Here is a 72,089-nt window from a genome sequence, read left to right as displayed (position 1 = left end):
TCTGAATCTGCTAATTCACCTCTTCACTGTCTGAACACTAACAGAGCCCTTTTTGTATGTGGTCATGAAACATGTACAAAAATTTAATCACAGCTCCGCCTGTACTGTAGCTACGCCATATTTTCCATAACTCGAAATTACCAAAAGTGGTAAGGACCAAAAATTACGCAATCAGTGATGGGTAATATTTAATTTTCTGAAGGTTTTAAAGTGGTTGTAGTAGCCTATATAAATCAAAAATGAAGTGGCTCGCGTTTTGGAATAATTTGTCCTTGATTCACGCAATGATAATGCCCACGGTCTCATGCAGGAAGTGTTCCTTCGTGATTATAATAAAACACCACCGTAATTTAAATGTCACAATCGAAGAAAGTTATTCTGGACCCTTGAAACCTAGCTTATCAAGGGTTCAGATGATTTCGTACTATGAGAGCAACTTGTCCTCTAGAATTAGTGATGCGTAATTATAATACTAGTGAGGCAGTCACTAAATTATGTTAAACTGACCCTAGGTCAGTGTAACCCCTGTGATATCCACAACAGTTCTAACAACTTTGCCAGTCATCAGGCGGCAGACACTTGAGATGGTAGACAGAGGGCAGTAGTCCCTCCCACATGAACTGTAAGAGAGAATGACCTTCAGAATTCACTTTGGAATCTGAGATCGGACATTTTCCGTATAGTGGTGATGCGCAAGTTAATGTAGTCTGTTATTATTACATCATCTGAACTTTATGATCGCTTTCAAGAATTTGTGCATCGTATGAAGGACATTCTTGGACTCTAAAAGGCGTTTACGGTTATTTATCACTTGTTTTCTACTCTGCATAAATAGGACTATGTTCTTGTGTCCTTTATATCTTATGAATAACTCTGATCTTATATGGTTGCCCCGAGTACAAACAATTTATTTCATTTTTGTTTATGAAGTTAGTCGTGCTATGTGGGAAGGCAGCTTCTATCATTCCATTTATTTGTACACACAATTATTACAATACTTACATGAAGATATATATACAATTTTTTATATAGGTTAACATTCTCGTTACACATATATAAGACATTATATTATATTTGACCTCCTGGTGCACTGCGTACGTGTATCCCAGAGTCGAGGGTGGCTCCTAGGCAAAAGCCCATCTCCACCTAGTTCATCTGTTTTGGCGTAGAACCTCAACAAATCTAGCCTAAAAACATGTGCGAGGTATTTTACCACCGCCAATATAAGACAGCTGTTGCCCGGTGCCTTTCTCTAGGCACGGGTTTACGTTATGTATTTGTGTCGAATTCACAAGTTCCGCACCCACCGGATGTAGTGCAATACCAGTGGATGTCAACAAGTGAATTACTAGTGGAGAACTTTCACAAATTATCCTCACTACCACCGAGAAACAGTAATTATTATTTTAAACAGATATATACAACACTTTTTTTTTTTTAAATATGCCCAGTCTCTGAATTCCTGAGAACCAAGAAAACAACATATAACATACAATGGACAATTAACGACATGGCTAGTCTGTCCGCTGGAACTTTCAAACCTGTCGACAAGCACAATGAGATAGCTACTAAATGATTCTCATAAACCTTGTGTTTCACAGAAACCAATCTTTATAATAATAACTAACATAAATCTTATCAATAAAAATTGACAAAAATCAACGCAACATAAATCAACACAATAGCAATTAACTTAAATCTTCTGTTTACATAAACCTTTTGTGTTTTGGTCATTTGTGAAGTCAATTCCCAGAAGAAGCTGAAATTCTTAGCCGAGTCCTCAATATGAAAACTGTTCTTGAGAAGGTTTGCAGAGCAGTAAAGTTATGGTCTTCAACTAAGATATTTACATTGTTCTCCAATAAGTTTGGAACCGCAGACATTAAATCCACTCTAGGTTGAGAGTACAATGCACAGTTCAGAAGTACATGAATCCACGTTTCATATTCCCCACATGTGCAGTACGGATCAGGTTCCAGGCCACGCTCAAAAAAACTTTGAGCGTGGCCTGGAACCTGATAACTCCAGGGGTTGTTGAGAATTCCACTTGCACAATATACTTGCTTGTTACAAGCCCCAATTCGCTCTCATCCCATCTTTTTTGCCAGACAACAGTAAATTCCTTCCAAAGCCTTTTCTTCTTCCTTTTAAAGTCGCTGGCTGGGTCAGTCGTAATTCCAAGCATTGTCTTAGACTGGCCTTTTTTTAGGTAGTAAATCAAACACCGAAAAGCAATATGAATCGTACCGGTAAGATTTGGAGTGCGTTGTTTGAAACAGTCCTTGGAACATTATTGATCGTCAGAAGAACTGATCTTTGTGTGGAAATAAGTTTGTTTCACGTTTACTTTTGGTACCAAATACTTTGCTGCTTATGATATAATAGGCAAAAATTTGGTTTTATAGTAAAGGTTCAAGGTTTTCTTTGATAATACCAACTCTTTCCTTGAGACTCTGATAACTGAGGCTGTGAAACGGATTTTGTCCCTGAGTTTTGAAATATGAGGCAGAAAACAGTTTATCACCTAAGGTGATAGCCAAATACTTAGTTTGGGATACATAGGGGATTTGGGTATTATTTAGTCGGGTTTTGGGCGGTCTATTGCGGCTAAAATGGTTCTTATAAGTCATAAAACTAGTTTTACTAGGGAATATTTTCAGTTTGTTGACTGTAGCTATTTGGCATCAAGTCATCCAAGATAGGCTGTATTTTCTCTTCAGTTATTCTCTTTGTGCTTCCATCAGCAACGATCACCAAGTCATCCGCATAGGCTATCTTACTGATACAATTATTTTCCCTCATTAACCACTGATCCAGCACAGCGTTCCAGGAAGAGGTCCCAACACTGATCCTTGGGGGCATCCTCTTGAAATCTGACAGTACGTAAGATGTTTTGCCACCACCTTAATACGTCTGTCGATAAAGTACGATCGCATCACACTCTGCTGATCTCAAGCTCCTGAGGGCACTTTCCCACCATAAAGTGTCAAACGCCCTGAAAATCCACAAACACAGCGAGTACGTATTTAGCAGGTGAGTTGGACATACAGTTGGTCAGAAGATTTATAGCGTTTCAGTCGACCGTCCTTTCCCGTATTGTGCTTGTGAACATAACTGATGATATTCTAGCATTTTTTGGATTCTTGGGGGTAATATTCGCTCAAGCAATTTCCCCAGGCTTGCTAAAAGCTAAATAGGTCTGTAGGCCCGTGGATCTGATATTAATTTCTCAGGCTAGTGCTTTATCTTTAGTAGAGCTATTTTCCATTGACGAGAAAATATTCCTTCTAGTAAACACTTATTCATCAAATTTAAAAGAATGTGTGGAAAATTTTCAAAAAATTAACTATGACTGTATTCTCAATCAGGTCAATACCAGGGCATTTCTTACCATTGAGCTTTGCCACGGCAGAGCCCAAATCCAGGAGTGTAATGGGTTCAATGTCTGATGGGCCTTGATACTTTTCATTATCATGACGCATTTGTTCAGGTGAATCTAGATCCGATATATCTTTAGGGAATAGGTTGTTAATTATGGAATCCACTGTAGACATCCAGTCTCGAGTCTCTTGACCATCTACTTTAACTGTGTTATAAATATCTCCGCAAGCCATTTTGTTCCTTGATGTCCGGTAAAGCAAGCCCCACGGTTCTTTATTTCCTATATCCGTTTCAAAATTTTCCCACAACTTTCTTTTGAGTTGAAAATTGCCTTTTGATAGTTTTTCTTAAGCTTCCCTGAAGCTCCGAACATCCTCGGCAGAAAGATGCCTATGTTGCTGGAATTCTTTTCTAGCCTGTTGAACTTGCTTTCGAAGTCTGAAGACCACCAAGGAACAGGAGTTCTTATGGTCTACTTTCTTTTAGCCGAGTACTCCATTGCCAAATATAGGTGGTTCTGGACGAAATTTGTAAATTCCATTGCCGTCAACGTTTAAACTCACTACAACATCTGCAGAGAAAATAGTGAGAAGGTAATCTCTGAATTTGTTCCATTCAATGGTATTAATCGAGAAACGTCTAAGATCGTGTGGCTCTGAATTAATTGAACAATATAACGTGACTCATTATATTGCTGTCGAGGCTTCAAACCAAATACAATAGCGCGGTGGTCGCTATTCACAAGGCTTGGAATAACATCCCAGTCAGTTAGAATTTCATTTATTTTAACCGTGGTAAGAGTGACATCTGTTTGATTCGCCATTCATAGTAGAGAATGTGAACGGATTGTCAGGCAAGTTTTTCACACTTAAGTTGTAGGATAAAATTAAATCCTCGAGAGCTAATCCTCTAGGGTTGGTAAAACCGGTGTGCTAGAAGTTGGATTTGGCATTTAGATCCGCTGTTATAAGATTTTTAGAAGCGAAATTAGTACATATATTGTCCAAACGAGAGGCAATTGTATGTTTTCAGTTGGCGGACAGTAAACAGACGTAATGTAAAAACTTATGAAAGGTGTAGAAATCATTAAACAGGTCAATGTCCGTGCACAGACCTGTAATGTTGGTAACAACCAGATCATTATTTATAACAACTATGGCACTTTTTGGAGGTTTGTCAAGCGAATGAATAATTCTTGCTGAGGTGGGAAAACCCATAACTTTGTGGGCCCCACCTACCTGCAAAGAATGAAAGGATTCCTGTATGCAAATATATCAAAATTATTTTCAAATGCTGTTATTCTAATCTTATCCATTGCCACTCAGCAGCGCTGACCATTTATCTTAAGAACTTTTATCCCCTCATATATATAATATTACCTACTAAAATTGGATTCTTATCGGCCAACGCTGTTGCTGAATTTGAACCATTATCACTCATGTTTGGTTCTGCTGTCCGTAAGTTGTACCGCTTTTAAGTATTCTGGACACTTGGCATCCTTACAGAATGATTGTAATCTCTACCACGTCTCTTGCAGTTGATAAATTTTGGAGAGTCTTCTTTATGGGGACAATCTCCGTAGACATGACCACCCTTAGCACAGTGTCCACAAGAAACTGCCTTATGTGAACAAAACTGTGCCGAGTGGCCATACCCCAAAAAACGGAAACACTTGCTTACAATCGTAAACTTACGAACCTGTGTGTGATGTAAAAATCCTAGATAGATTCTATTGCTATCTAAAATATACCGCATCATGCAAGGACTAAATCCAACCACTCAAATCGTCTTTAACTTCATCCTGCGAGAAACCATAGTCTTAAGTTTTTAACGAAAAGATCAATTATTTCCTACTTAGCATATTCACGAGGGACAATATATATTAACACTGTTGGATCAGATAACCGAGGTTTCTCAATTGTAAGACCCATCTCTTTCAAAGCAGAACAGATCCTATTAGCATCCACCAAATTTGTGGTCTCCACAAGGATCCCCCTATTCCTAAGGAGACGAATACCTTTTTAGTTTCATCTCCTTGTAGTCAGGCTTAATGACTTTAGTCACCTTCTGCTATATATCATGACTCGAACTCAAGGAAGAGTACTCAGTAGGCCTAAAAATAATCTGATTCTGAGGATCAGGAACACCTCTATGAACTGATAAGGATCTATCCCGACTTGCACTGTCAGTCCTCTGTTTGAACCTTGGTTTATTTTGGATGACAACAGGATCAGCCAACTTGAGATCCTGCCGCACTGCCAATGCATAAGACTTCTTATGAAGTTCAATCTAGCAATCTAACTTTTCTTTTATCTTTTTTTTTTTTTATTATTATCTGTTTATTTCCATAAGGAAACCACTGAGAAGCACTCTCCCCCAGATCCCCAGTTCGTACCTTGAGGCGCTCATTGTCCACAACCAAAGCTGTGGTCACCGCCTCCACGTCAGCCCAGAGACCATAAATTCTATTAGACACTGGTTTTGTTATTTTACTTGACTCTTTAGACATTTCTCTCCTAAAGCCCTTCTTATCTTAGCCCATGTCACATACACTTCTGAGGCATGTAATGATCCTCCGAGGTTCAAACTATCTATAAAAGAAATCTCTTGGTCACCCCTACTACAAACATTAACTGTTTTATCCCCTGTACCACTTGGGGAATCAAGAACTGCATAGCTCTCGCTGTGCTGGGCTGTGCTAGCTGGAACTTCTTTAACGAGAAACTGGCGGTTCTTATTGTCTTCATCATTCAAAGTCTTATTTTTTATCCAATTTTGTTTTATCAAGTTTAGTTTTGTCTTTTCCCCCTTTTGTAACAGTTTTAGGGGTCTTTGATTTCCTTTTAGCTTTATGCTTTACTGGTGTCTGAAAAGATTCTTTATTAGGAGACACCTGTTTTGTTGCAAAATCAACAGAAGATGAATATGCTTCTATCATAAAGTATCAATATTTTGATCACCAAAGTCCAACCTCATGAGAATTTCCATTTTCAATCGAGACATTGTACGATTTTTTTGTCGCCAACCGATTGATTGATTTTTAGCTTCAATTGTACAGAAACAGTCTTGTTAGCAATCCTCTGTTTCCTATCTTCTGTTAAGAATTACTTCATTTCGATTTCTTCCTAGATTGTAAATTGTCGTGAACTTCCTCTTGCTTGCTTGGAAAATGGATGATGCGTGATTCTGCATAAAGATGCATTACTCGGTCTTCTGATAGTAAGACGCTTCGATATTCTTTGTGCATTCACAATAAGACTCACTCAGAACTTCTGGTGGGGGTATTTCTTTTGTCATAATGGAACTGGTTCAAGGTGACTATAAAAGAAAGATACACAGTGCGCGCGCGCGTGGAGAGAGAGAGAGAGAGAGAGAGAGAGATGCATTGCATACAAATTGAAGAGTTTCTTAACAAAAGGCCAACCATTTTTTTTTTCGTTCTTTTTAAATACAGTACAATCTTAAGGTAGAAGATGCTAGGCGGGGTATCTGAATCGGGAGGGTGCAACACTGTAGCCTTACATACGAAATGAGTTATCGTTGTTCCGTGATTTCTGTAAGAATGAACACAGAAACCGGAGATGGTTCATGGTCGAATATGGATTTAAATTGTAAAGAAGCGTCGACCATCAGAATATCCTCCTTCCATATAATGAGTTGTTTTTTTTCCCTACTTTCTTTCCTTAGACTGGATAAACATTTATCACAAATGACATGTGTAGGTGACAATTTCCTTTATCATTGGCATGGACGTTGTTATGGTAACCAGGCATATTGCACAATCGCAATATGCCTGTTTACTAATCTATCTACCTGCCTAATTTAATAGACACTTGAAATGTAACCAGCTCCTACAGGAGTGTAGTTCTCAAACCTTTTTTTATTGTAGCTTCACCCCAAGCTACAAAGAGGGCAGTCCCACACTTTGAGAAACTAGGAAGAGCACGTCAAAAACAACAGACCTTTCACGAAATTCCCACAGACTAGGGAGTAACAAAGAATGGTCAATTTACCAAGTAACGTATTGCTAACCCTTGCAGGTCAATGTAATAGTATGGTGGAACTGAGATCCATCTGAGACAAGATCGGGACACCCAATTTGTTGTTTTAGTTCTTGAGCCAAAGTTTTAGTTCTTGAGCCAAACGTCAACCATGAAACGTCAATTATGCGGTGTCTGTAAATTGAGTGTATGCTATGGTTGGTTTGCCTTTTTTTCTGCATGAAAAACCACGATTTTTGTATGCGAAAAATTGATTGTCGCCCGAGAACAAGTTATTCAACCGTGGTGTGGGAAAAAAAAGGCCTGTAAAAGTTCCTCCTGTATAGGCGGTATTGAACCAAAGTCTTTCCCAGATGGTGTGAAAGGATATATCGAGGCAGATGACATTGGACACTCTTAGGTAGAGAAAGATAGTTGTTGACAGCAGTGCTGTATGAGAAGCACTGCAGCATTTATTAGAGAGATGCGTAACAAGGGTTCTTCCCGAGAAACGATATGTTTATTTTGGAACATTGCCTTGCATCCAAATCATCTCTGCAGTGCCAAGAGGGCATTCAGTAATAATATCGAAATAGTCTGTTCAAAAGAATACAAGAAAATATTGAATTCAATCTGCGCCATTGATGAAATTCCTAGAATTACATTGAATACACTAAGAAGTACGATATATATGATGGTGTGGGTCAGACTTCCATAAAATTTTGTAGCAGTTTTAATTAAATTATGCATTCATTTTTAATAAAATTTCGTTGTTATTAAAAACGGTGTTATATTTTCATTGGATGACCATCTTATTTGGATTTGTAAGTACTATTTCATTAGCCTCATTCATAAAAGCCTAAAGAGCCTCTTGTCTTTGTTCTTCCGTCTCTCTGCATCTATCAACTCTGTTTCCAGTAGACTGATATCCTTGTAGTTTTAAATTTAGTTCTTTTAGAAAGATGTCAGTCCATATCAAATTTCAGTAACGTCAGACTAATACACCCTCGGCCTTCAACTGCGATCTTTATCTTAATTTCAGGACTTCAGACTTGTCTTAGGAACCTTTACCAAATTTAATGTCTATAGGATAATCTATTTTTCATGGGCACCGTCTCTTCTCCTTTAAAATGAACTACTACACAAATCCCACCTCATGGCCCATTATCACGTGAAGTTTGATTGAAATTTTGATAGAAATTTTTATCCCTCAAAAGTAAGCTTAGGCTATTGATACTGTATGCGCGTAAAAAGACCCCTTTTTCCCTCCATTTCAGCTTGAAAAATCTACAGATTTTATCTATTTCACTTTCCCTCTCTCTTTTTGAACAACCTTCAGTTTATAACAGAATTAGTGGAAAGTTGTATCGTTAGGGAATGCCGAGGGGTGATAATTCTTGGTGGGCAATTGTGTAGGCGACCTTCAAGTGGGCGATGGTTGAAGGTCCTTACTAGGTGTCTTAATGGCAGTTGTGCGTTGGATAGTATAGTTAAAAATAATCAAAATGAGCACAATCTTTCTTTTTTTTTTATTGAGATTTCTATTAGTACTTTAATGCGGTAAAATAAAACATTTACGATAGTTTAATGTTTACTGAATATTTTTTTAACTATCACTGTTTCCATTAGGTTGTCGTAACTAAGGTAATTAATCAATAGGTCGTGGAAATTAGACTGTAAATGTATCGGGGAGTTGTCTGAGTTGTAACTCCTTAACGAGTAATAATACAAGGGTCACCCGACAAAAATGCCAAGCACTCGGTGTCATCATTATGGATTTATAACAGGGGATGCAGGGGCTTGCAACTGCCACAGATATCCCTGGAATATCTCCAATTCGCTACTCAGGTATTCCACGCGTATTCATATCGAATTGGCGTGACTCTGGAAGTCGGTCAAGTTCACAAATTCCGATATGAGAACCAGTCCTACATGTTACAGCCATAAACGGATGCTGTGGGATGAGGATATAATGGCTTCAATTGGACATATGCGAAGTCCCCCCCCCAAAAGTAATTTGTCATTCATCCTTGTGTCCTCTTAGTCCTTTCTTATTTCTTTCTTCTGTTGGTCAAATAAATATTCGTTTGATGAATATAAACTGCCATTTGGCAGTTTATATTCATCAAACGAAGTGTACATATCCTGAAACAGAATATTCTCATGCACGTACTTTCTAATCGTTAACGGATATACAGTGTAGACTTGTTGTGAATCTATGACAAATGGCTTGAAGGTTAATTAGGAATTTACACGTTCTGTTTTTTCCCCTTCACTTTACTGAATCCTTGACAGTCTACATTTAAATCTGAAGGTTACTTGAAAATCAAGCTTAATGGAGATGTTAAATGTCCCATATAATGAGAGCTACGTTGATTCATTATGTAGGGTTTCCTTATCGATTCATTAGAAGTCACTTATTACCTACAAAATTGAGTTTGTTGATAAATCTCTTACTGAACTGAGCACCGTTATTCCAGATCAGCATTGCTGTGATACTTCCTGTTTCCTATTTAATGTATACTTGTATTATCGGGTATATAATTCTTTAAAAGGTAGTTTCTTATTTAAAAAAAAGTATTAAAAATTTTAATGTTTTTTTTATTAAAAGGTTTCTTATTAGATTAGTAGACTACATTTTACAACCTTTCACATTTACTGGACGTTACAACTATTCTCTGGAAAAATTTACAGCCTAAGTTAATTTCTGTGCCACTTGAAGTTAAATTTTAAGCTCCATCTTAGCCAAAAGTAAAGGTGGCAGAACAAAAACGCGTTTAGTATCTGTTAAAATTAAGAAAACTTGCATATTATTATTCACGGATAACTTAAAATCCAATAAACAAAGGCAGCAGTGGTACTTCCCTCACCCTCTCATTAAAAATGAACTTAAGATGGTGTGCGGCATGCAATTTTTGATAGAATGTGAACATCTAGGAGGCCCAAGTTCCTTAATTTTTAAAGAGGGAAAGCTAGGCATTTTTTTCCCCCTCCCTTCTAGAATCTTGGGATTTTCATCCCACAAAACAGACCAACGAAACAGAATATACTCCATTTAAGGACATATTTTAACAGTGCTAGTATATGGTAAACAACGTGGTTTTCCTCTGTGATTAGCTAAATTTTAAAGAAATAATAAAAGGTACACTGTCGAGTGAAAGGGCTTCACTTAAATTGCGTGTGAATGTGTTTGGCCCATATTTTACCTCTGAGAATTCACCGCAGCATTTAAGTGATTCATCAGATGACGAAAGCTCTATGGCTGTTCAACATCAACCCGAAGACGTGCCACAAATCGCAAGTGGAAAAAACAAAGCGGTCCGTGCATCCGGATGCGTGGGAAGCATTTGAGTGTGGTAACGTTTAGACAACATACTAAAATTTTCTCATCACTGTCGGCAACGGTTGATCGGGTAGTAACACCTGTAGCTCACAAATCGTGCATACATTGGCCTTTAACTTTTTTCAACTGCGCTTAACTCGAATTTGGACTTCCAGTGACCCCATTGCTTGAGGTCAATGGAAGTCAGAATCAGATCTTAACAGATATGATTCTGAAGTGGTACGAGTAACCTTAACCATAAGATTAAGTTAATTTTGATTTATTATAATTTTCGCTTTGTGTACACAGGTGGTTCTCGACTTTGATCTTCAGTGTGTTCGTATGTCTTGGATACGTTAATGAAAATACAGCATTTTTCTTTAAAATTTGAATATATATTATCCATGGAGAAGAAATGCAATAAGATTGCAATTTAGTGTATCTGGATGAAATTTTAGCATTAGTAGAGGAATATAATTGCGCGCCTGACCACTAGGCTACGGTGGCCAGAGGCCACCGTAGCCTAGTGGTCAGGCGGGTGGGTGCATAAGTACACGTGCCTTTGAGTGACCGGGGTTCAAGCCCGTGATTGCTGAATATGGTGCTGTTTCTTGTATTCAATCTATCGTGTGAACTCCTCTGACCGTTTGGTCGTCCCGGAGTATAAACAGAAAATTTATCTTTAAATTTATTTATTTTAATGCAAGAAAGTAAGCTTATGCAGTATCAGCCAAAAAAAAAAAAAACCCTCCCAATTTTCCCCTCCATTCATTCCAAATGCCTGTCCAGCACAGCCTTAAATTTATTTAGGCTATCAACTTCCACAACAAAAGATGGAAGTCTGTTAGACCAATCAACCACCCGCTGGCTAAAGGCAAATTTACGCACATCTATTCTACAACCGTCTTTCCTCAATTTTAAACTGTTCCTTCTCAGGTTCTTAATCTGAGCAAGAGGAAGAATCCCATCAGCATTCAGCTTGCTCAACCCATTCAAGGCTTTATACAGCTCAATCAGATTACATCGCAGGTGCCTACTCTCCAGTCCCTACAATTAGCAGAACTTAAGCCTTTCTTGGTAAGAGCACCCCTTTGTTCCCCTCACTAATTTTGTTGCCCTTCTTTGTACTCGTTAGAGCAACTGTACATAATTTCCTAAAATGAGGCCTCCAGACCTGTACACAGTACTATAGGTGTGGCCTGACCAATGCTTTGTAAAACGGGATAATCACCTCCCTGTCCCTGCTAGAAAAATTCCTTTATATCATTGACAAGACTCCGTGACCTGCCCTGATAGCTCGTCTGCAGTGCTCAGTGAACTTCATATTTGACTGCAAAACTACCCCCAGGTCTTTTCCACTTCCCTGAGCGTAGTACCACACAGTTGGTACGTTTCTCTTCGGTTATTGCTACGCTACCTATATGTAGTACTTTGCATTTGTCAATGTTAAACTTCAGTTTCCACTTCTCAGCCCATTTTCCCAACTTATCTAGATCCACTTGGAATTTTGGAGTAGCATACTGTTGTTGACAGCCTTTGTATCATCTGTAAACCTGGACATTTAAACATAATATACATTCATCAATATCATTGATTAATATAGAAAATAACAATGGGCCCAACACCGAACCCTGGGGAACTCCACTAATAACATTTTTCCACGAAGAGCAGTGTCCATTGAATACCACACTGTCGTCTCCTACTCAACCATCCCTTTATCCCTTGTAGCAGCGTAGTGCGCCATAAATTCCTAAAACAACCAGCCAACCATCCCTTGTAGCAACTTAACTTTAATGCCATACCTCCAATTTGTACAGCAGTCTTCCATGTGCAACAGTATCAAAAGCTTTCGTGAAATCTAAGTATATGATATCAAAATTATTTTTTACATTCAGTTCCTTGGTGACCACATCATAGTTTCCAATCAAATTGGTCAGACAAGACCGCCCTTTAACAAACCCATGCTGTATTAACTATTACGGCAGTCTTGTCTACATTATTACACTACATTACATTATTTTCCACGGAACACAAACAAAGGAGACAAAGAGTAAGAAGAGGAAAAGATGATTTAGAACAAATCATCTTTTCCTCTTCTTATTCTTTGTCTCCTTTGTTTGCTTATGGGTTTCCATTATGAAGGATTTAGTTTCAAAAAGTGTAATGCAGACGGGCTGCAAGAGTAGCTCATGGTGTATTGTCAATGATATATAGGAATTTTTCTAGCAGGGATAAGGAGGTGATTATTCCCTTGTATAAGGCAATGGTTAGGCCACACCTAGAGTACTGTATACAGGTCTGGAGGCCTCATTTCAAGAAGGATGTAGAGCTGCTGGAACGAGTACAGAGAAGGGCAACAAGATTAGTGAATCGAACAAAGGGGTGCTCTTACGAAGAAAGGCTTAAGTTTTGCAAATTACAGTGTCTGGAGACTAGGCACCAGTGAGGTGATCTGATAGAGGTGTATAAAGCCTTGAATGGTTTGAGCATGCTCAATGCTGATGGGATTCTTCCTCTCGCTCAGAATAATCACCTGAGAGGGCATAAATTCAAATTGAGGAAAGACAGATGTAGGATAGACGTGCGGAAATTTGCCTTTAGCCAGCGGGTGGTTGGTTGGTGGAACAGACTTCCATCCCTTGTCGTGGAAGTTGATAGCCTAAATAAGTTTAAGGCTCAGCTGGACAGGTATTTTGAACGAACTGAGGGGGTGAAGTGGAAGTGGTTTTTTTTTTGGCTGATGCTGCATAAGCTTGCTTTCTTGCATCAAATGCCCATGCTAAGTCTATGGTTACTTGTGTCACCTTTTGAACCTCCTTTGTGAATTGGCGATACATTTGCGCACCTCCAGTCCATGCAGACCTGCCCTGAGTCCAAGGAAACTCATAATTATGGCTAAGGGTTTGCTTACTTCCTTTGCTGCCTCCTTTAATATAACTGGATAGATCCTCTCCACTGCAGGTCCCTTTTTTATGTTTAATTTCAACAATTTCTCCTCCAGTTTTCTCTCAGTTATTACAAAATCACTCGGCTCCCTGTTAGTTTGATAAACCTCTGGCAACCCCTTCATTGAATAGTTCCTCATGTGTGAATATAGATGCAAAATACTCATTGTTTATCAATAGTCAACCCATCTATGTTAAGTGGTCCAGTCTGATTCGTCCCTTTCCTTCTAGAGTTTACATAAGTAAAGAACTCTTTGCTGTTTTTTCGTTGCATCCTTTGCCAAAGATATTTTGTAATCTGCCTTCGCCTCCTTTGTTACTTGTTTAGACTAGTTTATATCTGCCATAGGCTTCTGTGTCACCTGATACTTTATATGTATCCCATACATTCTTCTTCTCTGCCACAAGCCTCATTAATTCATCTGACATCCATTTAGGACTAAACCTTGAACAGTATTTCTTAGTTGGAATGAAAAGCCTAGTAGCCTCCAAAATTAAGTCCATGAAGTCTTCACATTTAGAATTCAACGTTGATAACATCATCAGTTGATACCACTGTACAGAATTTAAAAACTGTCTGAGACCTCTGCAGTCACCTTTTACGAAAGCAAAAGCCCTTCCCTTTAACCTTGATAGTAGTTACATCTTTAAGTAATTCCCACATCAGTACGTTGATCCTGTCACCCAGTGATTCCTTTAATGGTAAATTCTTAATGCATGAATAATCACTGCTGATAATGAGATCAAGTGTATTGCTTCTTCTGGTTTCCTCTCGAACATGTTTCTGTAGAAAACAGTCATCCAATAAACCCACAACTCCTGCTAGTGTTGAGAGTTACCAACCCACAAGTTCCAGTGGCGCCTCCATAGCCAGGTGGGCAGGAGCAGCAGTGCGTAGCACACGCTTCTTGATTAGACCGGGGTTCGAGCCCGTGAGCCACCAAATATGGAAGATGCGGAGAGGTCAGGGAATGACCACCGCATATCCCCGGAGCAATATGGCCTTAGTTGCTAATGCTCCTAAAAACCAAATAACAACAACAAGTTCCAGTCAGTATCTGGAAAGTTAAAATTCCGATTTACTGACCCGCTTTATTTCTCTGAAGAATTGCTTAATATACTAATCAGATTCATCGGGCCTATAACACACACCTACTCTTATTTTTCATTTCCCAGTGCTTATGTCACCCCAAATAGACTTAACATTTGCATTGTCCACCAACATCAATTGGATGCATTTCTTTAGATTTTGTGTTTCTTAACTAACAGCATAAAACTCTCCTCCCTTCCTGTCCTGTCTATCCTTCTGTACACATTGTACTCCCCAAATTCCAATTCTGCACTGTTTATATCTGTGTTACACCATGTCTCTGATATCCCAACAATATCTGCCTTTGATGTCTTGACTAACACTTCAAGCTCATCAAATTTATTTAACTATAATCCTAGCATTGGTATACATGCACCTGTTCCTACTCTTAGTCACCCTAACACAGCCCATGTATTTACGTGTTCCATGGTGACTCCCAACAGTCCTGGAAATTTCCATTACCTTGCTTTTCAGGCTGTTGCTCATTCTAATAGAAGCAGTGCAAGAATCACTTTTGCCTCTGCCTGCGGCCACTGTTAAACTTTGTATGTGTAACCATCCTCACCCGATAGCATCTGATAATGATTTTCCAGATAAAGAAGCGAAGAAAACAAGATAGTTGTAAATTTCAATAAAAGAATGTATGAAATCGTATCAATCAAACAGAATAGAATGTCGTTAAAATCGAAAAAAAAAAAAATAAATAAAATAAAATAATAATAAAAGATGAGCATATAGTTGGTTTATGTTTAATCACGTTCAGCCTAGGATGACAGCGGATACACAAATTTTAGTTGGCAATCTGGTTTAAGATTTCTTTGTTGAATTTAATTAAATAAATTAGTATTCATTGTTTGAATAAATAAGATCTTCGTGCAGTTCAACCCATCAGGCAAGATGGTGGCAGGGATGTTACAAAGGAAGATACCCCTAGTGGGAACTATTTTCATCCTCCCACAAGTGTGGAAGACAAACATATAATAGGATTTATACAGAGTGTTGCAAAAGGAGCTGAAACAAACTAACTCATATTCTAGTGTCCAAGATAAAAAAAAAAGTGTCTAAAAAAGCATTATTTCGGAATTTTTACGTATGAAAGTGATTTGCAACATTTGCATGGGATTTTTTTCTTAACTCTGGGATAATGGAAAAGGAGGTGTCAATCTGCCAAAACACCGTTATTGTTGATTTGGTTGGAAGAATGCGATCTTAAAAGTGAAGGGATATGTGGAAGTGTGTGTGTGTGGGTACGGTGGCTCCCAGAACGTCCGTTCAAATCCACCTCGTTTCTTTGTAAGTTGAACAGACTCTGCAAAACAGCCAGCGTGCAATAATGTAATGTTCGTGAAGTTAATGCATGTTGTCTTGTGTTATGCTGACCTCTTGGCTACCTAGAAGCAGCTATCACCAGGAAGGCTGCTTCTAGATACTCTTCCACACCACGGGAAGGTGGGCTAATTCCAGTAGATGGGACGCATAAGATCTCAGGTTATGAGACAACAACAAAAAAAAAAAAAAAAAACCCACCTCTGGGGGCCCAATCGAGAGTAAAAAACTATATATATATATATATATATATATACACACACACACACACACACACACACACACACACACACACACAGGGTGGCCACTGAAAGACTGAACGATATAAAACAAAAATAACTTTTACAAACATGGTTTTTTTAAAAAAATTATTATTTTATTTGGAAATATAATTAATGGATTTTTTTTTTTTTTTAGTATTATGTGTGGAAAAACATCCCTCAAATGATCACCATTTTCCTGCTCACAAATACAGGTTCTTTCCACAGCATTTTCCATGACCGTACGCAAGGTTTCAGGTCGTAAACGTCGGATTTCGGCTCGAATGTTCTCCTTAAGTTCTTGAATTGTTCGAATTTTATTTATATAAACCCATTCTTTCAAGTAGCCCCACAAAAAGAAGCCTGGAGCCGTCAAATCAGGTGAACGCGGAGGCCAAACATTCAGCATTTTTTGAAATTATTCGTTCACCGAAAATTTCTCGCAGGAGGTCCATCGTCGCCCTGGCAGTGTGCGCAGTAGCTCCATCCTGTTGGAACCATACCTCCTGATTATCTTCGACCGCTGGGCATAAAAAAAAAAAATCAAGTATTGTCCTATACAGGGCCCCGTTGATTCTTTCTGGCTGAGCTTCCTCATTTCCAAAGAAATAGGGGCCGATAACTCTTTCAACCATAACATCGCACCAAACAGTGCATTTTTGGGGATGCAATTGATGCTGATGTAATTCCCTGGGCTTCTCAGTACCCCAAAATCTGCAGTTTTGTTTGTTGATGTACCCGTTTAAATGAAAATGGGCCTCATCACTCATTATCAAGTTGTTCAAAAAGTTATCTCTGGCTAGGTGTTGAAATCGAATGGCGTACTGCAGGCGCTGCTGAGTATCTTGGGGGTAGTAAAGCTTGGACCATTTGGATCTTGTATGGAAACATTTTTAAATCCAGTTCCAGAATCCTCTAAAGCGATGTTCTCGCGATGCCTAGTTGAGCATAGCGGCGACGAAGGGTAGAGGCAGATGGATCCTCAAGCACACTCTGCCGTACAGCTTCCACCGCTGCGTCTTAGGACCTCTTCCCGGAAGATCGCAGACTGATCCAGTTCTTTCAAACCGGGCGATTAGGTTCTGAATCATGTTATCGCTAGGAGATACTCTTACTTTAGAATGTTGCCGGTATTTTCTCTGAGTTTCAATAATTGATCTTTCACTGAAATAGAAAAACCCAATGAGTTTTACTCGTTGCTGGACATCATACGTAGCCATTTTAATCTCCAAGGGATCCTGTATAACCTGTAAAAAATAGAAAAATAAAAAAGATTGAAAATGGACAAGTTATGACTTTTTCAAACCCTTCAGTATTTCAGTGGCCACCCTGTATAATAAAAATAAAATATAAATGAAATATAGAAAAGAAAATAATAAAATATAAATAATAATAAAAATCCTCATCTCCACCATTAGTCTCTTGAGAATTATGGACACACTTAATTAATCTTTCCAACACACTATTCTGGTTCAACTGTTTAACAGGCGTTTCCTCATTTCAAAGGCTCCCTTTACAAAATCTTAGAATAATTGAAATACACTCCTATTAGATAAGAAAATCTTTTCCCGATCTAACTCATTCTCATCAGTGATTTCTCTGATTATTTCCCTAACACTATCATAAATTGTACACGCATATAATATATGGGACAACTTTCAATCTCGCCACAAAAACAAAAGATCTGTATCCGAAAGTTCCAACTGAAATAATTTCGCTTTCATCGAGCCTGACCTGTTATTAAAAATGTTTGTAAACTTGGTGTAAACCAGCTTCGAGCTGTTCTGTCACTTAAAAATGTAACATCCGGAATAAATTTCTTTGTCACTCGACCAGAAGATGCATTGTCCCATCTTGTTTGCCACAAGTTAACAATCTCATTTAAACATCTTCTCTTCTCCCACTTAATGTCAGAATTTATATCAATTTCTATGCCAACAAGTCTAGTAGGTATTTTCTTCTTAATGCCATAGCACAGTCCTCGACAAGCCACGAACAAATCCAAGGGGACTGCCCCAGCCATCACTTGAAGTGCAGTCGTAGCTACAGTTCTACATACCCTTAATATACTGAGAAGCATTGTTCTTTGTAGTGAGTTTAATTTAGCCTGAAACCTAACAAGAGCCACTCTGAGACCAAACTCCCCCTGCATACGTAACCATAGGCAGAAACACCACCTTATAATAGAGAAACAAAGTTTTATTGGACACGCCCCAATCTGCTCTTGATACTCTTATAATATAACCGGCAAATTTCCTGCTCTTGCTATGTAGATGGGTTATATGCGCATAATAAGACAGCTTGTGATCAATAATGAGCCCCAAGTATTTAGTTTCAGAAACCATAGTCAACTGTCTCCCATTTAATTTTATTTGCGGCGGTCATCCCAAATCAAGTTTTGTTTTAAAAAGCATCATTTTGGTCTTTTGGGGGCTAATGGTAAGCTTAAATCCTTGTGCCCAGGTATTAATATCATTTATTACACGGTTTGCATTTTGCTACAAATTCTGTCGTGATCGACCTGCCACAATTAACGTGACATCGTCAGCAAAAGCTCTCACATGACTATTTACTTATGGTCGAACCACCCAGTTCTGTAGCACCAGATTACGAATGGAAAGACCTAATACAGAGCCCTGAGGGCAACCTTGCGTAATCTGTCTTTGAAGGTAAAAATGTTTAGACCTTACAGTCACATATCTCTCAGAAAAATAACTCCTAAAGAGACTGTATAACTGCTTAGAATACTCAGCACGACACAGTAGAGAAAGAGCTGCCTCCCACCATACTGAGTCGAACGCACCTTTAAAGTCTATATATATAGCAAGTTCATATTTTGAATCAGAGTTTGAAATGTATGTTTTAAAATCCAGAAGAGCATCCTCGCACGATTTTCCTGGTGTAAAACCATACTGATTAGGTGAAATCCTATCATGGCGTTCTAACACACTTAATTAATCTTTCCAACACACTATTCTGGTTCAACTGTTTAACAGGCGTTTCGTTTTCTTGTAAACGTATTGCCATTAACTTCTATAACACTTTCCCCAGATTAGTCAACAAAGCAATTGGACGGTACGACTTAGGCTCAAATAAAGGTTTCCCAGGCTTCCTAATTAGCCTCAATAAAGCCATCTTCCATTTCAATGGGAACAGTTCTTCCTCTAAACACTTATTATATAACAGAAACAACGTGTTAGGTATCAACTTGAAAAACCTCGCTATAAATGCATTCTCAATCAAATCTATTCCTGGACATTTTGCAAAATTTAGGTTCTTTAACACCCCTGCCAGTTCATCTATTGTAAACGCCATGGTATTGTCTCTAGCTACATAAAACTGGTTTTTTCTCTGCAGTTCGGATTGGCACTGAGTCCAAGATGGGATCGTCATCCGGGAACAGCCTGGTCAATATTGCTTCTACTGAATCCTCCCAGCAAATAGTCTCAGTAGAATCTTCTTGAATTGTATTAAATACCTCCAAACTTCTCAGTTTATCTCTTGACAACTTGTATAACAAACCCCAGGGATCATTTCTTCCCGATTCTTTTACAAACAGTCGCCAGGTTTCTCTCTTCCAAGTCGCTATGGTTCTCTTGTAATTATTTTTAAGAGATATGTAATTGTCATGCAATCTAGCTACCTCAGAAAGACCCCAATTCCGATGCCGCTGGTACTGTCTCCTAGCCCGATATACAGCCCGTCGTAAGAAGTCAGTTCGTTTGTCCACCATGGGCAGGATTTTAGTTTAATAGCCTTTTTCCTACCTGACTTATATGCCGCTCTTACTATTGAATCCTCTATAGTATTAGCTAAGTATATTGCAGATTCGCGGATTACTGTTGTTTATTCGAGGGAAAGTTCCGAAGAACAGAAGCTTCATACATGGACCAATCAAACGATTTCAATGAAAACCGAACAATGTGCGGTATCCGATCTTGAGTACCAGTTAAATCCGGCACATTCTTCACGCAAAACAATATGGCTCGACGATCACTTGGTGTCCAATCAGGCATTACCTGCCAGTTACAAATACAATACAGATAATACCAGAAATTCTTGATATTATAAAAAAAGATGAACGGACAAGTACCTAACAAATTAATGCTGTTCTACAATATTCCTACGCCTTTGTTTAGTGCATTCTTCAGCAACAGCAGTTTTATCCATTTCATCTGCAGAAAGAGTAAATCAACTCCAACAGACTTCCATCAATGACGAGGCTGTAAGTAGGTCCTTTGTCCTGTCAAAAATCCTGGTTTTGTGAGTCGAATAATGTTTACTGATGAAATGAGCTTTGCGCATGGGTAGGATGCAATCATCAACTCCCACAACTTGCAGGAATGGCTGGGGAAAAATGCCCACGTAATCTCCATAATGGTAAATTATCTGTTAACATTTGGTGCGGTATTGTTAATAATCAGATCTTAATTAGGTCGTATCTGCTTCCAAAGTGACTGATCGACTAAGCTTATCGACATTTAGAAGATATTTTGTCGAAATTGCTTGAAGATCTTTGTCCCTGGACATGACATGACATGTGGTTCATTAACGATAGAACTTCTGCCCATTTTAGTCGACGAGTGAGAACTCACCTTCGACGCTACCTATCCACTCAGTCGGATAGGTTCAGGAGGTCGTGTTGCTTGTCCAGCGTGGTCACCCGACGTGCACCCCTTGGCTATTTCTTGTTAAGGTCTTTTAAAGATCTTGGTGTATGAAATGGAATTTCTCGATCTCCCAGAACTGCAGAGACTAATAAATACGTGGCTGTGAAACAGGTCACACCATTGGGAAAATATTCTAGTATGTTCGGCAATTACTAATGCGACAAGCAGAGGTCCGCATTCAACTTCAAGGACGTACTTGGAACAGTTATGGTAAAATCAGAATGTGGCTGTTAAAAACTTATATTGGTATGCCTTGATTAAAAATTATTACATTCGGAGTTATTACTTTAAAAATTTAATGTAATAACCCCGAAATAAAGTATTAATCGACACATATATTTATTAATTCTTTCTTCTTATTTTTGATCCAGGGATACGTCCCAGAATTTCTCTCATATACTTTTGACACCTTGTGTATATATACACATTAGATGACAAGACATCTTTACAGGTAGTGCACCGCTATACAGGTAATAACAGTAAGAAATAGTAATAAATCTTTATGATGATAATAAAATGATCATGCATACTAATAAAAAGGGTACATATGCGTCATTAAAAGTAAAATAGTAATGAGTGTATAAAAAATCGGTCATACCTGTAATGACTTCTCATATATATATATATATATATATATATATATATATATAATTAAAGATCTTTATTGCAAAAATATTACTGCAACATCCATTCACAACCGTAAGCTAGGCGTTTTACAGAAAGATTAATGGAGGATAGTATTCGCGAGATGGGGGAGAAATTGTGGGTTGTTTCTAGCAGAAACAGTTGCGAAGACCTTTGTCATCTGCATAGCAGACAATATGAGAACACAGGTGACAGTTAGGTGGAGTACAGCAGTTAAAAGGAGGCCAAGCAACACGCCTCCTTGAGGAACGCTTGCACGAACAGGTTGGGTAGGATTCGTAGAGCCTAGTTTTGATTGATATATTTTGAGGTGAGAAGAGGATGGAAAAAAGAAATGTCTTTCTTGATGTGCTAGTAACGTTGTCAACTGTAAAGTAGTGCGCAGAAAGCCTGATAAAAGTTTCAGTAGAATCCAGGAACAACGTAATTTATGAGTTACTCACTAACAGGAAGGTTAAGCTTTCGTTTTAATTGATAACTATTTAATTTCTTAATTCTTTCAGTTTATCGTAAAAAAATAAAAGTAACAGTAGCTGAAATACTAGATCTAAGTATGTATCGTTTTGCAGTAAGATATGATGATTTCTGCTCACACGTTTTATTTATCAAATAGAAATGTAAATTAATAAATAATTATTTATGGAAAATGATTAGAACGTCTACAGCTATAACTAACAAAATCATTGGCGAAAAAAAGAAAGTGGGAGGTGTTCTGGTCATGCCAAAACACCATGTCGAAACCTAAATATTATCGTGAGTAGCACGGTTGGGGTAATAACTGCCCTCCCCACACCTGGTGGAAACCCCAGTTCACATCCCATCAATGACGCGAGGAAGTTTTGAGTTTTTTTTTTTCAAAACGTGGCTGAGTTAGCCGGCGTAGACGAGGGGAGCATGGTTTTTTTTTCTCCTGGAAAGTCGAGTTTTTCGTGCAAATATTTATTTATAGATTAATCATTGCTTATATTCTGATCAATAATATTTTACAGTTTGCTTAAAATTAAGGTTATGGTTGCAGCCTACACAGTTCAATGAAATATAAAGCCCATTCTCTTAAACAATTTTTTCTGATGACGTAATGGAAGCTTCATTATGTTTGCGACATTAGAACAGTTTGTCAAGATGTTGAAATTTAATGAAAAACTGATTTAAGATGATCATCACAGCTTCTCCCCTTCCTCTCAGACATCGGAATTTAGTTTCTATATTATATATATCAATAAACTAGTAAGTTTTCTTGAGTTCGTGTTTCCTCTATTTGTTGTCACTGCAAATTGTGTACGGATCTATGGCCAGTGAATTATATAAACTACTTGTGTTGGGTGGGGACAATTTTTTTTTGAGATGTACGAAGTTGTTAACGGTAGATCTGAGAGGATATCTGGTGCGATATTGTTCCTGGACTGCCGTGTGTGTGTGAGCTTAATGATATTTTGAATCGATGATAGCCCTACTGTATCTGTCATAAATTTTGCTAGTAGATGGATATTTACAGCTGAAATTTGTATTTTTTATGGGGCGTGGCCGAGGTTTTGAGCGTAAATTTGTTCTTGAGTTCGAAAAGTCGTCCAGTTCAACCACCACAGGATACAGTATTCGAGCTCTTAGTATCTGTTGGGTTCTGCTTGCGAAGCAGAGGACCAAATAACAGAAGCACAGACCGGGATCGGAAAGACGCATCTTTGGGTGTATTGTGTCATTAGGTTGGGATCCCCTTTCCCTCTCTATCATCTGTCTAATCACCCAAGTAGCTATAGCTGCGCGAATCTTTTCCTTCGTGCTATCGAGAAGTGCCTAGGCTATCGGTATTCCATCTAGAAAGTCAGGCCTTCGTCCCGCGTTATGCACGGTTCGATATGAACGGAAGCTTTTACTAGGGTTCCACCTATTCTTTAATAAATGTTGTATTTATTTCATTTTTTTGTTACTACAAAGTAGGCTAATTTTATCGGCTTAAGTTCAAGATCAATTGGAGCTAAGAAAAATCCGAATTATCTGTATTTGGTGATTTCCAACTTTCTTGTAAGTGGGCATTCTGTTCAGAATCTTTTGAGATTATGGAAAATTGTCGTTTTCGTAAGAAACGCAGTCCAGCGATAGGGCCAAGAAAGGTTCCAGCGCTTCCGCAAATAGGGCTGCCAACAGGCTCCTCGTTGAGGTACCCTTCTTCTAATTGCGTATGCTGCCGGAAGGTTTTTGGATTACTAAGAGGCGCATACTAAGAATAATGACGGCCTTAATGATGTATAATAGTTTCCCATCTGTCATAACTTACCTTTTGAAAATGTGCATTAGGCCTGGTAATGACAATCTACAATAAGCTACTTTTTATATGAAGGAATATGATGTCCACTCGCAGTTTTTTAATTCAGTGCTTGCTGAATTCGCAACAGGGTGTCAAGCTAGTTTATCTCTCTAGACACCTATTGCCCTTTACTACTGTGTGTAAGTTGGAGGAGGGAGTGACAAAAATAGTGGTGGACCAATCAAATTTGCATTTTCAACAATCTTCAAGGAGGATGTAGCAGACGGTCGTTGGCCCTAAGTACTTGGGTTCTCTCAGGTTGAGTTCGGGTCCCATCGATGACGGGAGGAATTTTTAAGGGACTTTTTCACAACGTCGCTGAGTTAGTCGATCTCAGACGAGGTTGCATGGTTTTATCTCCCGGAAACTCGAGTTTTTTGTCCAGCAAACAGAAAATCGACCTCAGAATCGACAATATACCTGGAGCAATACGGCCTTAGTCACTGACGTTCCTAAAAACCATAATTCTTAGTAATTCCTCAATTTTTTTCGATTTTGGCAGAGAATAATCTGATTAAAGAGATTCAGAACAAAGTCAAAGATAAAAGTGGTACACGTTTTTATCAAGAACAGTGGAAAACCATCTAGTGTCATCACGTCTTTCTTTGGTAGAGTGTTCATAATTTTCTTCAGTGTTTTAATGATAATACTGATAGTTGGTAAGGGTGGTTCTTCCGATTTTTATACGTCTAAATTTCAATTTATTTTGGAAAATGCTATGCTGATCAAATTTCGCCCGAGTCCATTCTTGGAATTTTTCTTCATTTCAACGCTACGGTGTTGTTTTTGTAAATTCTCTCCGCATGCTAGTTTCTCTCAGATCATGGATTTCATTGATTTTCTTTTTATTCATTTGGAAATTAAATTTCTCCTTCTTATATATGATGTGGTCGTCTTGTGGAGAGTTCTGCTTCCATAACCGGTATGTTTTTTTGAGGAAGTCTCTTTTCACACATAAAAACAAAGAAGGAAGATTTTGCTACTCCATCGATAGCTACCTGCCTTAGTTTTTCTGCAAGACGTTGGGTAGTTTATTTCTATCATATTTCAATTGCAGCCTTTTCCAGTCATAACGAGTTATGACTGGGAAGGGCTGCTAACGGAATCGATAGGTGTCCAAGAATTATCGCTGGTTTAATGAATTTAATGGACGCAATTAGTCTGCTGAATTTTCCTCATTTGTGAACTGCCTTGTATACTAGCGTTGACCACTACATGAAGAACACGATCAAAAGAAGAATGATCCAACTAGACATAACAAAAGCAGTCTTAATTTTAGCTCTTTGAAGTTCTAAAAGATTAGGTCAAGTGACTGGTCCGCTTGGAAAGCTGCCTTCCCTTCTGGAAAGCAGCATTCCGAGCTGATGCAAGTCATATGTGAGAAGGGCTTTACATAGACATGACGTGTGTTGCGTCATATGTAGGGAGGCTCCTGAACATTACTTCAGTTCCGCCTAGTACACTGTGATGATGCAGAATTCTGTTAAATGGCCAGTAGCGAGTACAGTGCTATGTTTGTATGGCTATACTGAATCGTTGCATTCAAGGAGAGGAGGATATCACATCCCCAGCCTTAACAGTAGCCAGTTTCATTTCTAACCTGGGCGAGACCTTCATTATTCTGGTTACTATGTGGATCTTCTCCAGGAGATAGCCCAACACGATCGCTTCTCTGCTAAAGTAGGAAATTGTACCTATGATAGGTTTTCTGGAGGTTCGCTATCTTGTTTCATTGGAGACTGTCTTCTTTTCTACTACTATGCAAATCCCTTTGCAGTTGCTTCCATGGAGTTCTCCACAGTATGTGTTTTTCGCGTTGAATTTTTATCACGGTTTACGCTGAGGTTGTTCACAGACAACCTTGTGCTTTTCCACCCTCTGTTTCCTCATGTTTATCTTTATAGATTTTTCATTACTATTGTTACTTTCAGGAGTGGGATGGGTTTTATTCATAACCTTTAAGGGCTTCCTGTCTCTGGTTGTTGCTATGTCCCGTAATTTCTCAGGAACCGGCCACTTTCTTCTGGAATAATTGCTTGTAGAAACTTCTGGTGATGCTTTCGGCTTCTGTATTGTTTAGTTATGTGGAAAGTCTCTGTAGATTCTCTGATTTCAATCTAGTAAGGATATCTAGCAAAATGAATATTAGTTTTCTGTTTTCCCGATGTATTAAATCACTTCTCTCAGCGATCTGTGCTTTGGTAATCTGGTTACTCATTTCGAAGTGATTCACATCTGCAGGCGCCTTTGGAATAACTTTTAGCGCAGCTTCTATACGATTTTATTCGGATCTTAATATGTTGCAACTGAGTAATTCCCAACTGCTCTTCCTTTCCCACAGCAACAAACCCCGGGCGCCTCCGTAGCCAGGTGGGAAGGAGCAACAGTGCGTAGCACACGCTTCTTGATTAGACCGGGGTTCGAGCCCTTGACCACCAAATACGGAGGATGCGGAAAGGTCAGGGAATGACCACCGCATATCCCCGGAGCAATATGGCCTTAGTTTCTAATGCTTCTGACAACAACAAACCCCTGCTTTTTCTTGGGAGTGTGCTACGCTGCTGGCAATAGCATCAGCAGTAGCGTAGCTACCCTATTTCGGGCCCGGAGGCAAAGAACATGTTCGGGCTCCTACATAATTAATGAAAATTGCAAAAAGAGGAGACGGCCAAAGACGCCGGGCCCCTAAAGGGGCCGGAGGCAATTGCCTTGCCTGCCTACATGGTAGCTACGCCACTGAGCATCAGTCTGGTTGACTGATAGCTTTTCTTTCAGGTATTCTATCTGAAATGCGGGCTGATTTCGCGGGAGAATATATTGGAAAGTCTCGACACGTTCTCTTCATCGGCTCCGGCCATGGCCTGTCCAGTAGAGGATGCTACTGTTGTTTCCCGAAATGAATGATTCCACCGACGAGATGGGTGCCACTTCCGTTTGGTTTTTTTTGTTTTAATGACTTTGGAGCTGGGATAGCTTTTCAATTCTTTCTCAGTTTCTTAAGCTGTTATGTGGACTACACGATTCATAATAGTATTTTTCTACAGAAATCACAGGAAATGTATTATATTTGAATATTTCACTGAGTGCAGGTGTACGTTACTTTATTTTGCACCATTTTTGTGGGATAATAAACTCATTTACTGACACTAATAAATTCCTACAGGCAGAATGTGTTCTCATCTGTTAGTAAGAAATAAGTGGAATAATAGGACTTAGGATTTCAGCGGACTAAGCTATATGAAATTGCTTAATCTTTTGCGTTATCTGGCTGATCCTTTCTTTTTATCTCCGGAAAAACTGGTGTTTTTTCAAACAGCACAACATGTAGACATAGTATCTTATGTGTCGTCCAGCAAAACAAGCAATTCATGGCTAATTCAGAGCATTCTCGGGTGGGTCTAATATGACAGTTGGTCGTTTTACAACAGTTCGCTTATTTCTCCTTTCTGAAAACTAGTCTTGGAACTCCCGAAACGAATGATTCCACCCTCCCCTTTTAGGTTTTAGACGTATCAGCGGATTAGGCCATATTGCACCATATGTATTATGTCTCTAAAGTGTGATGTGTTCTTTCATCGATTTTCCTATTTGCTGGACGAAAAAATCGGGTTCCGGAATGAAAAAACATTTTAACCACGTCTTGAAAAAAAGGCTAAAAATTTCCTTCCGTAATGGACGGAGTTTGAACTCTAGTCCTTTCCACCCGGTGTGGCCGTACGGCTATTCTACAAATTGTGCTACGCGTGAGGGCAAGGTCACTTGTATTTGTCGCAGTCCACGATTGAATTCATTTGTCTATATTTCAATAAATACGCGTCATCGCAGGTTCCTCATATGTTCCAATAAAATGAGGTTAGATTAGCTTAAATTGGGTGTGTTAAGTGCCAAGGCAACTACGGTTATAAGCATCAATATATTGCGTCCTTAATCGCGTGTGCTTGACGATGATTCCGTGTTTTTCAGAAGGTAAAACCATTCAACGCTCACCTGAGACAGACCAACTCGGCTGTGCTGTGAAAAAAGGCTCATAAAAGTCCTTCTTGTCAAGAGGATGTTCGAACTAGTTCAAGCAAAGTGAAAGAACAGCTATTATAAATCATCAAAAGGATCGATGATTAATGGATAACCTCCAACATCTGAAAGAAACAACAATCAATGAACCCAATAATCCATTACAGTTGGTATTATTCAATAGAAAAACGCTAACTCTCTGTACGAAACTGGTTAATTCAACCCCCGGTGAAAAAGACCATTAAAATTCCTCCACTCAGTAATGAGATCGAAACGGGTGGTAAGTGGCAGACCGACTACGCTATCGTGGTGTTTTCAATGTTAAAAACGGGTACGATTGTATGAGAGGTGGCTTGAAAGCAAGGTACACGAGGGCGTTGATTCATTTACTGACAGAGGAATGCAATAGTGCGCATCAACTAGAAGCATCATGCGGTATATTTCTAGATAATAGCTAACCCAGTTTAAGTTGTCCCACTGGTTGATGACAGCCGCTCGTGGCATTCATCCACGTCCCCTACGCCTCCGATTGGCCCTTGGTGGACTACAGCATGGATAATCCTAGCGAAGAAACTGCTGTTAAACAACTGCACCAGGCGATCACTTCTAGAAGGTTATAGAAGCACCTGAAGCAAAATTTGGCTTCTTTAGCGAGTCATGGAGAGATGTTAATTGCCAGTTATTGTTAATTAGCCAGTTATTTCTACACGTGGTTGCATAAGCAGGGAATCGGAAATGATATTACAACGTTAAGAAGATAAATTCCACACAGAAATAAGCGTTTTAAAAAATTGCGATGTCAGTGTTTTAGTTAGCACTTTTTATTAAGATTTATGAAGGTTGCACAGTGATATGATGGTGTGCATCACCTGCTTGATGTGTTTTAGAAATTTTTGTGCACTGTACCCTTCCGCGTATTAATGCGAATCAAATTTCCTCAATATTTTTTTTCTAATGAATTGTTTCCTTGTAAAGAATAGCAGATGAGGCCTATCTAGCAGATTGTATGGTTTGACACCTCTCTAATCTGTTATTTTCACCTCTCAGAATACAGAGTCCAATTACGAAAGGCGCAGACTTCAAATGCGAAATCGCAGAATATCCACTCTACTGTATTATAATAATATACGATTAAAGCTTTTATTTGGAATTCATCGTAATGGGAGCACTGCCCTATCTTGCACCTGGCCCTTCTCTTTTCTGCGTTGCTACTGAATAGTAGCAGATTTTTTTCTAATTTTTGAGCTGCAGGTATCCATATCGACTTTAATCAAGTTGTTTTGTATAATCTGTTAGGCTAAATTGCTCTTTTTTTATACAGTTAGTGCATTCTGTGGTAGCCTAACTAGTTCTAGTGCACAATATCCCATGATTGAGACATCACGCTTCCAGCGCTGTTGTCTGAACAGATTTTCTTAGAGCAGTTCACACAAATCTAGGCATGCATCTCGGGATAGGATTCAGAGAACAATTTCGAGATAAAATTGCAGTCATCCAACAAAGCCTGAACAATATTTGAAGTCCTTGGTACATGACCCCCTAGTAATTCTTCAGCGAATCTGAATACCTTCTATCAAACCTGCCTTTGTAATTTATATCGTTATTTTCTTTCTGCCAATAATTCTGAGCCAAATGACAGTCCAATCCCCTGAGCATAACCCACAGGACGTGTTCTTTAAATCTAGAACACTACTTGGGGTGATTTTGTTATCGTTCAGTGCGCAAGAGGCGCCTCCGTAGCCAGGTGGGAAGCAGCAGCAGTGCGTAGCACACGCTTCTTGATTAGACCGGGGTTCCAGCCCGTCACCACCAAATACGGAGGATGAGGAAAGGTCGGGGAATGACCACCGCATATCCCGGAGCAATATGGCCTTAGTTGCTAATGCTCCTAAAAAAAACCAAACAACAAACAAAGTGCGCAAGCTTCACCTACCAACTCTGAAAAAGGGGTATGTCCCTCCCCCCCCTGAACTCCTGTATTCAGTTGGCCACGTGAAGGACGACCCTCCTCTTTTGAGGGAACTTGGTCGTCGCTGTGACGCCTTTTTCTCTTGCTCAGATGTCATATGAACCAAATGCAGCCACTTAATTCCTAAGTGATAGGCTTACTTATTTGCAGGTGACATCCTTCCATCGATGATGTCGATAAGACACTTATTGAGATTCAATGCTGCTGAAAGAGCCACATTCAGAAATAGAAACCTGGGATACAGTCAGGAACACCATTCGTAATGTAGGGTGAAGAAGTTGTAGATTACCATATAACAAAGGCACGAACCAAAGAAAAGATTTCGTACCAAAACCTGGTCTTACAACACAAGCCGGTAGTATTAGGATCCCTTTTGCAATGGAGTAGGTGGCTGCTGTTGACTTTAAAGCAATGAAGGCAAAAGCACCTTCAGGAATATCTTGTTGGGGGTCTGAAATTTCAAAATATCAAACCCCTAACAAAAGAGGATTAAGCATCTGACTTGAGTTCCACTCGGCAATCAGTGTTCCATTATGTTTAATTTCCAATAATACTACAAGCAATTTAAGATAAGAAAATTCCCTCTCCATTTTGTTTTATCTTCTCTAAATTCCTTAATTCAGAAATTGTGATCGGTTACCTCTCCGCTTATAATCGGGAGAGGCTTTCTTCAATGACATTCGAAAAGTCAATTCAACATTGAACAGTTAAAATAATTGTTAGTGTTATATTCAAGGAAGCTGGGATTATCAACAGGCCCAAAATTGGTTCATCTGAGAAATAAATAAAGAAGAAACAGAAATCATGCAGGAAGTGGATAAGGTCTACAGCAATGACATATTTTGAAATCTACCAAATGGGAATACTTTTATCAGGCTCAAAGAAAGGCACAACACGAGCACATCTAGCGGACTAAAATTTCTCTGAGAATATTCAGCTATCGCAACCATTGTTAAGATATGGACGAGAAGCTTTTTCCATAGTGGACTCTTATGTCCATTAACGAACAAAAGAGTTCCCATATAAGGCTTCTTCTCCTTAAGGGGACACTATGAAACGGGTCAAAGATGGATGACGTTGTGATCACTAAGGAGCAGACTATAAAGATTATAGTCTTCTTTAGAAGCCTACAATGTGACATGATGACTTACCCCTATTTGCAATGAAATTTTGATCATTGTCTTTACCTCCCTCATGAAACTCTTAATAATCGATTCACCTTGCAATTGTTGAATTGTTTTACCTACTGCCCTCGCCACCTTCATGAACTTCTACAGGGAAGTTTCATCTCTTCAGATCTCGTAGATATTCTCTTCAGGATTCAACGAGTTCTAAATAACAAATCTCAATTGGGTATTATTTTATTTGATATCAAATTAGCATTTGACAATTATGAATTCCAGCTTTAATCTTTATCTTGAACGATTACTTCAGTAGCTGTCTTGGCTAAAGTAACCTTCCAGTACAGTGATTAAACAGTTACTGTGATCTCCCATGGATCCTACCGGACAACTATTTATCTCAGGAAAGGTGTACCTCATGGTGGAGTATTATCATCCATCCTATTCGCTGTGATTTTGAAAGCCTAAGCTGATGGATGACCTAAATCAAACGTCTGTGTTGAGATGATGGATTTAGTTTAAACACACCATGTATGTCCACCGAGATGTGTATAACAAAGAGTAGAGTGCAAATAATACCAAACAACAAGCCACCCAGCAAATCGGATTGGAAAATAAGCGACACATTTTCTCCTGTACTGTAAGAACAACCTAAACACGTTGGCTCCACAAGAGAATAACTTATATTATACACCCACAAACAGGCTGTTAAGTTTTTTTTATTCTAAGAAAAGCTCAAACTCTGTCCTCGGGGACACAATGTGCACCAGTATCTGGTTGTTTATCTTTTTAAATGCGATACCATTTTCATTCAAATTCTCTTTGTGAATTTTTATCTGTTTGTGTTGTAATCAGTTGTATCCTTAAATTTTGTGAGTCTTCATAAGAACTCCTAAGTTATCTACCCCAGCTAAGAGTTACCCTGAGTTGTTGCCTACGTAAGTAGTCTAAATGCAAATTTCACCGCAAAGAAGAAAGAGAAAAATGACACGAGTTTCATCGCACTCATTAAATCGAGCTGTCTAAAAAGAGACAACTGATTTGAAGAAAGTATCATAACACCGAAAACCCCACTTTGCTTTCTTATCATAATAGAACTGGGCAGGAAAATAAAGTTATAGAAAACAAAATCTCACAGGTAACTCACCTGGATACTCAGACAACGAAACTGAGAGCCTTAAAAAACTCATTACGTCACTTGAAATCAGTAATTCACGTGACAGTATTGTGCTGGTGGACAAGTTTTGCCTTCGGGCTGGAGAGATGGAAACAGAGAAGGTCACTTACTCCCTGACAGATTCAACCGTAACTTCTTCCGTTTAGCATGGCTATCCCCGCTCATCCAAGGTCTTTACTTGACCTGGGGTGTGAATCTGGAGTTCTCATTTCAGCACCGGAGGTTCTCGAGAAGTATAAATAGGGCACTGGCGACGATCTTCATCCACACTTGGGATTTGGAAGCCAACGGGTACGATCTCCACCATGCTCAAAGTAAGTTGTTCAAAGTACCTTCTACCATTTTAAATTTTAATTCTTCATATTTTGTTAGCGTGAAAAGGTTGAGTGTTATTGGTATTATTATTTTATTCGTTCAATCATTTTGTGTAACTATAATTGATAAAATTCCAGTTCATGTCAGAGTAGTGGTAATTTTGATCTGGTTTTGCTCTTTGTATAAATATATCTTCCGCTGTTATGAACTTAATGGTTATTTAACTGTTCAAATACAATGGACTTTAGATTTCTAGTTGGATAGTTTCGCTAAGCGTAATCAATCTCCTTTTAACGTCTGTTTATACAAACAAAATTGTTGAATGTATAGTATCTTCTTAATCTGTTATGATCGATTGCTTTCTGTTTACCTATCTTTCTAAGAGCCTAAATTTGTACTTAAATTCAGCTTACAGTTAACTGAATGTTAACATCAAAATTACGTAGGTCAAATGGGAGGGTGACAAGGGTTCAGTATAATCCACAGTTCGTACTCGTAGCTTCTCACTGTACTAGTTGTATAATTGGCAGGTGATATGAAACAACCATGCATAACTGGTTTTTGAGTTGTCTCTTTGGGCGTACACAGCAATTTTATATCGCTTAGCTGTTTTACAGCACAATTGTAATAGGTGGATGCTGTCAAAACTGGAGTGAATCCTGTTTTTTGTTTAAATTTTTATTTTTAGAAATACTTGCGATTCATTTGCAAACATCTGCCAGTTGAAATAGAACTTACCTCTATTAATATGTAACTTTATACACGCAGCGCTTTAAAATTATACCTCTGTGTTCATTGTGAAGTGCATAGTAAATTGGACATGTAATATAAATGATTGGAAAACAACGAAGAAAAAGGTCTAACATTCGCGATATTAAAAAAAAGTATGTGGAGTTCGTTCATCAATAAATTTATGATGCAGAATATTATAATTAAAAACTGTAAATGATTCAATTTAATTAAATGATTTGATGAGAATCCGACGTCCAGAAATTTCAGTGAACTATTTATTTACAAACTACATTTCTGAATCGAATTTGGGATGAAAATATGAAATGAAACTATTTCCTTTCACTTCTCCCTGAGGACAGTCGTATTAATTTTTGTTGTGACTTGACAACTGAATTCCAAATTCGATTCAGAAATAGTGTGCAAATAAGCAATTAGTTTAATTCAGTATCTGTAATGTTCTGGATGCAGCGTTTGTCAAAATTAGTCAATAAACACGTTGTTTCTTTTAAAACTTCGGAAGAGTTAATTAATTAAATCTGTTTTGAATTCCTAATTCCTTTAATGCCTTTCCACTGAAGATTTCTGTAAATGGTGAAAGTGTCTATGAATTGGGTCTAACTTATTCTTGTTGGTGTTTGGTAATAACATCGTAATTGGGTTTTAGCATTCCCAATTGGTTTTCAATGAGAGACAGTCCTATTTTTTTTTGAAAACATTTTGCTTGTATAAAACATACCTAAAGTTTAAGATATCGTTGCTTAAAATCTGATTTTCGGATTGTTTTATGCATGAATGGAAATCCTATTTAAGAAAATATGAAGAGTACAACTAACGAAATCTGTCTTTCTAGGTTACTGTTCTGTTTGTGTGCCTGCTGGCTGTTCACGCCCAGTATTATCCTCCAAGACGTTATAACGAAGAATTGCCTTCACCGGTATGTTTCTTTCTTCGTCTTCCTATGCTTGTCATATAATTTAGATATTTAGTCATATAATTGTAATTTTAATGAATTATTTTGAAATGTTTTTCATATATTTTTTTGGATATGTATAACGTGATTTACAACAAGGTCTATTTCAATACAGTAAGAATTTGATTGAAAAAAATCTCTACAGAACCTTGGTTTATAAAATCTCAAAGAATAAAGAACCTTAAAGCTTTTTTTGAGGTTGATATTTAATTTACATATTCTTCTCTTCGTAGGTTGGATATAGGGAAGACTTTTCCTACAAGCCATTCTCTTTTAGCTACGATGCACCAGCTTTATACGGAGGCAGTTCCCGAGAAGAGTCAGCCGATGGTAGTGGTCGAGTCCAGGGTTCATACACGGTGAGGGATGACGATGGACGAGCTCGTCTGGTGCAATACATCGCCGACGTCGATGGCTTCCGTGCTACTGTGAAGACCAACGAACCTGGAACGGACAATCAGAGCCCAGCCGATGTCGTTGTAGAGGCGGAACCTGCTAATCCAGCTCTGTACGGACCACCCTCTGCAGATAGGAGAGCCATCCACTATAGCGAACAGCCTTACGTACCTCCACGTGCTATCCCGTACAGAGGGGGACCATATTGAAATGCTTGAGGATAATTAAATGATGGTGAACAGGCAAAAGTAGCTGTATATAATGCACGCGCTTCGTTTTGGTTCATTAGCTCAATTTGACGTCATTCATTTGGGGTTGTCGGTTAACGCTCCATGTTGTTTTGTGTGATAATTTTGTACTCAGCTCATGGTTTAATAAAGCTTCACTTTGAATGAAGGTTTAGTATTTGTCAATATATTTATTTTTTAAATATCTAAACTCCACACTAACACGATGATCAACCTAAATTAATCACACCAGAAAATGAATTTTAGGAATTAATTTCGCATCCGCTATAACAGTTTTCGAAATATAACCCTCGGTTATATTTCGAAAACAGCCAGTCATTTTCTTGACCCTCTGTTATAGCATTCGTAAAGGCACCCCAATCACCTAACATCCTTCAGTAATCCGCCGAAAATTTGTTTTATCCAGATAACGAAGAGGCAAAGTATACATTAAACAACTTGTAGCACTTACATTAGTGATGGGCGATTATTTTTATATTGTAGGCAGGAGAGAAAGACTTCCGAGAGCCTCAGTCTCTCGTTTTTTTTACAATTGTCCACTTATAAAAATTAAAATGGCTTCTTTTCAAGAGGAAGAGAGAGACAGCGAGAAGAAATTATCACCAGCCTTAAACATACTCGATAACAATTTGTTGTTTACTGTCAACTAGACCAAGGGTTAACATTGCGTGATCAGGTAGATGAATACACATAATAGATCTATACTTTTAAATAGACATAACATTAAAATACACGTACGATAAATAAATATATTATAATTTAAGTCACTTGTTTATCAGACAGATACAGGGAAGCATTTTTAAGAAGTGCAAATAAAAATCAGCAGAGATGAAAAGTTTATTTCAGTAATGTATACCTTTTTAACAGTAGAGATCAGACAGAAGCAAGCTTGGATGGCAATACTTCGCGTGGAAGTATTGAGTTGGCAGGAGAGGTGGACATCACTAATGCTTGTATTAAACTTGTTATTCCACCGCCATCTTTCAGTATTTGCTGTATGTAGGCGCAGTCAGTTGCAAATTTGTTGAGATCGGTGTCCGCAGCATGATACATGATAGCATATGATGAGGAAAGAATTTATCAGAAAAATGAAGTGTTCTGATGGAGCACAGAGAAGGAGTTGTCCTGAGGACGACCGTTGGAAGTGCTCCAAGTGTAGGTCTTCCAGATTGATGCTGTGAATATTATTCCTAGCAGGAATTTTATGGTGACAATGATGCGTTTTTTGTCAACCACTGAGAGGGATGACTGACTTAGCTAAATTGGCTAAGTCAGTCATCTGCTTTTGAGCTGGGTGCAGGTGCTTCCACAATTTGCTCATTTTATAAGCCAGAATTCATCCGCGATGAGATGATAATGGTAGATGCCCACATATCTACAACGTACTGCAGAGGAGGCGGACAACAGCTCTTTGTAATCTGTTATCAAGGTTTTTTTCTTATAAATATTGGAGGTGTTACTCCGAAATTCATTTCAGGCAAGCCATTTGCGTTGCAAATTTATCCAGGTGTTCATAGAAATGGGGTTTCAGGATCAAAAACTTTCAAGACCTTTATGGATGAAGATGGGGATCGGCATGTTTCCAATCGTGAAGTGCGGCAGGGCAGTGCTATGGCGAGTGTACCAATTCTTTTGACTTAATTGGCAATCACCTCAAATTGGCTGAGATAAGTTGCAATTGCAAGGAGAACAGGTTTGATGTTGGAGGCTTGGATGATTTGCTGGAGATTTGCACCAGGCTAATCAATGTGAACGGCATACCATTAGCATGACTGAGCAACTCAGAGCTCTGCGCAAAGGAGTTAGAGCAGTCACTAACCGCCAGGGGGGATACCTTCTTTAAGGATGCCTGCCATGAGCGCGTTCTCTTAAGAGTATTTTCTTTTGTTCAGAAGCTTAATAGTACAGCTCCTGAGAGGTAATGGAGTAAACAAAAGTAAGGAAGTAAACACTTAAGCAAAATCAACAGGGCAGGCATTTGCGCGGCCCCAAATTTTGCTTCAGAGTCGAGATAGGTTGTCTTCTCTTTCTTGCGTTCCAATGCCCGAGAGAATGGTGTTCATCGTTGCAAGTGTTTGATTATTGAAAGGTTGAGGAACGAGAGTGGATCTCGAGATGTACTCTTCTGCCTAAAAGTTTGAATCGCAGCGTATGACAACTGACAGTTTTTATTTATTTTTTTTTTTGAAATTAGGTATAACAATGTAAGGTTTAATATAAACAATACACTACAAAATATTTAAAGATTTTTTTTTATTAAGCAGTGAAAATATTAACAAGTATGGCGGTTTTTTTTTTTCAACAAAATATCCTCCACGGTATTTTATCACTGCCTTACACAAACGTGGCATTCTGGCGATTAATTTAAGTCTCTTGACTAATATTGTTCCAAGCGATCTGCAAGGCTTCCCATAAATTTTGTGAAGATTGGCAAACACTGTACGGACTTGCCGGTCTAGATGATCCCATATTAAGTCAGGCGACTGGGGTGGCTACTCTATAATTTGCGATACCCCTCCCCCTCTGTTTTTTAGTTGCTAGAAAGTCCCAGCGTAGCTAAGTGCTTTGGGTCGTCTTGCAGTACATAATATAAAATTTCTTCCACAAAGTTGAAGTCTAAAAGTCATTGCATTATATTAAAGAACGTTTTTATAGCCTTCTCTTAAGTCCTTCGATTCTGACGATGGCACCCAGTACAGAAAAAAAGCAGAAGCAACTCCGTGTCATGGTGGAACCACCACCGTGCTTGACTGTAGGCACTAAACAATGTGGTACCATTTTTACTTCAGTTGATCGTCTCACATGAGCTCTACGCTTGGATCCAAAAGTTTACAATTTGGATTCATCCGTCGTCCACAGAATGTTTTTATGCTCTAAAGTTGTTCAGTATTAATAGCTCTTAGTCCAACACAACCATTTCTTTCGATTAAGACTGCATTTTACAGTGGCTGTAGTCATGGGAGTATTTCTATTGAACTGAGCTCTGATTTATGGTGGATTAAGTCGTTGATTACGTTTAGAATATTGTTCTTATCTTGTGCTTCCGTTTTTAAGTGCGCGGTACTCCTGATCGTGGTTTGCCATTCTTTTTGAATTATCAAATTGTACTTTGTACTCCTTCAAATGAAACACTTAGTTTTTCGCGAATATTCCTCATGGGATACCTTTCTTTACACAGAGTTATTAATAGCACATCTTTTTTTTTTAAACGCGCTCATTTCCTTATTTCTTGGCATGTTTATCGCGGAACATACGACTTACACCAAACGCTCTTTCTGAATAACGGGTGTTCAATTTTTATAAGTTACAGCTCTTACTCCTCAATTTGTATTATTGCAAAACATTCCAGAATCATTTACAGTCTTCTTCACTGGTGGGCAAAACTGAACGACCAGCACTATTTCTAAAGGTTACAACCACAAAATCAAACGAAACAGCCTGTGGCGATTTGCATAACTGTGGACGTTCAGTATATAAAGCTGGTGCACTGCAAAATTTGAATCGTGATGAGAGGGCTCACATAAACAGATAAAAGCAGCAGTTATGTGCAAATTGCCGAATGGTGAGCACGATTGTTACAGACATTAGATTGGTTTCATACAGACAGTGAAATGGCCAGTAGACAACATCTGGATGACTTTACCCGGGGTCGAATAATTGGGAAGGTCGAGGAAAGTTTGCCTGACGGCCAGTACACTGTCTCGTTTAACACCTGCCCATCGGAGACATCGTTTACAGTGGTGCTCGAACACAAGGACTGGACAGCAGAGCAATGGGGTAAGGTATTCTTTACTGATGAGAGTAGATTCAGTCTCAGTAGCGATTCTGGACGTCAGCTAATCTGCTGAGGGGTTGGCACACGGTATCACCCCGCAAACATCACTGAAAGGGATCGATATGGCGGTCGCGGTGTTCTCATGTGGGGAGGCGTTATCTTTCATGGACGTACACAACTCCAGATACTTGAATGCAGTACTGTAACCGGTGAACGCTACTGTACTGAGGTAATACTTCCCCCATGTTCGTCTGTTCCAAGGTGCCATTGGCCCCGAGTTCGTGTTTATCGATGATAATGCCACACCCCATCTCACTGCAGATGTTGATATGCTTTTGGAAAGTGAGCTTAAAATCTTTCTACCTCATTGTGTCATCTGTTGTCTCTACCGTTCTCCCGACTCCACTAATCATTTGGAGCTCTTTGACTTCCTCTCTTTGCAACTTGACTTTCAGTCCAACTTTCCTAACAGCGAGGTAATTTTCCTTGGTGATTTTAATGTTCACAACTCCAGCTGGCTTCCATTTTCTAGTCACATAGACCCAGCTGGTCGAGATTCTGAGGCTTTTGCAATTACTAATGGCCTTGCACAGATTGTTCCTTTACCTACAAGAATACCAGAGAATCCTAACAATACAGCCAACACGCTTGTTCTTTTTCTCACAAACAACCCTTCTAAGTACACGGTCGAAGTGAGAGGTCCTTTAGGCACATCAGATCACAACTTGGTGATTGTCTCTTCTCCTATGGAGCCTTTATCTCATGGCTATTCCCAACCTCCTATTATTTGGCATTAGAAGAATGCAAAATGGGATGATCTGCGAGATTGTTTTTCTTTTCCTTGGCCAGATTACTGTTTCAGAACTTCTCATGTCAACCTTTGCTCAGATCGTGTCAGTGAAATTATTCTCGCAGGAATGGAATCCTTTATCCCACACTCCACTTTAAAATCTTGTCCTTTATTTAAACCTTGATTTTCTAATAAATGTGCTAAAGCTGTTCAAGAGAAGAAAGTTGCATATCGTAATTGGCTTGTTTCTAATTCTTCAGTTTCATTTTCTACCTACACCAAAGCTCGCAACAATTGTAAAGCAGTTATTAATCAGTCCCAACTAGAGTTTGAACAGGCTAAGAGTAGAAAACTTGCTTCTTGACCTAATGGTAGCCGAGCATTCTGGTCTCTTGCCAAAGCTATTGGCCGCAACTTTTTCCCATCTCTGCTCCCACCTCTGTCCAAACCAGATGGTTCTGTTTTCACTTCACCCAAGGATAAAGCTGACCTGCTAGCATTCCATTTTTCTTCCAACTCGTGTATTAATGATCTTGGTAAAACACCTCCCACCATTCCCAACACGCTCCATTCAATGCCTCCTGTGGTCTTCCGTCAAAAGGATGTCAGAAGGATTTTGACGAACCTTGATGCTAAGAATGCTCCACGTCCTGATCGTTTTTGTCCACTTGTTCTCAAAACCTGTGTTCCTGAACTTACTCCTGTTCTTTGCCGCCTTTTTTCACTTTCTTATTCCAAAGGTGTTTTTCCTTCTGCTTTGAAATTTGCTGATATCTAGCCAGTTCCTAAAAAGGGTGACAAATCTGTCCCATCCAATTATCGTTCCATTGCAATTACTTCTATTCTTTCTAAAGTAATGGAGAAATCAATTAATCGCCAACTCTTAAACTAACTAGAAACTTTCCGTCTGATCAACGATCGCCAGTATGGATTTCGTCTGTATGGATTCAATGGAAAAGCTTGGTGAAACACAAGCAGTTGCTCTTGACATCTCAAAGGCTTTCGATCATGTTTGGCATAAAGGTCTTCTAAACAAGCTTCCATCTTATGGTCTACCAACTGTTTTTTTGTAATTGGTTATCCAGTTTTCTCTCTGATCGCTTACTGAGGGTGATGGTAGATGGCTTTCTGTCTTCTAACTTCTCCACTAATGCCGGTGTCCCCCAAGGTTCGGTTCTCTCCCCCACTCTTTTCCTCTTGTATAACAATGCCCTCCTTCCATTGACTTGAAATCCTATCCATAGTTTTGCCGATGATAGCACATTGCATTCCATTTTGAGAAACTTTGCCCTACTCAATCAGTGTCAACTTCTCTAATATCTGCTACCAATTCCTTAAATGCCGATCTCCAGGTAATTCTCCAGTGAGGCAAAGACAACTTAGTTGATTACAATCCTTCTAAAACTCAGTCTTGTCTTATATCTCGCAAAAAGGATTCTTCTGTTCCTATGCTTATCTTTGGTGACACTCCGATTTCTAGGCAAAATGATATATCTCTTTTGGGGATTACCCTAACTTCTAATCTCTCTTGGCACAAGCACATTACAAATATTGCTTCCTCTGCATCTAAAAAACTTGGTTTTCTCTTTCGCTCTCGGCGTTACTTTTCTTCCAAACAGCTGTTCAGTCTGTATAAATCGCAAATCCGCCCTACCATGGAATATTGTTCCCACATCTGGGGTGGTACCCCCAAAACCTCTCTGTCTTCCTGATTCCATTCAGAAGAGGGTAATTAGGTTAATTTATGATTCATCTGCAACAGAGTCTCTCCACTCGCTTTCTCATAGACGTACTGTTTCTGCTGCATGCCTCTTCTACAGATACTTCCATGGGCACTGTTCTTCTGAATTGGCTTTTATAATTCCCACTCTCTCTTTCAAAACAGGCCGAACACGTGCCGCCACCAGCCAACATCCATTTACTGTCCAACTTGAACCTCACAGAACCAACTTTTCATCTTCCTCATTTATTCATTCAACTGCCGTTTTCTGGAACAACCTTCTTTCATATGTATTTCCTGAAAATTACAGTCTACAGAAGTTCAAGTCCAATGTCAACAAATATCTTCTTTCGTCTTCTCAACCTCCAACCCAAGCACGGTACTAAGTACTATAGGTTCTAATACCTCTCGTGTTTGGGGTTTACATAAAAAAAAAAAAAAAAAAAAGTTGGGAAACTGCTAGCTTGTGGTGGTTCACAGACTAAAATATTAACGGTAGCCGCAGGCAGAGGCAAAAGTGATTCTTGCACTGCTTCTATTAGAATGAGGAGCAGCCTAGAGAGCAAGTTGCTGGGGACTTCAAGAGCTACTGTGAATCATCACAGAACAAGTAAACAGATGGGCTGTGTTAGGGTAACTAAGAGTAAGAACAAGTGCATGTATACTTGCATGTACACCAATGCTAGGAGTTCCGTAAATAAATTTGAATTTTAAGGGCTGGTGAGGACATCGAAGGCGGATATTGTTGGGTTATCGGAGACGTGGTGTCACACAGATATAAGGAATACAGAATTGGAATTTGGAGAGTAAAATATGAATAGGAAGGGAGGAGGGGTTATGCTGTTAGTTTAGAAACACATGAAATCTAAGGAAGTGTATCCAGTTGACATTCAAAAATGAGAGTAGGAGTGTGTTATAGGTCTAATGAATACAACGAATAACTGTACGGAGAAATAGTCGGAATAAATCAGAATGTCTTATGATGGGGGATTTTAACTTTACAGATATTAACCGGACTTATGGTTTTGTCATTTGCCCACTAGCAAGACTTTGGAATTTTTCGATCTACAGCAGCTTGTTCGATAGGCACCCAAAGGGAGGAGTAATATTCTTGATCTGATTATCAGCAGTAATTATTCATGCATTAAGAATCTGCAGATAAAGAATCACTAGGTGGCAATGATCACAGTGTACTGATGTGGGATTTTCTTACAGATTTAACAACCATCAGTGGTAAAGGGAAGGGAAGGGTTTTTGATCTAGTAAAGGTGACTACAGTGGTCTCAAACAGTTTTTAAACTCTATACAGTGGGACCAACTGATGATGTTACCAACAACGGATATTTTAAATGGGGAATAATCATAGAAGCTACTAGGCTTGTCATACCATCTAAGAAATAATATTCAAAGTTCAGGTCTATATGGATGTCAGATGAATTAATGAGACTCATAGCAGAAAAGAAAAATGCATGGGATGCATATAGATTATCAGGTGACACAGACGTCTATGTCAGATATAAACTAGTCTGTAATCAAGTCACAAAGCAGTTAGGCAAGCGGAGGCAGATTACGAGAAATCTTTGTCAAAGGATCAAAGAAAACAGCAAAGACTTCTTTATGTAGACTCCAGAAGGAGGGGGATGAATCAGATTGGTCCGCTTGATATCGATGGTTCGACCGTTGATGATCCTGCTCAGATAACTGCCAAACTGAATAAGTATTTGCATCTACATTAACACATGAGGAGTTATTCAATGAGGGGAATGCCAAAAGTTTATCAAACTCTAACAGGCAGTTAAATGATTTTGTAATAATTGAGAGGGAAGTGGAGGAGTTATTGTTGAAGTTAAACAAAAGAAAGGCACCTGGGGTGGATGGGATTAAAGGAAGTAAGCAAACCCTTAGCAATAATTGTGAAAGCGTTCTTGAATTCAGAGGAGGTCCCCACGGAATGGAGAGGTACAAATGTATTCCCAATTCATGAAAGGGGATCAAAGATGATGAAGGGAGATCACACGTGTAATTACAGACCCGTTAGTTTAATTTCTGTTCCTGGGAAATTAATGGAGTCACTAGTTAAAGAAGCATTGCAGGATAATCTAGACCAGACTGCAGTTATAGTTCAGACACAGCATGGGTTTTTAAGGAGATGTCTTGGCTGACTTACTTGACTGTATACTACGATGTGGTCATAAGGAATTGGGATTTCAGTTATCGTGAACTTGGATTTCAGGAAAGGTTTTGATACTGATGCACATGGAAGATTGCTGGACAAAGAGGAGCGGCGTGGCATTAAGGGCAAGTTGCTGCTATGAATAAAGAAGGACATACTACTCTTTGTGGACTAATGTTATCAGTAGTCCACCAGAGTTCGGAGTTGGGCCCATTGTTGTTTTATGTATTTATCAATGATATTGATGAAGGTATATCAGGCTTAATGTCCAAGTTTGCAGGTTATGCGAAAGTTGGCAGGGTTGTTAATGATAGTATGCTACTGCAGCAGGATCTAGAATAGTTGGACAGGTGGGCTGAGAGGTGGCAACTGAAGTTTAACATTGGCAAATGCAGAATACTGCATATGGGTAGCAGTAACCCCAGGCTTACGTACCAACATTTCGGTACTATATTCAGGGTAGTGGAGAATGAAAAAGACCTGGTTGTAATTGTGCAGTCAGATATGAAGTTTTCTGAGCAGTGCAGAGAAGCTTCATGGGGACTTGTCAATGATTAGCAAGGATAAACCGGCCTCCGTAGCCGAGTGGGCAGGAGCGGGAGTGCAGTAGCACGCGCTCTTTGAGTAGATCGGGGTTCAAGCCCCTGACTGCTGAATACGGTCGATCTGCCAACCCGCACTGGACCAGCGTGACAGATTATGGTCCATTTCCCTCAGCATGAATTGTTGAGGAGGCTTCCATCCTGCAGTGGGTTGATAATGGATGCACTTTACTTTTACTTTACTTTAAGGAGGTTTTTATATCTTTTTATAAGGGAATGGTCAGGCCACAGCTTGAGTACTGCATACAGGTCTGGAGGCCTCATTTTAGGAAGGATGTAAAACTGCTGGAACGAGTACAGATAACGGAAACAAGATTGATGAGGGGAACAAAGAATTGTTCTTACCAAGAAAGCTTACGTTTTGCAAATTGTAACATCTGTAGACTAGGCACCTGCGAAGTTATCTGGTTTAGGTGTATAAGGGTTTGAGCAAGCTCAATGCCGATGGGATTCTTTCTCTTGCTCAGATTACGCACTTGATTTGGCATAAATCCAAATTGAGGAAAGACAGTTGCAGGATAGATGTGGGGATATTTGCCGTTAGCCAGCGGGTGATTGCTGAAACAAACTTCTGTCTTTCGTTGTGGAAGTTGATAGCTTAAATAAATTCATAGACGAATTGGACAAACTGTTGTCAGGAATGAATGGGAACTTTTTTTGGCTAATGCTGTATAAGCTTTCTTTCTTGCATCATATGCTTCTAATAATGCTAATTTTCACAGGTCTGCTGTGAAAATGAGTTTCAGTCTTTATATGGATATGCACTGATACTTATAGTAGTAACAGTTTGTTCATAGCGCGTTGTGATGTGTGGCTACCTACGGAGATTACACGCTTTATACAATCCTACCAAAAGTGATAAAACATGTCTTTGATTTCAGGAAATTGCAAGTGATTATGAAATAAGGAAATACACTGGTGTGCAAAACGTAAGGACCAACACTATTTCAAAAGGTTATAACCACAAAATCTTTACTGATGCGAGTAGATTCAGTCTCAGCAGCGATTCTGGACGTCAGCTAATCTGGCGAGAGGTTGGCACACGTTATCACCCCGCAAACATCACTGAAAAGGATCGATATGGCGAACGAGGTGTTCTCATTTGTGGAGGCGTTATCTTGGATGGACATACACAACTCCAGATCCTGCAAGGCGGTACTGTAACCGGTGCACGCTATTGTACTGAGGTAATTCTTCCCTGTGTGTGTATGTCTGTTCCGAGGTGTCATTGGTCCCAGGTTCGTGTTTATGGATGATAACGCCACATCCCATTGCACTGCAGCTGTTGATATGCTTTTGGAAAGTGAGGACATTGTTCGTATGGATTGGCCTGCCCGTTCCACCGACCGATCCAAAACCTATTGAACACATATGGGACACTTTGGGAAGACGCCTAGCGGCACGTCCACACCCACCAGAAAATGTTCACCAGCTAAAGATGGCGCTGACAGAGGAATGGACGATGTAACCGCAAGAACTTATCAACAATATTGTTTTAAGTATGGACAGGCGGTGCAAAGCTGCATCGTTATTAGGGGTGTCCATATCTCCTACTGAAGACCACCTCTTCCCTTTGTTCCATCTTTGGCATCTATATCATGGCAGCCAGTGTTATGTTGCCAGTTTTGAATAAAGTCCCTCTGTACAGCTTTGTTTCCGTTGTTGTGTCGGTGTGGTTTTCTTCATCATTTCTGTACCTCACGAGGTTCCTTTGGTGTGCTTTTCCCATATCCAGGCCACTTCTATGAAAAGCTACAAGTGAAAACCTGACTGGTCCTTAAATTTTTCACATCAGTATATTATAGCCTATAAAGGTGATCAGGGGTTAGCTTGGAATTCATTTAAAAAATGTAAACTGAACGTTTCGCATGAATAGAACTAACAGAATTTCAGAGGTGAGGGGATTTTAGTTGAATTTCTTCTCGGGAAAATGCTTGTGTGTGCTGTTGCTCAATAATTAATCATTCCCAAGTGAACAGTTATCAACGTGCTAATGAAACCGAAGTATGGAGGCGACACTGAGCCTAAGAAATAAGTAGGAGTAAACTATTGAGTGGCATCAGGCGTTGCACCAAGAGACAGTCGGTTACCTCATTTTGCCATCAAGTCCTGGAGAACCTGAATTTTCTCTGCGAGAGGCCACTGGCAAACTTGTATTTCCACGACACAAAGAAGAGTTGCATGCCATGAGTTTTCATGGAAAGGCCAGAACCACAAGCCTTTGGTAACAAAAAAAAAAAAAAAAAAAAAATTGCAAAACACACCGAACCTGGAGGGTGGATCAGCGGAAAACGGTCCTGCTCTATGAATCACACTAAACGTTCTTTCAGTCTGAACGACATATTAGGATGTGATGGATGCTTGGAGAAAGCTACCTTACTATGTTATCTCAACCAGGACATTGTGAGTAGGAGATGTCATAGTCTGAGGATGTTTCTCGTGATATGGACTAGGTACACTAGTCACAGTGCATAGAACCATGAATCCGACGTTAATGTTTTGCATAATTTTGTGTGCCCTGAATTGTTATAATTTTATGGAAGAGGCCATGCACATTTCGGCACGATGAAGGATTGCGAATGAGAGGTTTGAAGAGAATAATATTGGAACATTACTGTGGTCTGCACAGTGCATCGATCTCAACTCAGCTGAACGTCTTTGGAAAGAAGAGAAACGCAGATATATGACAAACCTAAGCCGGTCCTCATACTTCATGTATGCTTTAAAGTAGGAGCGGAGCACAATTCCACCCGATTACTGCAAGAAATTTATAGAAATTCTCTCAAGACACATTCAAGTAGTAATTACTGCCAAAAAGCTAGACTAAAATCTTATTAAATTCTCTGAATATTGCAAGTGTCCCGAGAATTTTGGTGGAACAGTGTAATACTCATATTACTGCATTTTTAAATGTATATGAGTATTTGTTTCTGTGATAGAAAGGTAACTCTACTAATTCTAAAAATTACTTTTCAGAATGACATTCGGTTTTTCAGATTGTTCCTCTCTTGAATTCGATTTTAAAATGTAAACGAGTTAATTGAAATTTATCGTACAACATAGCCCTCGTGGGTAGCATAGTTGGTAGAATTGCCGTCCTTCCCACACCGGGTGGGAAAAAAACAGTGAGTTCGAGTCCCGTCGATGGTGTGAGGAATTTTTATGGGCCTTTTCATAACGTGGCTGAATTAGTCCGTCTCAAGAGATGATTGCATGGTTTTTTCTCCCGTAAACTTGGTTTTTCGTTCAGAAAACAGAATATCTACCATAGAACACGCAATTTACAGACGGTATACACGAAGCAATATGGCTTTAGTTGCTGATGGTCCTAAAAACCCACACTATAACAACGGCCGTATAAAATACAGTATGTGTGTAGTATGATGGTGTTGTTGTGAATGTGAAGCTTAACGACACAAGGGCAGCTAAGGCATAAATGTATCTCTCTCCACGAGTTACCTGCAAAAGTATGATGGTAGTTATTAATAATCCAAAATGTGTAAAAACGATGAACTGTTCATAAGTAGCTGTACTTAATTCAATTTAAGACTTATGAGCTTATTCAAAAGCTAACGTTTCTGTTTGAACAGAATAATTGCTGATATGACTAAGACCAAGAGTCATTCTGTATCAAAACAAAACTCTCTGTTCCATATTGCCACACCAACACTGGAATGAAATATGAAGTCTGCTACGTCTGTCATAGAGTACTGATATAGCGCATTCCAGTTGTCTTGTATTAGGGCAAGCTAAGGAATCATGTCGAAGTTCCAAATGCGGTGTATAATTGCCTATATGCTTTGCCAAACATTTTTTTTCTTTGATGAACTCAAAGGGTTTATCAATATAGGAGGAGCCTATATGTATATATAAGTGTGTATTCGAGAGACAATTTTCATGTTCTGTGGGCTGAAAAACCCGGAATAACTCGCAGGGAACCCTGCTCCCTCTGCAGTTACGGAATTATGTATCATCACAGTGCAAAAAAGGTCAGAGTTTATCTGATATTCTGGAGCAGCCCTACCTGAGACACAGCACCTGCCCATGAAGTCTCGATTAAAAACGCCTTTAGAAATTCCTCCAGTCATCGACGGGACTTGAACTTAGATCTCTCCAAGCGAGTTATAAACAGAGAAACTACTATACTGTCACGGAGGACCTACATTTTTCAAATAAGCCATTTAGAAGCTTCAGTACACTGAAGTTCACTTTATTCACTCATATAACAAATATCAACGAAGTAGGCTGAGCATTTTCTTAGAAAGGTGGGGCTCCTACTGTTCTCAGGGAAAAACGCGTTAGTTCTCGTCCCCTTTCAACATTTTTATCTTTGTAAACACCATACCGTTCTGGTGGTGTATAAATTACTTCTCAGACACACCGTGAACATACTGTTTTTATGATTTACATCCTTCTCAGTTTCGTGTCTTAGTGATAACTATACCGCGGCGACTCTCGGAGGCCGCAATGGGTTGGTGCAGCGAGTCACACGCGAGAAATGTAAATTCAACTTCCTTCTCGCAGAAAAAAAGTAAAAGATGTCACATACCAGTTTGGTAGCAATCACTCAATAGGTCTGTCTTTAAGAATTCAACTCGTGCGATTACATCTGGGAAAAAAAAAAACAAAAAGAAGATCGAGAAACCAAGTTTATAAATCAAATGGTTTCCTTTTCTTAATGGAACCGAACAGGAGCACATAGGTGAAGAATGTAGACGCTGACTGGGTAATTCACCTAGATAACCGGACAACGAAACTAGGGTTCCCACAAAACTCATTACGTCACTCGAAATCAGTAATTCACGTGACAGTATTGTCCTGGTGGAGAAGTTTTGCCTTCGGGCTGGAGAGATGGAAACAGGGAAGGTCGCTTCCTCCCTGACGGATTCCATCGTAAGTTCTTGCGTTTAGCTTGGCAATCCCCGCTCATCCAAGGTCTTTATTTGACCTGGGGTGTGAATCTGGAGTGCCTCATTTCAGCACCGGGGGTTCTCGAGAAGTATAAATAGGGCACTGGTGACGATCTTCATCCACACTTGGGATTTGGAAGCCAACGTGAACGATCTCCACCATGCTCAAAGTAAGTTGTTTGAAATATCTTCTACCATTTAAATTTTAGTTCTTTTTTATTTAGTTAGTCTTAAAACCTTTTGTGCTATTGGTATTATTATTATATTCGTTCAATCATTTTCTGTAACTGGAATTGGTAAAATTCCATTTCATATCACCGAAGTGGTAATTCCAATGTAATTTTACTCTTTGTGTAAACCCGCCTTCCATTGTTATGAACTTGATGGTTATTCGAATACAATGGACAACGACTTTAGATTCCCACATAGATAATTTCGCTAAGAGTGATCAATCTCCTTCTTAACACCTGTTATAGAATTAAAATTATTGAGTGTATGGTACCTACTTAATCTGTTATGATCGATTGTTTTCTGTTTGCCGATTTTTCTAAGAGCCTAAAATTTCCCTTAAAATCAGTTTACAGTTAATTGAGCGGTAATATTGAAATTGGTCAACTGGGAGGGTGACAGGTGCTCGCTACAGTCTACAGTTTGTTCTTGTAACTTCTCGCTGTATCTTTGTATATCGGGAGACGACACGAAACGCCCATGTAGAACTGGTTTTCAAGTTGTTCTGCAGGGCGTAGGTAGTAATTTAATACCACTTTCATAATCGCTTCTTTTCAATTCTTTCACTTTACTAGTTGAACTTCCATTGTGTGAAAGTTGGGGCGAATCCGGGTTATCTCTTATAGATGTTTGACTAAGTCTAAATGATTGTCCTTGGCGTTTGGTCGTAATGTGATTATTTAGGCTTAAGCGCTCACAGTCAGTTGTAAATGAGAATAAAACGTCTTATTTGATAGCACATATCGCCAACCTTAATTTTGAAATTCACTGAACTGTAGAATAACGATTGAAGTTCAATTTAATTTTATTCCATCGACTGTTTTTAAGAATTTAAAATAATTTGTAGGAAGGATATGGACATTTTAAAGTTTACTTTTTTCTGATAAATCATTAACAGAAAAAATAATTGAGCAATAAATCCAACTGACCAAATTTTTCTTTCTAGGTTTCTGTTCTGTTCGCGTGCCTGCTGGCTGCTTATGCTCAGTATTATCCTCCAAGACGTTTGTCTGAAGAAGTACCCCCACCGGTACGTTTATAAATAAGAGTTAATTGCTCGTGAAACCATAGAATGATTATAATTTAATGGCAGATTTATATATTAATTATTTGATTATGTCAAAGAATGGGATAAATGAATCAATGGAAATACGTTGTGTGATAATTCTTATCCGTGTTAAGAGATGGAAACGTGGAGCCAAAATCTGTTGATGCATTGGTGAAGAAATCTTAGAACGAATACTCCAGCCTGCTTATAACCGACGTTTTGGACATGCACGTTATAGTACAGATCACGTCCTTTCTAAATCATTTTTTGTATCTTTATTTGGGACGATAAGTGAACATTTTATTGATTTTCTTTAAATTGTTTCTGGTTTTAAAATTATTTACTTTCCTTAATAATTCTTTTAATGAATTATTTTGATAATACGTGTTACATGATTTATAAATATGCATGCCTATTTAAATACAATAAGGGTTTTTAACGTAAGACAAAATTAGAACATAGTTTTTAATCTTAATGAATATCCCAAAAAATAGAAAGCAAGCTTTTGACGTTGGGTTTTATTTTACATTTTCTCTCCTTTGTAGGTTGCATACAGGCCGGATATACACCTCTCCTACAAGCCTTTCGCTTTCAGCTACGATGCGCCAGCTCTATTTGGAGGAAGTTCCCGGCAAGAATCGGCCGATGGCAGTGGTCGCGTTCAGGGGTCATACACAGTGAGGGACGACGACGGACGATCTCGTCTGGTGCAATACGTCGCCGACATCGATGGCTTCCGCGCTAATGTGAAGACCAACGAACCTGGGACGGACAACCAGAACCCTGCAGATGTCGTCGTAGAGGCGGAACCTGCTAATCCGGCTCTGTACGGACCACCCTCTGCGGAGAGGAAAGCCATCCGCGTTACCGAACAGCCTTACGTACCTCCACGTCCTATCCCGTACAGAGGGGTGCCATACTGAAATGCTTACAGATATTAATGATGAGGAAGAGTCAAAAAGTGGCTGTATATAACGCACGTGCTTCGTTTTGGTTCATTAGCTCAATTTTTTGACGTCATTCATATGGGGTTGTTGGTTCACGCTCCATGGCCGCTTTGTTGTTATGTGTGATAATTTTGTACTCAGTTTATGCTTCAATAAAGCTTCAATTTGAATGAAGGTTTACTATTTTATTTAATGATTTTTGCATCATCTGAACTCTCCAGATTCACATGATCAATGTATATTATCCTAGCGCAGCAAGAAGTGTATTTTGGGAATTAATTTCATCTGGAATGGTCAGTACTTTGTAATCATCTTAAATCACAGCCACAATAAAGTCTCCCTAAACACGTTTTACTTCCTACGATCATCCATTGACATTTTTTGGGAATTCAGTTAATAAAACTCTGGATCAACGGGCAACTATTTTTACAAGGATTGGATTGAACGTTTGATCTTTGGCCTGTGGTCGCAGGCCAATGATCAAACGTTTTATTACAGAGATGGCGTTTCACAATATTAATTATATAACTAATTACGCTTCCTAGAAACTGTTGTTTATGTTAAAGACTTAAGTGAAAAGCAGCCATGACAATTGCACTTCAAAACATGATTGAACATTTTTAAAAGGATGTTCTGGTTCATCTGTACAAAATTAATACTTGAAGTAATTGCAGTTGGACTCAATAAATCTGAGTCCAATACAATTAGAGTGATTTCATCCAGAACAAAAAATAATCAATAAACAATAGCATATAATTTTACTTTGCTAATCTGTATAGTAGTCGATATACTGTAAGTGTAATTATATTGTTTCCTTTACTAAAAAAGCACATAAGATTAAGAAATTTGAGTCCAGGAGTATAAAAAGAAATTTACTTTACTTAAAAAACATAGAGCGAGAGAAATCAAAACTGATTACAGCAGCGCTCACAGCTACTTTAGAAGCGCCTTCTGAGAAAAAAGAACAGGTGTCTGTTTAGTAACTATTCAAATTAAAAAAATAAACTTATTTCGCTATTCACATCTAAGACTCCAGATGTTTCTTTAAAATATTTTTTTTAGATAACCAAAGTGGCAGCGATATTTCTTTGTTAAAACGAACTTATAACATAACATTGTGGGTACAAGAACATTGAGCAGGAGTGTGGGTTATTCACTTCATTGATGATTTTTTTTTTTAAATAGGAATGCTAGGGGTAGCACTCAGAAAAAATCCATACATTATTGATACAAGGGCTGTTTGAAAAGTAGTGACAGGTCTTTTGTGATAAAAACCGTGCCTTCTCTAATAGCCAAACATTACTTGATTAACCATGCTACTCTCGTCTGAGATTGACTGACCCCTCCATGTTGTGAGAAAGTCCATAAAATTTCTTCTTCTTAACTGATGTAATTTGAACGCAGACGTTTTCCACCCTCTGTGGCGAGAATGCTGATTATAACCACTGTCATATCCACTGGGGCATACGAGGGATGATTAAAAATCTCAAAGGCTGTTTTATTTTTATAAAACAGTATACGGTGCATAGAATATTTTTTACAAAGTTGTCTCCCCTCAAAGTAGTTTCTCCTGATGATATGAAAGTGTTCCAACGTTCCTGCCACTTCTGGTAGCATCACTGGAAGTCCTCATTCTGCTGGATGGTTGGAATTTCATTAAATATTCGTCCTTTCAGCTACATTTTGAATTTGGTGAAGAGAAAAAAAATATTTGGAGCAAGGTCAAGTAAATACGGAGGGTGGTGCACTTCAGGAATGTGGTTTTTGGGCCAAAAATTCATGATCGAAGAGTGCGGTGTGTGCAGGAGCATTATCATGATCGAGAAACCATCCACAATATTCAAAATGCTCGTGACATTTTCTCCAACTATTTCTCTATCTGATTTTGGTGACTTCCACCGAGAAGAGCGGAATTTGGTTTCAGAAGATCACAAGTTTCGTCTCCAGTTGCGATGTAATTGACGAAATCGTCCATGTCTACTCTTCTTTTCAGCTCCCCGCGTAATTTTCGATGGTAATTCTTTGGCCATTATTCAACAATCTTGGAACAATTTTTCTGACAATCGACGCATGCCCAAGCTTTCAGTAAAAATCGCTTGCATCATTCAAAGTATATTTCCAGTTCATCAGCAAAATCTATAATGGTTAATGACTGATTGTAACGAATTTTTTCACGCACTTCAGCAAGCATTTCATTCTTGCTTGAAGTTGATCAGCCTGAATTGGTCATCTTCCGCAGTTTAGGAAATATTTCAGCCACTGATAAACAGTGTCGTAAAAGTAGTCGTAAGTTTAAGGATTTTCGCTGTGTTTTCCCCGTTTTTCACACAAAACTTAATGCCACAGTACGCGTTTGGAACGACTTTCATCTGAAAAGTACACGTACAGCAACCATCTTCTTTAAAAAGACAAGTTCAAAGAGTTTGGAAAATAAAGCTGTAAGATAATATACTGCAATTAATACTGAAAGAACATTAGTGCTTGTTGGATTAGTACTTCTTATGAAAGCGGCGCACCTAATATTTTTAAGATTAGTTTGTAGCATATAATTCATATTCTGCAATGAATTGTCAGCACATGTTTTGGAACGCGGAAAATGCTAAGAATCTGTGGAGCATGCATGAGATTTGGCAGCTACAGATTTAGACTTAAGTCTAAATCTGTAGCTGCCAAAGCGAGCTTCAATTTTACTGGAAAAATGGCAGATATACACGCACGATTTAAATTGCTCACGCATTTAAAAGCTGTTATAACTTTTATTGTAATTCACCAGTTACAACTTTGGATCCACTTGTCCGAGCTTGGGGTTCTTAGGGTCCAGAGGCCCTTTAGAACCATGTTTAAAAAGACGGCACTGCATTGTAGCAATACTTTTAATTTTTCCCCTGTATCTATCTGTCAGTTGTCCACCTCATTATTTGAAGATCAGCGATTCGTGTCGCCCGTGCTGAGACACAAACTGTTTGAGATGATAAACAACCTTATTTAAATTTTTAAGGGCTTGCTATGTGGCACGTGAGGCGATTAAACCCCCAATTAGCGATGCTTCCGGAATATTCTTCTTTCCTTCCTCAATAACTGTAATTTTTATCATGCACTTTATCTGAGTTACTTCTGGTGTCATTATTATAGAAAAACAGAGCACCGGAATGTGAAATAAGATCGCAGGTAGACGTGAGAAGAAAGAAATAAGTTCAAGGACATTGTCAAGGCTGGCCTTGCTAAATGGGGAATTACCTGTAGAACAGGAGATGGGCTATAATTAATTTTTATTGACCGACCTTCCATATTTCTATACACATCAGCTTCATTATATGTTTCGTATTCAATAAAATCCTCTTTGGCCTATTTCTGTTGTGACACCATTTTGAAATCATTGCGATTCTCTCCTGTGGTGGATTTTTTTAGCTTCCTGCCTACTGTTTCGATTCTGTTACTATGTGGAAGAAAGTTTCTTCCCTTTTAATTAGCAATTTAGGGTATCATTCGCCAATATTACCAATTCTAAACACTTAACAGTGGAGATACGTTGAATGAAACCTTTTACTCAGGATTTTAATATTAGAAAGGTGGCACAAAACCGGATGGCCACCGTACGAGTTGGGAATGACTTTCATCTGAAAAGTATAGCAACCAACTGGATAAGTTAACCAGGTATAGCAGTTAAAAGAGCCCTTTAAGTTATAACAATGATGGATTATAAAATAATACAAGATGCTTAAGAATTATTTGCGCTGGTTTCCTTCAACGTAGCCTCTTCGCTGCTAATACAATCATTATAATCGATGTCCTTTCATAAGGTTTGATAAAAGCATGGCTTCTGATCCTATTTTCACGAGTTTTTTGGAATTTTTCACAGCGAGGGCGAAGTATTTGGTCTCGAAACGTGTGCATGGTTTCTTTTTTTCTTGAGAGTTGAGCTTTTCATGACGAAGATCAGGCAAATCGATTGTAAAATATAAATTTACTAACGATGTATGAGCTTGACACTTTTTTTTTTTTTTTTTTGAGGCATCAGTAAAATGAGTGTGTTTTGTGCTCTATTTTCTGGATGAAAAATCCAGCAAAGATCATTGAGAAACTCTGGAAAGAAATTTCTGGAGTACTCGTCGTGAGCTCTGTAACAGACTTTTGAATAACTTGAATGCTCCTTAGCGATTAGCCAAAATTATTGAATGGCGTGTTATGGTAAGGAGGAACCACTTGCTCAATTCTCACAGTTCAGGATGGAAATGACGAATTCAGTTGCAGAGACTTAACCGTTTTGCATTCTTAGAAATTTGAGGAATCCATTCAGTATTTTCCGATCTGATTACAACAGCCGCTGCTTCTGGTAGCATGAAAAATCCTCGCTGTAGAATGTAGACCTCTTGGACTCACCTAAAAAGTGATCATCCTTACTATTTACAAAATCACAGTGATGAAAAATCTCAACTGGTTACTGGTTTTCTGGACTTGTTCATCTAGTCGTGTGTAGAATAAGGGCAATTGATATTCGTGTATATATATATATATATATATATATATATATTCTATTTTCCTTTAAATTAATGAGCCTAGTATCGACTTATCTTTTTTCACTGGCAGTTTACAGCATTGTAGTGGTATATTTCTACCGTTCTCTGTAAACCTATCTTTCTTTGGCCTTGCCTTAATCGACAAATAAACGGATTTATTTATTCAATGTTGCATGACCAGGAATGAACAAATTGGGATTAGTTTTAAATTGCTGTGTGCGAACTTGATAAATCTTCAAAATAAAATGATTTTTTGAAATTTTATCGAAGTCTATCCAAGATATTACTGTTTTGGTTAGTGTCTATTCTTGAGACAAAGCGAGAGAGTGTTTCGCGGTATATCGAGCTTCTTCAGAATAATGCACTGCCCCATCAGAATAAAATGAATACTCAGAGTTTTATAATTTTCGGTAGATTTAACATACTCAAACCGTTTTCTGGAAACTGCAGGCTCTACGATTATAAAGCACGATCAGCTGAAGTTTCACAAGTTCTTCTGAGGCGTTGAGTGGATTTTTCGACGCGACTTAGTTGAACTAGGGCAGTGGTTTAAGTTTTTCATTGGCAAAACAAAAGCAGCCTTGGAACACATGCAATTTATAGACAGATATGTTGAGGTTTCGCGATCTCTTTATCTTTCCTAAAAGAAATGTGCGAGCAATAGAAAAACCTCAATCACAAGGTTATTTAATTCTTAAATGTTATTGAAAACAGCAGTGAGGAGAGCAAAAATATCGTCAGTGTGGTTGGTAGTGAATGGAGATTGCTGTATAATGATTACGCTTTGGGCCATAAAATTCTTTGATCTTTTCCCCCACCGTCCGCGGCAGTGATCTACAGTCTTAGATTAGCGGCAGGGTGTGGGATGATACCTACTTCAAGGTCGATCGCGACTGTCAAGGACACAGCTACCGTTATGAATATTAAAAAATGCTAAACTTTAAAAAAAAATGAGGTCTATTACGTGACCTTTGGCTGAACGCTATTAAGACCGTGTCTATGAAGTAGTATAAAAAGGTTGGAAAGTACCTTTCCAATCTCACAGGAGAAACGATTCCAGTAATCACCACCATGTACAAGGTAAGTAGGACTTTGGAAGGCTCTCTTTCTCATTCATCTTTGGGATAATTCCGCTGAAACTGCCGGATCAATAATTTCTTAGTAAAAGTTTATAAAATTATTCTTTTGAAAATTGTTGGGTGTGTTATTTCGATCTTAATCTTCTCTTGGGAGGATGACTTTTTACGTGGGACCTAGTTATCCGATCTCAGATGAAGGTTAGGCTTTTCTGAAATTCCTAAAGCTTTCTTCGTCCAGCAAATAGCCTTGGAGCGTAATATTTAAATATCACGTATTGAAGCACCGTGGCCCAAATTGTTCCTGTAATAAACGAAAAACGTTTTACTTCAACGTTTTTTGATTACCTTAGTACTTTTTATGTAGATCTAATTGGAGTTACTTTAACAACTCGACTTTTCCAGTCACTGGAAAAGATTTTTTGTCTTTTATTTACGATATAATTTCTTGTTCAGAGTTGGTAAATTTGGTCCTTTAAAAAAAAAAAAAAACTGGGCAATAGATACTGCTAGTAATATATATTTTTTGGTAACATTATGATTTAAATACTGCACCATATGCAGTTTAAAAATTTAAATTTGCTATCAAGTGCCTTCCGGCTTTCCAACACCTGTCCCAACCAGGATATCGAGTATTATACCCATAATTCCCTAAACCTTCCGTGTTTCGTATCAGAAATTAATCTGAAAATAGCTAGCCACATTGACGTTGCTATTAAGCTTTATCAATATAATTAAAATGATAATGACATTCATGATTTACACTGCCCTACCATTAATATCCGGACACCCTTCCATGGATGGAGAAACAGGTCCTATGCATGCAACACGTCACAAAACCTGCTATAAATATGCACACTGCGCTTCGAACAGACAATTGCAATAGTGAGAATGCAAGATGATACGTTCAACACAATTACCTCAACAGTTCAACAGAATTGATCACCTCAACAAATGCTATACGCCGATTAGCGTTATGTGAGTAGCGCGAATCCTGGACTGTAGAGCAGTGGAAAACAGTCCTATGGACAGACGAGTTGAGGTTCGCATTCTACCAGTCTGATGGCCGTCCCTGGGTGTGGCGAATGCCAGGGGAACAGTTCCTTCCTGATTGTATCCTCCCATCAGTGAAGTTTGGTGGAGGCAGTGTCATGGTATGGCTTCTCCTTTCATGGTTTGGCTTGGGTCCATTAGTCTTTATCGACAAAACCATGAATGCTGTGTAATACTAGGGCAATTATGCACTTCCAACATTATGGCAATACTTCGGGGAAGGTCCATACCTGTATCAGCAAGACAACGCGCCAGGCCATACTACTCGGGTCTCGGGTCGTAAGAGAGTGGTTTGAGGACATGGGTGTGGAAAAGTTGGATTGGCCAGCCCAGAGTACTGATCTGAACCCTATCGAGCATCTTTGGGATATATTGGATCGTCAGTTACGTGCACGTCGACATCGTCCAAAGAACAAGGCCGAACTGGTGGCTGCGTTAAAGGCCCAGTGAAGGAACATATCAGCTGACATTTATAAAAATCTAGTTGAGAGCATGCCGTGAAGATTGAAGGCCACCATAAAAGCGAAAGGTTTCAGCACAAAATATTAAATGGCACAATAAAAGCTCTTTTTTTCTTTTCTAAAGGCAGGTGTCCGGATATTAATGGTAGGGCATCAATATGCCCCTCTGTCTGTAACCAAATAACTATATGAATTGGATTACAGAGTTTAAAATAAATGATAAATTTTGGTATAATTATTCCCGATTATGTAGGAAACATGACTTTTATAGTTGGCAGTCTAGAAATGTAAAATTTACCTTGTACACTGATCCCTAAATTCCGTTTAGTAAAATTCAAACAAAATTATACCCCTGCATTTTGAGAAGCATTCTTCCACATAAGAAGTGGAAACAGAGTATGCTCATAGCCTGCTTTTTTGTTATACTGAAAATTAAGTTATAGCATTTGGAGTGTCTCATTGAATTCCAACGAATTTCACTAAAACAATTTCTTTGCTAATTATGTCTGTAACTTTTAATGTTTCTTTATTCCAGGCATTCGTTCTTTTGGGTTGTCTGCTGGCTGTCCACGCCCAGGACTATTACCAGAGACCGAGATTCTATTCTAATGTACCCATTCCTGTCGCCCATGAAAAGGTAACAAAGACAAATAAAGTTGTTTATTAATTTATAATCTCTAGTGACGTCTCCTAATTTCCTACTATTTGAAGGTTCAGTAAATTCTAGTTTGTCATTTTGTTCTCACAGCTTTCAGAAAACACTCCTCCTTTACACTTAAAGAATTTTGAATATTCTCACCCCGTTTTAAATTTCACTGAACATTTGCACAACTAGACATGGATTCTACAGTCTTAACATCTGATATAACTGGACCATCTCCAGTATTTCTAATTGTTGTGATTCTTCCATTTTCCAGGTCATGGCGAGGCCATTCGTTGATGAGGTACCTAAACCCTACTCTTTTGAATACCAAGCCGACGCTGAGTTCGGAACCAGTTCTAGAAAAGAAATTGCTGATGGTTCCGGCCGTGTAGAAGGTGAATACACCGTGGTTGACGAGGATGGACGCACCCGAGTTGTCGAATACATCGCCGACATGGACGGATTCCGTGCCAATGTTAAAACCAACGAGCCTGGAACTGATAACCAGAACCCTGCCGATGTCAACGTAGAATCTTCAGCCATTCCCGAGCACCTGTACGCTCCAACTGCTGGCAGAGTTATTCCCGCAGCCAAACCTCTCGCCTACTCCAACAGAAAGGTTATTCCCGCCTATCGCCATCATGACATCTACAACTACCCTCACACGACGGATGCCTACAAATATTTCTAAACACATCGCTAAAGAATTAACGTTGTACAGAAATATCGCTCTATAGGCTGACTGCAGTTTCTCTCTTATCTATTATAAACAACTGTATTTTCTTGCTTTCTTTTGTGCTACAATTCTCTTCTTGCCTTAGGTTTTCTTTAATGCTTGCAGAAATTGCTATAATAAAGTAATATTTACCCGTAAATCTGGATTTTAGTCTTTGTTATTGCCTATCTTGTTATAACTCACCAGTCTGTTCTATGTACCTCGAAGCTCACAAAAATACAGCTGTCATAAATACATCCATAGTCCTAAATTATGTTTCCTCTGAGAAGACTTTTCTCACAAATATTATTGATTTTTAAAGAATAATTATTGCGTAAATTTATAATGGAAGATTTATTGAGAAAGCAGAAGGGTTATAAGAAAGAAATTAAATTTGAATGAGTCAACGAATAATTAAAAAAAATGTTTATTATAATTTGGCGTATCTTACCCTTCTCGTTTTAAAAATTGAAAGTCGCTGTTGACAAACATCTGGTAAAGCAGAAACCTGTCTTCCGATATAATTCGAAAGACATTTTTTATAGGTTAATACGAGTATACCATCTGTACCTCCATAATACAAGGGCTGTTTGAAAAGTAAGGTAATTTTTATGAAGAAAAAACCGTGCCTTCTTAATAGTGAAACATTATGAATAAGGGGATATGTATGTAATGTTTCTTATCTTCTTATTACAGGATTCGTTTCTGCACCTTTGCTGATAATTAGATCTCTTCTCCTGCTCAAACTGCTAGCCTTGTTAGAAACACGTGTACTGTAGTTTCTAACTAAATTTTCTTTGCACTTGAAATACAGACAGACGAAGTGTGTGTGCAGTTATCCGATTTCTTCATGACCAAGAAAATAAGTCCGCAAAGAGTCATCACCAACTGCGAGCTATGTATGGTACAACAAAGATATTGAAGACAAGCCACTTTAGTGTGTTCTCTCAAACCCCACACTGTCCTCTGTACATGTCGCTAGTTACAGGAGTGGATGATATTTTCATAAAAACGTTTGTTTTTGCGAAAAGTCATTTAGTCACATGGTTTTTTGAAAAGACAGTTTTCAATCAACCATCGTACCTTAATGAAAGTATTTTGACAAGAGAAGATTACATTTTATGTTTAAGAAATTCTCTTAGAAGGAGGGAAAAAAATACTAACATATTACGTGCCATGACATACGAATGATCCGTAATATATACAGATACGTGTCCTTAATATTCAGATTATAACTGCAAATTCTTAGCAAGCAATTTTCTGGATTTTCCAGCAGTAATCAGCCAACTTTCTTGGATCTCATTTGATCAGATATTACTTTTATATGGTGTCATTCTCCTAGTGAAACTGCTAGGCATGTTTGTTGCTGACATTTCAAGATTAGGAGAAAAGAATCTGTGAGAATGCAGAATATAAGATACATTTGAATCATTCGTTCCATGTCTCAGTAGCTCCGAATAGCTTGTGCTTTTGTGCATTCCTTTTAAGTCTTTTGTCATAACCTTCAATCAGCAGAAAATTTTGTTTTATTCGAAGTTCTTTGAAAAGTCCAATCTTTTATGAGTTTCCTGATTCCTGAACTTATGAATATTTCCTTTTTTTTCTTTGTGCAGAGTGATAGAGATTTTCATTGCGTGGCAGAACTACTTTGGGACACACCTAGGTGTCATTGTAATTAGTCCACTTAGGATTTCGTCCTAAAGCTTGCACGTTCTAAATTTCAGTCCAGATTTAGGCAAAAGAGTCCGTTAGTATAACACGAATCTGCACTGAACACAAACTATTGAAAACTGTTCAATACGACCTTAACTAACATTGGTTGACATATATACCCAGACTTTTGAATTTCTGTTTGGACGAATATAGAAGCAGAAGACAAAATTCAATTTCTGGATGAACTCAACCAGTATAGGTCTAGAATACTTAACTAACGATTAAGTAATACTTTACTTAAAAGCTTTCAAGTAAGAATCCAGAAAGGAAATTCCTTTCTTTCCTTATACATATATATATCTATTTAATCCGTACTGACCCAACTAACTTCCTCAACCGCTTGGTTACTGGTGGCACAGCTCCTGCCTCCATGTGGCGGGGCCGGTAACCTGGGAAAAGAAAGTTACTCTCCCGGGACTAAAAGGAGAAAAGATGGACTCAAATAATTTTCCTCCTTTAGAGCCATCAAGCTCAAGGTCAGAAATGTCCAATGAAAATGACTCAAACCAACCTAAAAGACTTCGAAGAGAAGTAGAGTGTCATAACCTCCCTAACTTTCTGGTGATACACTTTCTGTCTACTCAGCCTGTGGGCAAGTTATCAACATTTATGATCCAAAAATATTTGGAATCTATTGCAGGATCACCAAAAATGGTGAGGAGACTACAATCAGGAGACCTCTAGGTTGAAACAGCCACCACCAAACATTCTGAGTGTCTATTAAAGACTAAAACATTTGGTGAGTTTCCAGTATCTGTTACTGCTCACAATACTTTAAATTCATCGAAAGGTGTCATCACAGAGTGGGACCTGCTTTCAGTGTCTGAGGAGGAATTAATACACGAACTTAGTAATCAGAAGGTAATCAGTGCGAAGCGCATAATGATTAAAAAAGATGGAAATCTCGTACCAACTCGATCCATCATTTTAACCTTCAGCACTCCTGATTTGCCATCAACTGTAAAAGCTGGCTATTTAAACTGCCGGATTCGGCCGTACATCCCGAATCCTCTTCACTGTTTTAAATGCCAGAAATATGGCCATTCTCAGCAGGCTGAGGTGATGCCATCTGTCCTATATGTGGCTCTAAGGACCATACACAAGCAGATTGCTCAGCCTCAACCTCCGTGTGTCCCAACTGCAAAGGAAGTCATCCTGCGTTTTCTAAATCATGCGATATGTGGAAAATTGGAAAGAGAATTCAGAGATACAAAATAGAACATAAAGTAACATATCTTGAAGCACGCAGACAAATTATGTCGACCTTGCCCAGTGAATCTTATGCGTCTCGCACCCGAAGCTATACTTAAACTGCAGCTGAAACAGACGTGTCAATACCACCGAACATCTCTTTGGCAAATTGGGTTAAAGAAACCTTATCAGCCTCCAGAAAATATACTCCTAAACCTAAAACGTGAAGTCACAAACACCCCAATTAGTATGCCAACTGATACTCCAACAGTCTCGCAGGACACTGAAAGAATGAAAACTACTAAAGATTGTAAGAAAGCCGAACTTCAAACAAACAAACAGTATGGAAGTGGATGTACACCCGGATTATGAGGAACCCATCCTAGAATTGCATGCCGATGACACTAGATATTGGTCGCCCCACATTTCCAAAAAAAAGACCGGAACAAATGTCCCGCATCCAAAAAAACAGCCAGATGAATCATTCTCAAATAAACATAAATAATGCATAACATCATACAGTGGAATTGCAGAGAAAGAAGCGCCATTCTGATGACTTAAGAGATTTAATGTACCCTGTTGATTTTCTGCAGTCGTATCTTCTCTGATAGAAAGGATAGAAGGTCTATCCTTCTTCCTGGCGACATTCGTTCTTTATCGCCATACCAAAACCAGGCAAAGATCCTACCCTGGTTCAAAATTATAGGTCAATACCTCTTAAGAGCTGCGTAGGGAAAATTTTCGAAAGGATGATTCATACAAGACTCACTTACATCCTGGAGTGACAGAATCTCCTTCCAGACCTCAATTACAGAAGAATAGATCAACGCTAGACGTGCTTATCAAAGCTGAATCTCATATTCGCAATGCCTTTGTCATGAGACAACATCTAGTCATGGTAAACTTAGATCTTGAAAAGGCATTTGACACAACTTGGCGTCATGGTATTATATTGGATCTTTACCATCTAGAACTAAGGGAACGGTTGTCTGAAATAATTCAGAATTTCTTGCGACTTCGGTGTTTTCAGGTCCGATATAAAAACGCACTTTACATCTCACATTCAAGAGGAAGGCGTACCACAGGGTTCGATACTTAGTCCAACACTATTCGCAATTCGAGTTAGCAATATGACACGGAACATCTCAAAAAACGTTGAAACTTACATGTATGCAGACGATCCTGTCAGTCCAAAAGTATGAACATCATTGAACGGCAGCTCCAATTAGCCATAACCAAAATAGAATCCTGGACTTCACGGAATGGTTATCGACTGTCAGAAAATAAATGCACTGCCACTCACATCTGCAAGTTACGGGCTCCCTATTCTGATCCTGAACTAAAAATAGCCTTCTCTTCTTAAAATTCCTTCAGTTCTGGCGATGTCACCCACTCCAGAAAAACAGGGGCAACCCAAGATCACAATGGAACCACCACCGTGCTTGACTGTAGGCACTAAACAATGTGGAACTATTTTTTCTACAGTTAATCGTCTTAGATAAACTCTACGCTTGGATTCGAAATTTTAAAATTTGGATTCACCCGTCCACAGTACGTTGTTTTACTCTTCAATTGTCCAAGTTGATGCTCTTAGCTCAAGCCAACCGTTTCTTTCGATCTTCCGGTTTTAATAAGTTTTCAGACCTTGCAAGACCATGAAGGTCTGCTTGTTTACAATGAAGTCTTACAATCGATGTAGACACAGGAGTTTCTCTGTTCCTATCAAATTCAGCTCGGATTTCAGGTGCAGTAAGTTATCGATTGCGTCTAGAAGTCAGTGTTATGGTCTTATCTTGCGCTTCTGTTGTTACTCGAGTTCGTCGTGATAGTGGTTTGTCCTTTAAATTGTCAGTCTCCTTGAATCATCGAATGGTAGTTTGTACTCTTTTAAATGAAACACACAGTTTTTTTTGCCAATATTTCTAAAAGAATAACTTTCTTTATACAGAACTATAATAGGACTTCTTTTCTCAACACTCAGAAAAGAGTGTAAAGAAACTTCCTTATTTCTCTTCACGTTTATCGCGAAACACACAAAACTTACACTAAACATTCTTTCTAAATGACGGGCAATCGATTTTATGTTACAGCTCCTACTTTTCAGTTTATATTGTTGAAAATCATTCTAGAATCGTCTACAACGGTCTACCATAAGTTCAAAAGTTTTCTACACCCTTCTGGAATATTCTCGATTATTTCGTGGGAAACAATTTTAAGCTGGAGATGGTTAAATATATCGTGAAAACTTAGTTTCAAAATCAGGACTCTTCATTTTACGAAGAAACATTTGAGTTGGAAATAACGCTGGAGAAAATTGTTATAGTATATTCTTTGAGTGGTGTGTAGTGTAGGTATAAACTACATTCTTAAAGTTAAGAGAAATAAGAACTTTATCTTAAGGCAGGAAGAAGTTATTCTTCTTAACTTTAAGATCGTTAACAGTGATGGTGCATACGTAGATTAATTTATACCTAACGCCAGGATTGATAATTGCTAATTAATTAATTGTGAATGTCTTATGATGCGGGAATGATAAAAGCAAAGATTTTCGGGAGTTCCATTGTGCACTGGCCCACAAAACGAACTCCAGATGATGCACTGAAATCAGTTCATTGTCTGTAGTCCGCGATTATCTTATTCTGGTTTATAGAGATCACGAGGTGAATGTCCACTTTTGTCTAAATTAGCTTAATGTTTTCATGTCAACACAAAAACTTAAAACAAATGAGAAAATTATGTGCAAAACATTTTATTGGTTCTATGATCCGAAATCATTTCACAGAATGGGCAGTAAATGAATTTTCATTTGTTAAAGCAAATAGATACAGAAAGAGATTATGAACCTGAAGAAATAGATGGCGTAGCACACAAAACACCACTAATCAAGATAGTTTTCACACAACCTGCTGTTCACTCTTAGCAAAAGTATACAAAAACTGGGATTGTTTTCATTTTTTTTCAAACCATTTTTTCCAAGCTATTCCTTATCCAGTATACTACACGATAACACTAGAAGACAGAGTCAATTAATATGCGTACGGCCTGTATCTGTAAGGCCTGGGTACGTATGGAGCTTCTGGGGCGAGTCTTTGTTGTTCGTAGGGAACATCAACAGCGGTGGATTCAACAACAACATCAGCTGGATTCTGGTTGGCGGTACCTTGCTCATTGGTTTGGACGTGGGCACGGAATCCCAACTCGGGTTCGGCAACGTACTGTACCACTCGTTGACTACCATCTTCATTGATCACGGTGTATGATCCCTCAACCCTACCGGAGCCATCGGCGACCTCCTGGCGGGAACTGGTACCGAATTCAGCGTCAGCCTGGTAACTGAAGGCATAGGGTTTGGGCGTCTCGTCCGGTCTGTAGTAGAGGTCCTAAGAAATTAATTTCGCATTATTAGGGGGCACAGTATAATACTGAGTAGTTAGGCAGAGTTAGCAAATATAGGGTGAAGGAATCAAAGAGCAGAAGAGTATATTTTTAATCTCTATGTTGATTTAAAATTTTAGTAAAATTTTGAAAATCATGAGAAAAGTTGTAATTTGAATAAGCCCTTTAAAAAATAAAATTCTTAAATTTGAATAAATTTTATAATTTTTTTAAGATTATAAAATATTTAAATTTAAATAAAGCTTTTTAAGATTATAAAATATTTTAAAAAAGAATGAGGTATTTTTATTTTTATTTTTGAAGTTTGTCATGACTTACAGGTCGGATATATTGTGCAGAGACAGTAGCGACCAGAGCAGCCAGGAGGATAAGAGCCTAGAATAATAAAAATATAACTATTAGTAACTAAATCGTTCAATATTTTCTAAAATTTAAACATCTCCCCCCCCCCCCAACTCCTTCAACCCATACATGGTACTAAGTACGTAGGTTTTGATACCTTTCGTGTTTGGGATTTTTATAAAAAAAAATTAAAAAAAAACATTTAAATCCCGATTTTGAAAATAACAGTAGGAATCTACCAAATCGTTAGTGCTGCCATCTGTTGCGAATAGTCCAAGCTACCAATTAGCGTTTATAAAACAAATGGAATAATTGATTACCATTAATCATGTGATTACATTAATCTGCAAAGGAGAATAAAAAATAAAATAAATAACATAAACTTTATTATATACCCATTAATGGCTTACAAGAGGCCAGTATTACGTATAAAGTTTCTCCTTTAATTCAGATAAAATGAGAATCTAAGACTGCAATGATCTGACAGCGATATTATTTATTTATTTAATTTAATTTAATTTAATTTAATTTAATTGTTTAGTAGCAACCTGTTTCCTTGTCATAAATGAATGTAAAGGTTAGAAAATGGTACGTAACTATAAAATTTAATTTATAAAACCTAAAAAATCATACAATTTTTTTATATACTTATAAAAATAAATCTTTATATTCTTATAAAACTTTTAAAAATAATTCGTTGCTCAGCGTAATAAATTGGCAGTTTATATTAATTTTTTAGTGATTCTTTCAAACGAATAAAATCGAAGATAATGTAAATTATGTGAATATAACAATTATTTTATTTTAATTGTCGAATCAGTTAACAATACGACCAATAATTGTCATATGATTGTTGAACTTATGCAACAATCATATGACAATTATTAACTGATTTCAACAATGAGAAGTTATTCGGATCATTATAGAATAAAATAACTTAGAATGAAGTTAATATCAATATAACATATATATAAAGAACTATGCAGTTTTAAAAAATGCACACTTTTGAGCCAGACGTAGAAAACTTACCTGCATGATGACAGCAGTGAGTAGGGCAGTTCAGTGAGAGAAAAGTGAAGTGAAGTTCACTTGAAATTGCATCCTTATATACTCTTGCACGTCAAAAAGTAGATCACATCAAAAGATATGCAAAACATGGGGATTTCATCAGAAGAAAGTGTCTACGGATTAAGTTTATGATCCACTAGGAAGTGGTTGGTGACAGATGGATCGAAACAGGGAACACACGTGGCCTTGGGACAAAATTTTTCCCTCCCCAAGGCTAGTGTTCTTCTATGGGTTCACGATGAGACTACTGTTTAGAATTATGACTGTCGGCGAAGATGGGTAACGCCTCCTCTTTCTTTGAGCCACTTGGTCTGCATAAGAAGAAACTAATGCATTGTAAAGAGGCAATGGAGAGCATACAAATCACAACTGAGTTTGCTCTACTCCGAAAAATACGCTCACCGAATGCTAATGAGAACGCACGCACATGAATACATTTGTCATCTTTCGTTGGTTGTCCTGGAATTTCTGATGTCCGGTATTTTTTTTATCCGAAAATTGTTAGATCAAGAGATATCTCCCCTTTGAGGAAGACTTTTCACTTTTATTCCTGTCATTATCTGACCGGAAGGAAGTAAAAGACAAAACCGGAAGATACAATGCTTTCTACTTCCGTTATTATTATTATTTTTTAAACTGTCTTTCGCCAAATAACTGTATCCTGAGTTTCGTTAAGGACAGAGATCGTTGTGTTTCTAAGAGGAGTTGTTTTCCGATTAGCAGATCTGGGTGCAGAGAGAGCGAGCATAAGAATATTATACAATCGTCTAATGGTTAGAGTGCAATTTTGATACACCTCATAGCCTTAGTTATTTCGGCCCAATACTGAAAGCAACAACATCAACAACAGAAATACAGTTGCTCTGGAAAAGAAATAGGACCCCGTCTTCACGTGTCCAATTTCCAAAAGGAAGCAAAATTCGTTCTGAAATCGGCTACATTTAATCAAACTGTATGAGAAAGAAAAATGAAATACGAAGAAACTGAAAGTGCATTATTTTGGTGTTCAAGTAGGACGATGTTTTTGTTGTTGTAGGGTTTTAGGCGCACAGCAACTTAGGCCATATTGCGCCGTATATATTATGTCTGCAAATTGCATTGATTCTGTGGTCGATTTGGTTTACTGGATGATTATTCTGTCCAGGAGAAAAAAAATCACGTTACCCTCGTTTGAGACCGACTAAATCAGCCACGTTGTGAAAAAGATCCATGAAATTTCCTCTGTTTATTGACGGAATTCGAATTCAGGTCTTTCCCACCCGGTGTGTGGAGGACGATGATTATATCAACGATACTACCCAAAAGTCCAACGAGGATGCAGAACTTTCGGTTGAATGGATCGATGTTGAAGGGAAAGTTGGAAGAAATTGTCACACAAGTGAATACTGAATACAGAATTTGAGACATTGTGCAGAACTTGGGTCCATTCAAGAATCGAATTGGTTACACGACCACTACTTAGGAATCAGAATAAGTAAATTAAAGTTGGTAGGTCGCCATTCTTTTCACCTACTCAAAGGAAATGAATGAAGAGATATCTTTAATGTCGGTAAATACAAGCTAATTGATATTTTCTCCTAAATATGCTCTTATCAAGCGGGTGTGCACCATCGAATCATCGTGGAACATTGCGCAAGGTGGGTCAGAGACAGAAATGGAGAGACGAATTGAAAAATCGTTCTGTCTAGTTTGTGGAAAAATGTGTACTTTTTAAATCAGCTCGTCGTAACATTGGACATTGCGGATCCCCGATTTTAGGGGTACAATGTGGTGGACCCCAAACATATCGACGCTATATAAGTGTACGTTTAGATACTCCCAGCACACTATAAAATACATTTTATCTGAAATTTATGTAGCAAATCGCAGACACGGAAACCTCAGGGAAACGCTACTGTAAAACATTACGAAGTCGGTTTGCTGTTTGCTGGAAGAAAAACCTGAGTTTCAGGGAGAAAACCATGCTACCCTTTAACCCCCGTTGAAAAAAAAAAAAAACATAAAAATTCCTCGCTTCATTTCAGTCAAGAAACGGTTCAAGTTGAACTTTTTCCCTGCGATTACCGTTTGTATCTTTAAAACAAAGGGACCAGAATGCGATGAAACCCCAAAATAACGTTTCCACAAGTCTATAGTAAGGAGGAAGGCAAAAAGGGGTTCAAGGTCATTTACTAGGCTATCCTCTCCGCCCTAACTTCATAGTGTGAGTATTAAGCAGCCAGTAAACTTAATGAATGACCTTCAGCTACCTGTTGTTTTTCTCTTTACTACAGTTACTGTTATTTATAGTTAGCATATTAGCATCTAAGGCAATATTCCGCTGTGTGTATTGTCTGTCGATCGATCGATCATATTATGGCTTTTTTTAAATTTTTTATTTAAGGTTCTAGGAATTTTGCTAGCAGGGAGAAAGAGGTGATTTCCCTCTGTATAAGGCAATGGTCAGGCCACGCCTTGAGTACCGCGTACAGGTCTGGAGGCCTCATTTTAGGAAGGATGTAGATTTACTTGAGCGTGTACAGAGAAGGGCAACAAGATTGGTGAGGGGAATGAAGGGATCCTCTTACCAAGAGAGGCTTAAGTTCTGCAAATTGCAGTGGCTGGAGACTAGGCACCTGCGCGGTGATCTGTTTGAGGTATATAAGGCCTTGAATGGGATGAGCACGCTGAATTCTGATGGGATCCTTCCACTTGTTCAGATTACGAACCTAAGGGGGCATAAATTCAAATTAAGAAAAGACAGATGTAGATTGGATGTGCGGAAATTTGCCTTTAGCCAGCGGGTAGTTAATTGCTGGAACAAACTTCCATCTGTCGTTGTGGAAGTTGATAGGTTAAATAAATTTAAGGAGGAACTGGACAGGCATTTGGAGGGAATGGTGTGATTTTTTTTTGCTGATGCTGCATAAGCTCATACATTTGCTTTCTTGCATCACATGCCACTACTACTACTACTACTACTACTACTACTACTACTACTACTATTCAAATTTAAGCAATAAAACTGTTCTTATATTAAATAGTTCTTGTCTTCTCCAACCCACGTGCAAAAAAATAGCTTTTATAAGTACTCTGTGACCTCTGTCCTGCTATCTAAGTAATTAAGGCACATCAGTCATTATGAGTTTGAAGCATTTATTTTATTCTTAGTGTTAGACAGTTGCAATTTACTCACTCCTCTGAGTACAACGTAAAAGAAGTAAAGATCGAAAGAAATAAGCAATTAGGATAATCCCCAATAATATGTATGGAATATCATTTTTGTTATTATTGATGTAATTAAAAGCATCATCTAAACACTTGATTGGATGTGTGTGTACTGACAAATCTTGTTCTAATTTATTACCATTGTAAATTCTGCAGGTGAGAGAGAGAGCACCTGCCTTATGAATATTCTTCTAGTGTCTTCTAAAAAAGTGGGACCATATTTAAGTAGCGAAAGGTTAACAGGTCATGGGGGATTATATTATTTTTAATGTGGGACGAACTGCACACTCCGAAGAACATTAAACTTCTGCGCGATAAATCAGTACGTGGAAGAAAAGTGGTCTTTCGCAACTCCATTTTCCGGAGCACACGCAGAGACCTAAATTGGCACGTACTGAAACCCAAAAGTGTCTCAGTTAATATCGCAGGGATCTCAGTTGGCTAATGAAGGCATTCCAGCGAAGTGTCGTTTCCTTTGTTTGGTTCTGTGCCTAAATAACTATGGCCGGAGGCAGAAGGTCATCATGGTTGGGTTGCTGGATGAAAAACCTGAATTTAGGGGGAAACAAAACTGCTCAAAGGATGAAGGAAAGCCGAATGGATATATTTAATAGCGAGAAGATACCTAAATTCCTTCTAAACCAAACAGCTTTTAGAATTATTTCTTTATCATCTATTTGTTTTTTTACTCTTTTGTATCAAGTTCACTTTTGGTTGCTGGTTTCCATTGTACCAGTAGTACGTATGCTAAATAGTTACACTTAGCTCTAATAGATGGCAGTACTTTTCAATGAAGTGATTTGTATAAAGACTTCCTTGCATATCTTCCATTTAATTACGAATACAGGTTTACTATGTTAATATAATTCAGTTGCGGTTTCTTATCAGCAATCTCTCGTGGCATTTTTATAAAATAAGACGGGTCCTGAAGCGCAGAGAAAGAAGAGCACTCGAATTCCGATTTAGGAGATAGTTCTCACACCAATTCATTCTTCAGTTGTCCGATTGTTATCAAACGCGAATAATAAATTACATATTTGTGTTTTAACAACATTCGCCAGACCTTGACATGACATGTTTTGCCTACTATTAAGTGTAACTACATGAATGATCACCAGGTGGATCATAAAATAGCTGGGTGAACAACGCTTGAAAGCAATAAAGATAATTTAATTATAACTACGTTGCGTTTTTTTTTCGTTTTGCACAAAAAAGGAAAACCAGGAAAAGTTCCACCTGGACGCACAAAGACAGTAATTAATAACGGCTTCATTGAGTGTTTTTAATCAGTGTCAGTGTGTTACGAGTATAGACTGCCACATCTGGGCTTTTCCAAATAAAGAATACATCCTAGTTAGAGACGTCAGGAGTGTTAAGTTATTACTGGAGCAAGGTTACTAAGGTAGTTATCAAATAATAATAAGAAGAATTGGTGCGATGGCCCAATGGTTACGACATTGGACTGCCAACCTGATAGACCCGGTTTCGAGTCCCGTCTTGGCAGCAACGAGCGCGTGTCCACGCTGGCTTTAAAAGGTTCTCCTGGCTTTCTAACTCATCCATAACGTTACTTCTTTATTCTCTCTTCAAAGATCTTCCACCTGTTTTCCCTTTCTTTCCACTGTCCAGTAACTTTGGATATTTCAAAGAA

The 72,089-nt window shown here is 38.5% G+C and overlaps 4 protein-coding genes across 4 annotated transcripts; 3 read left to right on the top strand and 1 right to left on the bottom strand.

Moving 5' to 3' along the window:
• Positions 1–32,410: 32,410 nt before the first annotated feature.
• Positions 32,411–34,944, top strand: LOC150084384 (cuticle protein 10.9-like). The gene is made up of 3 exons (XM_090375197.1): positions 32,411–32,516; positions 34,100–34,183; positions 34,453–34,944. Exons 1-3 carry the CDS (start codon positions 32,508–32,510, stop codon positions 34,822–34,824), a joined length of 465 nt encoding a protein of 154 aa, XP_090231323.1. The 5' UTR covers positions 32,411–32,507; the 3' UTR covers positions 34,825–34,944.
• A 13,959-nt stretch (positions 34,945–48,903) lies between these two features.
• LOC150084383 (cuticle protein 14-like) lies at positions 48,904–51,230 on the top strand. The gene is made up of 3 exons (XM_090375196.1): positions 48,904–49,003; positions 50,008–50,091; positions 50,655–51,230. The coding sequence occupies exons 1-3, from the start codon at positions 48,995–48,997 to the stop codon at positions 51,030–51,032; spliced, it is 471 nt and encodes a 156-aa protein (XP_090231322.1). The 5' UTR covers positions 48,904–48,994; the 3' UTR covers positions 51,033–51,230.
• A 5,414-nt stretch (positions 51,231–56,644) lies between these two features.
• LOC150084382 (cuticle protein 16.8-like) lies at positions 56,645–59,681 on the top strand. Its single transcript, XM_090376209.1, has 3 exons — positions 56,645–56,653; positions 58,699–58,800; positions 59,081–59,681. The coding sequence occupies exons 1-3, from the start codon at positions 56,645–56,647 to the stop codon at positions 59,495–59,497; spliced, it is 528 nt and encodes a 175-aa protein (XP_090232335.1). The 3' UTR covers positions 59,498–59,681.
• A 5,511-nt stretch (positions 59,682–65,192) lies between these two features.
• Positions 65,193–67,317, bottom strand: LOC150084381 (cuticle protein 10.9-like). The gene is made up of 3 exons (XM_090375195.1): positions 67,193–67,317; positions 66,140–66,196; positions 65,193–65,805 (listed from the first exon to the last, which is right to left on the bottom strand). The coding sequence occupies exons 1-3, from the start codon at positions 67,196–67,198 to the stop codon at positions 65,452–65,454; spliced, it is 417 nt and encodes a 138-aa protein (XP_090231321.1). The 5' UTR covers positions 67,199–67,317; the 3' UTR covers positions 65,193–65,451.
• Between the last annotated feature and the right edge of the window lie 4,772 nt (positions 67,318–72,089).

The sequence above is a fragment of the Mastigoproctus giganteus genome, chromosome 6 (genome assembly GCF_048544385.1).
Source record: "Mastigoproctus giganteus isolate SK-2022 chromosome 6, ASM4854438v1, whole genome shotgun sequence".
Lineage (NCBI taxonomy): Eukaryota > Metazoa > Arthropoda > Arachnida > Uropygi > Thelyphonidae > Mastigoproctus > Mastigoproctus giganteus.
The sequence above is the reverse complement of the archived record's forward strand: the minus strand, read 5'-3'. Positions and strand labels throughout refer to the sequence as shown.

Bases quoted from the DNA above. Each gene is read 5' to 3' on its own strand.
- LOC150084382 (XM_090376209.1), top strand. The intron at 58,801-59,080 runs GTAACAAAGACA...TCCATTTTCCAG, and splicing joins TTCCTGTCGCCCATGAAAAG to GTCATGGCGAGGCCATTCGT.
- LOC150084384 (XM_090375197.1), top strand. The intron at 34,184-34,452 runs GTATGTTTCTTT...TTCTCTTCGTAG, and splicing joins ACGAAGAATTGCCTTCACCG to GTTGGATATAGGGAAGACTT.
- LOC150084383 (XM_090375196.1), top strand. The intron at 50,092-50,654 runs GTACGTTTATAA...TCTCCTTTGTAG, and splicing joins CTGAAGAAGTACCCCCACCG to GTTGCATACAGGCCGGATAT.
- LOC150084381 (XM_090375195.1), bottom strand. The intron at 65,806-66,139 runs GTAAGTCATGAC...TTAATTTCTTAG, and splicing joins CTGCACAATATATCCGACCT to GACCTCTACTACAGACCGGA.